Raw genomic sequence first — 72,089 nt, forward strand, 5'->3', positions numbered from 1 at the left:
CGTAGTTCAGAAAACACTAAAAATTAAAAGCTAACTAAGACATCTCATCCAGGGCTTCCTTAGTGGCTCAGAAGGTAAAGAATCTGCCTGCAATGCAGGATACCTGGATTTGACTCCTGCGTTGGGAAGATCCCCTTGAGGAGGGCATGGCAACCCACCCCAGTATTCCTGCCTGGAGAATTCCCATGGACAGAGGAGCCTGGTGGGCTAGAGCCCATGGGGTCACAAAGAGTCGGACATGCCTGAGTGACTAAGCACAAGACATCTCATCCTAGGATCACTCATTTATACTGGGGCCTTGCTGGAGATTGCATTTAAAAATTAGGCGTGCTTTTTAAATAGTTTGAAAAATCACTGTAGAAGGGGATACAATAAATGGAGCAAAAGAGACTAACACTTCCAAACAAGCCAAAGCCACTGAAAAGCCTGGGGGCTGGGGAAGAGAACCGAGCAGTGAATGGCCAAAGGGAGGCAGGTTCAGGAATCATCCTTTGTTGGCTGCTCTGGCCTTCATTCCAGTGTTTGTTCTGAGGGCTGGGGGGAGGACAAAGTCTGAGCCCCGCAAAGAAGGCCCCAGGGAATCAGTTTGCCTGCTGCTCCTTCCTGGACAAAACTCACTGCTCTTCATGGCTCTTCAGGAACGCAAGGAGCCTGATGTCTACCAGGAGAATTTTGAGCCCACATCCTACCTGGAGTATTACAGGATGAACCAGGATCCCATCGGTGATGAAGTCCTCCATTTCCTGCTAAAACACTACAACGCCACCTTTAAATCAGGTGCTGGTCTCCTTCAGCCCTGGGGGAGGTTTGTGGGAGGAAGGGTGGCCACGCAAATTTTAAATCAGATGCTGGTTTTCTTTCATTGTAGGGCAGTCTTCGAGTGGGAATGGGAAAGGATGGCCAGACCATTAATAGCAACTTGGGATCTTCAGAGGGTATGGCTCTGCCCTATAGGAAGATTTTATTAAAAAAAAATTTTTTTTTTCTTGCAGCATGTGGGTTTCCTCTAATTGCAAGGAGCTGGGGCTACTCTTCGTTGAGGTGCACAGGCTTCTCACTGTGGTGGCTACTCTTGTTGCAGAGCATGGGGTCTGGGCACTTGGGCTCAGCAGCTGCAGTTCGAGGGTTCAGATGCCCCACGGCATGTGGAATATTCCCAGGTCATAGACTGAACCCATGTCCCCTGCATTGGCAGGTGGATTACCAAAGAAGTTAGGAAGAGTTTAGATACACTTGCTGTATGGTACATGGTGGTATCCTCTCAAAGTTTCTGAGGTCAGATTTTTCTCTTCCCATAAAGCCTGAGAGCTGTGGTCTTTGACCATCCTGAGTAGGCCTGTCTTCTCCCTATCCCTTGCAAGGGAAACCTGAAGGGCATCCGAAAGTGTAGGGAAGCTTTGGTCTCGTTTGGGGTGGGCTTTGCCCTTCTGCCTGATCTCCACTGTGGCTCATGCAAACATCATGGGTGGTTGGCTCTCAGATTTGCACCTCCCTCCGTCACTACCACCCCAGGGAAGTATAGTGCTAGGCTGGCTGGACCACTAAAATCAAATGCTGGGTATCTTTTCATCATTCATATGGGAAGAAAACATAACCCAGTAGCCAGAATTTCTCCAATTAAAATTTTCTGGCATCAAATTTTCTTAAGCCTTTGATGCCTACTTCAATTTATTTGCTACTGTACCCTACAGATATAACAACATACAGACAAACACGTGTAGAAGCAGATTAGCTGGCTCATCTCAGCAGTCAGTCAGGACCAGCTGGTTTTCTGTCCTCTTGGCCTTGTTGTTTATCTTGGAAGCCCCCTGTGTGTGTGCTCAGTTGTTCAGTTGTGTCTGACTCTGTGTGGCCCCATGGACTGTAGCCCGCCAGCCTCCTCTGTCCATGGGATTCTCCAGGCAAGAATACTGGAGTGGGTTGCCATGCTCTTCTCCAGGGGATCTTTTGGACCCAGGGATCAAATCGACATCTCTTATGTCTGTCTGTATTGGCAGGAGGGTTTTTTGTTTTTGTTTTTTACCATTACTGCCACCTGGGAAGCCCCTGGAAGCCCCTTGCCAAGGTCCAAACACTCTTGATATTTTGTGTCAACCAGTCTCTTGTGGATGGAGAGAAACAAAACAGGAAGGGGAGGCCAAGTATTCTTCACAGGCCCTGTTTTCTGCTTTTAGTCCCCAAACGGCCAAGCACGTTTCTGGGATACAGTTGATACTCAATAAATGTTTGCTGGTTGATCTTTGGAACATTACATGTGGTCTCAGTGGGGCCACAGGGCACATGAACAAAGAGTGCTTGGGACAGGGAAACCAGTGTACTCAAGAATTGAATCAGCTTTCTCCTTTGGACACTTTTTAAAAATTCAGTTAATTTATGTATTTCATTGCTACATGTGGGCTTTCTCTAGCTGCAGAGAGCAGGGGCTGCTCTCTAATTGTCCTGTGTGGGCTTCTCTTGTTGTGGAGCACAGGCTCTAGGGCACACAGGCTCAATGGCTGTGGCTTGAGGGCTTAGTTGCCCCATAATATGTAAAATCTTCCGGGATCAGGGATCAAACTGTGTCCCCTGCACTGGCAGATGGATTCTTAATGACTGGACCACCAGGCAAGTCCTGGACACTTTACAGTGGTAAATTGGTAGGTGAAATGTCAACGCTGGTTCTTTAACACTCTACCCCTAAACAAGCTCCCTTGTTCCTAACACTCCCTTCCTGCAAAAACTCTCCATGCTCAGTGTGCTGGAGCTGTTAGTGCAGCAAGGTTCCCGGTCCTGGAGGTTACATGCCCTGATGGTCAACTCCCTGTGCCGTCTCCCAGTGGAGCAAAAAGAGCAGAACCTTTTGGGAAGTGTGGGCCTTGGAGCCCTGCTGCTGCTGCTAAGTTGCTTCAGTCATGTCCGACTCTGTGCGACCCCAGAGACAGCAGCCCACTAGACTCCTCTGTCTCTGGGATTCTCCAGGCAAGAACACTGAAGTGGGTTGCCATTTCCTTCTCCAATGCATGAAAGTGAAAAGTCAAAGTGAAGTCGCTCAGTCGTGTCTGACTCTTAGCGACCCCATGGACTGCAGCCTACCAGGCTCCTCTGTCCATGGGATTTTCCAGGCAAGAGTACTGGAGTTGGGTGTCATTGCCTTCTCCCAGGTACTAATGATTCAGAAGAAATATTCCTAATCCAAAACAGGTGGGCTGGAAGGGAAACTCCTGATTGACATCGGCTCCGGGCCCACCATCTACTAGTTCCTCTCTGCCTGTGAGTCTTTCCAAGAGATCGTCGCCACCGACTACACAGACAAGAACCTCCAGGAGCTGGAGAAGTGGCTGAAGAAGATGCCAGGGGCGTTTGACTGGTCTCCAGTGGTGAAATACGTGTGTGAGCTTGAGGGGAACAGGTAAGCGGGCTGTTGCTTGTTTTCAGATCTGCATAGATTTCACTTAGCTCCTAATCAAGAGTTTTCCATGGAGTTTGCGTACAAATGGCAAGGCAGATGGAGACTAAGAAGGAAGGAAGTTAGTGGAACCCCAAGCAGAAAGGAGGAAGAGTGAGATATGAATCCTATAAAGACCAAAAGGGGCAATAGGAAGAGCCGGCTAGAGACAAACCTGGAGCCAGGAAGAAACATCACCGAGGTCCACAAGGAAGCCAAGGTCTGAGTCCAAGCAGGAGAACCCTCCCGGCTGCCTTCTTTCTGATTGGCTGGTGCCCTGTTGTTCCAGTTACAACCTGCAGGGAACTCTAAACTTGTGGAATCTTTTTGTGGATTGCAGGAGATAAGGGTTGGAATTAAGACAATCTTACATGGCTAGTGGAACAGAATTTACTTACCTTGTATATTTTCATTTAATTTCAAGGCACCAGGAAGATCCACCATAACCCTTCCACTCGGCAAATATCACCCTCCCTAGTTAAGATGGTTGAAGTTGTGCATTAGTTTCTTATTCCTTCTGCTTAAAACTATGATTTCCTTCTTACTTTTTAAACATTGAGGTATAGTTAATTTACAGTGTTGTGCTAGTTTCAAGTATATAACCAAGGACTGAAGCTGAAGATGAAACTCCAATATTTGGGCCACCCGATGCAAAGAGCCGACTCATTGGAAAAGACCCTGATGCTGAGAAAGATTGAGGGCAGAAGGAGAGGGGGAAACAGAGGATAAGATGATTGGATGGCATCACTAACTCAACAGACGTGAGTTTGAGCAAACTCTGGGAGACAGTGAAAGACAGGGTGGCCTGGTGTGCTGCAGTTCGTGAGGTCAGACAAAGAGTCAGACATGACTTAGTGACTGAACAAAACTATGATTCCATACACATATACTTATATGTATATATATATATATATATTCTTTTCAGATTCTTTTCTATTATGGGTCATTTAGGTTATTAAAGATACTGAGCATAGTTCCCTGCACTCTAAGTAGGTCTTTGTTGTTTACCTGTTTTATATACAGCAGAGGGTATATGTTAAGACAATGTGTTTTAAAAAATACAGAGCTGGAAAGAGCAGGCCTTTAAGTGCTAGTACTTACTCATACTGCAGAATGCCTGTGGCCCACATCCTGGGAACAGGCATAGGTAAGAAGGGAATGTGTGAGTCGAGGAGGAGGTTGAATGGAGTGGCCAGGGGCCCCCCACAATGTCCCCCAAACTCACACTGTAGTCTTGCTTCTCTGAGTCCAGGCAGAGATTCTGTTTCTGAGGGCACTTGCCGGGTCATGTGAGATACGGGCTAGCAGAGAGAGAACGGGCTAACCACCAGGGGTGCAGGGCCGGAAGGGGGCCCTTGAGCCGTGACCCCAGGGTGGGCAGGTGCTGGGCTTCACTTTGTCCCCAGCTGGTCTCCCTATGGGACTCAGTTTTCTAGTCTGTAGAACTGGCAGCCTGTGCTCTGGGAGCCCATACGCCAGGCAGAGGATGGCTGAGAGTGACGTGAGTGGTCCATGTGATGAGCGTGACCCAGCCGGCCTCTCTCTTTCTTCCCTCCCATCCAGAAACAAGTGGGCAGAGAAGGAGGAGCGCGTAAGGAGAGCCGTCACCCGGGTGCTCAAGTGTGACGTCCTGAAAGAACAGCCCCTGGAGCCCGCGGTCCTGCCCCCCGCCGACGGCCTCATCTCCTCCCTGTGTCTTGAGGCTGCCTGCCCCACCCCGCAGGCCTGCCGGGATGCCCTGCGCCACCTCAGGACCTTGCTCCGGCCCGGGGGCCATCTGGTGCTGAGCGGGAGCTTCGAGTCCACCTTCTTCATGGTGGGGGACAAGAGGTTCCCCACTCTGCCCCTGAATGAGAAATTCCTGCGGGAGGCCCTGCAGGAGGCCGGCTTCATCATTGAGAAGCTGGAGAAGGTCGCTCGGGCCGCTGAGACCCACGTGGATAATCGCACTGACTACACAGGGCTGTTCTTCCTGGTGGCCCAGAGAGGGGACTAGAGGCAGCGGCTTGGAGGAGCGGGTGGTCAGGGGGCTGGCTTGGGACCACCCCTCTGCCACCTCGTTTGTGTTTCTCTCCATTTCGCCAGCTTCACATCTAACGCTTGCTGGCAAATGATCGCCAGGTCAATCGGGATGCTTCTCCCAGAGATGTTTATAATGTATTCCACTAATGGCCCCAAGCTGGGAAAAAGAATTGGACCAGAGAAATAAAGCTGCACCTCCTTCCTTCTGGGCTCCTTCAGGGTTGCATGGAATGAAGTGGGAAGGACCCTTCCCCGCTCTCTGATTTTAGGCAATTCAGACTGCACGCCTTCTGAGCTCAGTCTCCACCTCCCTCCCCATGCCTGCTAATCCTGCAGCCCTGCCCCTTGAAATGGAAAGCACATGCATGGATTTTGATCCTTGGCTCTCTGATTCAACTTGCTCTTGTGACTTTAGGTGGGCACCTAATATCTCAGAACCTTAGTTTCCCCATCGCTGAAATGGAAATCATCACACCTCTCCCCAGGGTTTCTGTAACACCCAAAAGGTATAACATGAATACCCTTGGTAAATAACCATGTGAACAAGTGAAGTCGCTCAGTTGTGTCTGACTCTCTGTGACCCCATGGACTGTAGGCTACCAGGCTCCTCTGTCCATGGGATTTTCCAGGCAATAGTACTGGAGTGGATTGCCATTTCCTTCCCCAGGGGATCTTCCCGACCCAGGGATCAAACCCGGGTCTCCCGCATTGTAGACAGACGCTTTACCGTCTGAGCCACCAGGGAAGTCCAAGCTTGTGTGTTTTTTAAGCTTGGCTGACCTTGTAGAGACCTTGTCACAGGATGTGATAAGATGGCATAAGGAGTTCTGAAGAGAGCTAGAGAAGTTGTTTTCCTTTGCTGTCCAGTGAACCCCACCTAACCCCGTCTGGGGCAGGGATGGGACACAAGGGAAAGACTTTTTGAGGGAAGTAGGGAGCAAATCGGTGAAAGGGTGACCAAGAGTAAGCCAAGTGAAGGAGTCGCGGTGAAGGGCAGGAGCTTCTGGTACAGGTACTGAGACCCAGAGGGGAGACAACATACTGTGCTGGGTGAACTTCAAGAAAAACTGAAGACAGGAACTTCCCTGGTGGTCCACTGGCTAAGACTCTGCACTCCCAATGCAGAGGGTCCGGGTTCAATCCCTGGTTAGGGAACTAGATCCCACATGCTCCACCTGAAGATCCTGCATGTTGCAATGAAGATTGAAGATCTTACATCCTGCAACTAAGACCTTGGGCAGCCTAATTAATTAATTAATTAATTAAGAAAAGAAAAATTGAAGACACTTGGGTTCCAAGATTGAGGCTCTGTCCCTTGAGGGACTGCTAATACATGTGGTATGGGAGAACAGGCCAGTGTTCAGAGTGGGAGGACGAGTGTCAAATCAGTGGCGATGGGTGGCGCTGGAGGTGGGCAAGCAAGCAATTTAGTCATTCAGCAAATATTTGTCAAGTGCCTGCGTCCAGCTGGACACTGTAATGTCAGAACCTTTGCCTAGGGCTGGTCCTCATGCTAAACGTGGTTGCAACATTGAAGCCCTTGATCACATTCTACCCCATGTGTGTGTATCTGGGGTATATTTTTTGTGTATGTGGGCATGTGCACACATGTGTGTGTGTGTGTGTGTGTGTGTGTGTGCTGATCATGGTAGTAGAGGTGGGTCACATCTATCCATGGAACCACCACAAGAGTGATCAGTGAGGTTGACTCCCAGAGGCTGGGTTTAGATCAAGACTATCTCCTAGAACTTGCCTGCAAGTCGACAGACCCAGAGGCTGAGTGCTAACACCCCATCCAGGGCGAGCTCCAAGTATCCACTGGGGTGTCTGGCCAGAAAGCTGAGCTGGGCTGGGAAAGCATTAGGCAAAGAGCAGGTGGGTGGGCATATGGGGAGAGTGTCTGGGGTGGGTGTTCTTGGCAGGACTGAGGTGCCCAGTCTCTGCCTCCCTGCATGAAGTGTGGGCATGTAGCTGGGCAATATTTTTCTGGGGCCCTGGTGTTAGTTAACACGAGCTTTCACATCAGGAGCTGTTGGCTTCCTGACACAAGCAGCAGGTTACCATATATGCTTCATGGGCCGCCTGTGAGTGGGCATGTGAGTGGCTTCATGATTTCCATGGGGGCGCATGTGGTGAAGAATCTGTCTACAAAACAGGAGACCCGGTTCCATCCCTGGGTCAGGAAGATCCCCTGAAGAACGGAATGGCATCCCGCTCCTGAATTCTTGCATGGAGAATTCCACGGACAGAGGATCCAGGTGGGTTACAGTCCGTGGGGTGGCTAAGAGTCAAACACGACTCAGTGACTAACGCTTTTTAATGTGTGTGAGACAGAGCTAGTGACAAGGGAGGGTTTACAATTCGCTGAGACAACAGGCTTCACACTTCTGCTAAGCACCCTTTGAGCTGACACAGGGCCCTAGGACTAGGCAGAATTAACTGGGAAGAGGAATAGTGATGAGAAGCAGAGATGAAGGAAGGATCGGTTCCTGCTCTAGAACGAAGGAAGTTTTCAGGTGGGAGAGCAGCCAAGATGCATTATAAAGGAGGGAGATGGTTGGAAAGGCATTTCCCCTGGAGGAAACAATCCTGTTACAAAACCTGGCCTTGGGAAGATGCTGGGTGAATGATGTGATGTTTGTGCTGCCTGCAGGGTGGGCTCTCTATTGGAAAGCAGAGGGAGGCGAGGCCCGGGGGGCAGTTCCGGGCCTTGGGCTCTGCGAGTCTCTCCAGGGGTAATCAGAGTTTGTCAATAAATATTTATTTAGCATCTGCCATCTGCCAGGCACTGAAAGTGTGAGAACAAATTTGATATAATTCTTGCCCTTGCCAGGCTCACAGACAGTTCTGATCCCATTACAGGAGGTGACAGCACCCAGAAGGAAATGCCCAGTTTAGGGGAGATCAAGAAAACATCACGAAGAGGTAATGTTTATTTTTTAAAAATATTTTTACGGTGCTCCAGTGACGAAGACTCTGTGCTCCCACCGCAGGAGGCTCAGGTTCGATCCCTGGTCAGGGAACTAGATCCCACATGCTGCAGCTAAGACCCAACACAGCCAAATAAATAAATAAATATTTTTTAAAATGTATTGGAGTATAGTTGCCTTACAAGGTTGTGTTAGTTTCTGCTGCATGGCAAAGTGAGTCGGCTACACATATACAGGCGTGCATGCTAAGTTGCTTCAGATGTGTCCGACTCTTTGCGGCCCTATAGGCTGTAGCTTGCCAGGCTTCTCTGTCTGTGGGATTCTCCAGGCGAGAATACTGGAGTGGGTTGCCATTTCCTCTTCCAGGGGATCTTCCCAATCAAACCCGCGGTTCTTACATCTCCTGCAGTGGCAAGTGAGTCCTTTTCCACTAGCTCCACCTGGGAAGCCCAGGAAATGAACGTGAAAGTGGAAGTCTCTCAGCCGTGTCCGACTCTTTGCAACCCCATGGACTATATCCAGTCCGTGGAATTCTCTAAGGCCAGAATTCTGGAGTGGGTAGCCTTTCCCTTCTCCAGGGGGTCTTCCCAACTCAGGGATAGAACCCAGGTCTCCCGCATTGAAGGCAGATTCTTTACCAGCTGAGCCACAAGGGAAGTCCAAGAATTCTGGAGTGGGTAGCTATTCCTTCTCCAGGGGATCTTCCCTACCCAGGAATTGAACCAGGGTCTCCTGCATTGCAGGCAGATTCTTTACCAGCTGACCCACCACGGAAGCCATACGTTTACATATAGCCCCAGATTTTTGGATTTCCTTCCCATTTAGGTCACCACAGAGCACTGAGTAGGGTTCCCCGAGCTACGCAGTAGGTTCTCATTAGTTATCTGTTTTACATATAGTATTAATAGTGTGTGTGTCAATCCCAGGTTCCCAGTTCATCTCACCCTCCCCACCCTCCTCCTTGGTGTCCATGTTTGTCCCAAAGAGGCAATGTTTAAACTGAGCCTTGGACTAACCATAAATACCAGGTTGCCAGGCAGACAGTAAGGCGGAGCGGTGGGCTGGGGTGTTGAAGGCATTTCAGGAGGAGGAGGAGGCAGCTCGGCCCTGGTGGGAACCATGGGCGGACATCAGGCATCTCTGGGGAACCTTGATCAGGAAATGCATGCTGCGCGGCTGCTCCCTGCTGGGCCTGTTCTATATCTAGGGATGCAGTGACTGAGTCCAACCAGGCCCTGCCCTCAGTCTCCTTGCCCTTGAGAGGGGTGGGGAAGTGAAAGTGAAATCTCTCAGTCATGTCCGAGGCAAGAATACTGGAGTGGGTTGCCATTTCCTTCTCCAGGGGAGCTTTCCGACCCAGGTATCGAACCTGGGTCTCCCGCATTGTGGGCAGACGCTTTACCCTCTGAGCCACCAGGGTGGCAGGCAACAAAAGAGTGGGCCAAAACAACGGTGTGAGAAGCCCCGAGAAGGAAATAAACAGGGCGATGCTGTGGAGAGTAACTGGGGCAGAGGGTGTTCTGGAGGACAGGGCAGGTGGTCCTGCTGAATGGGAGTCGGGGAGTGCCCTTGGGGAGAAGGAGGCAGGGGACCAGTCCTAGCCCAGCTTTGGATGAAGTTTCCCATGTCCTTCACTCTGTGGACACAAGGGGGCAGCCAAGACTTGAGCTTGGCAGGCAGCAGGGCCAATGGGGCTGGAGGACTCTTATTTCACTCTTGCTTGTCCACCGCCGACTCATTGTCTGAGCCTGCTCTCCTGTCCAAACTGACTGCTGAATGGGGGGATCGGGAAGAGGAGGACACTCCCAAGACAGCACCCTGACTTTCACCACCTTCACTTAACCGTATATAATTATGACGGCCCTCCCCCTCCACCCCTACCCCACTGCCCCACCTCACCCAGAGCCGAGGCTAAGGTCCAGGAGAGCTGATCAGATCTGCTGCGTCAGAGCCCAACTAGAGATGGCGCCTAAGTAGTCAGGATGACACACCAAGGGAGAGGAACCCCAGCTGGCCTGTGGAAGGGAATTCTTCTGGGGCATCTCTGCAGTAATGCAGACCTCCCCGAAGCCCACAAAACTGGGACAGGAGAGCCAGGTTCAGTGGCCAGGACATAGTAAGCCCATCAGATCCATCCAACAGCTGTTACCGCATGTATTAGGTCTTGCTCTAGTGCTCGGAGTACAAAGGGGAATTGGACACAGAATTGGATTCATATTCTTTCCAAAAGTTCACGATCACGTAAGCAAATGGCCATCGTAACGTAGTGTGGTAAGTTCAGTGACCGTTGTGCAAGACTCAGAAGTGCATTCACCCTCTGGGGGTGGGATGGAGCCTTCCAGAGAAGGCTTCCTGGAAGCAACGCCCAGGTTCAGGATAAGAAGGTTTAACCAAGCAGAGGTAGAGAGGGCTTTTCAGGCAAGGGAAAAGGGTGAGCAGAAGGCCGAAGTCGAGACAACATGGGAGGTTTCCCTGGTGCTCGGCGGTAGAGTGTCGGTCTCCCAGTGCGGCAGACACGACACGGGATCCATCCCTGGTTCTGAGCCGAGCCACGTCTCAGAGCAACGAAACCGTGAGCCACAACTATAGAGTCAGTGCCACAGCAAGAAAGTAGCCCCACTCGCTGCAACTAGAGAAAGCCCGCAGTCAGCAACAAAGACCCAGTGCAGACAAAAATAAATAAATAAATAAAATACTAAAGAAAAAAAGAAAGAAATGACATGGGAGCGAGGTTAAAAGAAGTTCTGGTGTGTCTGAGAACGTTCCAACCTCACACCCTTTAATGCTGCGACCATCTTAACAGGCTCAGGCTCCAGACCTGGCTCTTGCCTACCTCTCCCGCCAGTCGAAAAGGCTTCCTGAATGAACTCTTTTGTACATTTCCATGTGTTTTGGGGAACCAAGCTTTTCCAGGCTAGAGCCTGCAGGATTAGGGAAAACTGGATGCTGGAAAGAGATGAGAAGGCTGGGAAATTAGCCTCTGGGTGAGCCTTTCCCTGGGGGCTCTTCCATGTCCCTATTCTTAATAGGTGATGCTCCTGCAAATTGGGGACTGAGGGGGAAACTGACAAAGAAAGTAGTGACAGGGTGCTTTCAAGAGGAACCTGGGCTTCCCAAGGGGCTCGGTGGTAAAGATTCTGCCTGCCAGTGCAGGAGCCGCAGGTTTGATCCTGGTCTGGGAAGACCCCACATGCTGCGGAGCCGCTAAGCTCACGCGCCACAGCCACTGAGCCTGTGCTTTAGAGCTTGGGAGCGGCAACTACTAAGCTCACAGGCTGAAACCACAGAAGCCCTCACACCCTGGAGCCCATGCTTCCTGCAACAAGAGGAGCCATGCACACCCCACCCCCTGCTCCCTGCAACTGGAGAAAGACCTGCACAGCCATGAAGATCCGGTACACCCAAAACTAAACAACATTCTTCTAAAAGAGAGAGGAATCCAGGTATGGGCTAAATAAATAACAAACGCAAAAATGAAACCTGTAAGGCTAAAATCTGGTTAACTAGGTTATGTAAAAATTAGATTCCTGAGTGGTGAAAGACCCCAATAGCCAAGGTGATCAGGCAGACAGATTGGAATATTTGCGATGGTAAAACCAACCAGAAACTGATACCTTCTAGAAGATACAGATGAACAAGAATGACAAGAAGAAATCCAAGGGGAAAAAGGACAGGGACGTGATAAGAGAATTTACAGATGAGGAAAGCCCCAGAGTAATAAACATCTTACGGCAGAGATTGTCTAATTCCTCACCAATTTCCATGTCTTCTCTTCTTTGGCACACAGCGCATTGCATTTCCCAGGCTGTTTCCCATGGCTGAGTTCTGGCCCGAGGAATGTGACCGCATCTGTGCCTGGCGCAGCACACCGTGAGTGCCATTCTCTGAGGGCTCTCTCTTCCGGTCCCTGTTGGCTGTATGCGGAGAATCCAACAGAGGACCCTGAGGCCCTAGAAGATGACAGAGCTGTGCAATAGAAGCCTGACCACCTGGAGTAGTGCTCTGCCCCTGACCCTGGCTACGCTGCACTGTGACGTGAACAAAAAATAAGCATTTTTGTTAATAAACCATTTTTGTTGATGGTTTTGTTAAGCCATTGAGATCCGGAGTTTGTTATGTTGCCTAGCTTACTCATTCATACTCATGTTTAGATGTACTCAAGCTCACCGGAGAAAGGCAAAAAATATAGGTATTTATATATACCTCTTCACTTATTCTCATGAGACTGGCAAAAACTGGTACAGTAGATCAATCATTCCAAGAAGCGCGGTAGGGTTTGGAGGCGCGCGTGTGAGTCTGGTAACACAGCAAAAGCCACGCACTGCTGGTGGAGACTGGTGCAGCCTTGCTGGGGGCAACCTGGTGATTCTTAGTAAAATTAAATATGTGGTTACCTTAGGACTCAGCATTTCTACTCCTGGGAATATACCCCGTGGAAAGGCTCACATGGGTCCATAGAGAGACCTAGATATCTACAGAACGTTGTGCTGGGATTTAGCGGCGACTTGAGTGTCCATTACTGGGGGCGTAGATAACAAATGCGGGGAAGCAAGTCAGGAAGATCCATGGTCAGAAGCAACGGGCCACATGTGCACGCAACAGTGAGAATGGGCCTTCAAAGCAGAGTGGAAATGGCGTAAATAAAAATATATGCGGAGACTTCCCCAGTGATCCAGTGCTTATGAATCCACCTTCCACGCAGCGGACTCAGTTTGATCCCCGGTTGAGGAATTAAGATTCCATGTGCTGCCAGGCCCTGCAGCCTGGGCCCTGCAGCTACTGAGCCCGAGAGCCGACACAGAAGATCCTGCAGGCCACAGTGAGGACCCTGTGGGACGAAGATCCCACGCTCCACAACAGACCTAACACAGCCATAAATCAATATTTCAAAAACCCTGGATACAGTCCCTGGTGGCTCAGTGGTAAAGAACCCGCCTGCCAATGCTGGATACATGGGTTTGATCTCTGGGTTGGGAAGATCCCCTGGAGAAGGTCATGGCAACCCACTCCAGGATTCTTGCCCAGAGAATCCCGTGGACAGGAGCCTGGTGGGCTACAGTCCATGGGGTTGTGCAGAGTTGAACATAACTTAGAGACTAAACAACAACAATGATGGAGCAACAGTACATATTTTACAAAAATACACATAAAAGTATATAATAAACACTTGGGAATAATTGGAAAACGGGAGGGAGAAAAGAAAATAGAATTGAATGGGTGAATTCACTTGCACCACACAGATTCTTCCTTTCAAAAGCTTTCTGACAAGAGATTGAAGACTGACAATCACAGCTTTTTTTCCCTGAGACTTGGCTTCCTTTACGGAGTCTGATTTTCATGAAGTCACTGTAGATTTCTTCAATTTTTCAAAAAAGCCTGCATTCAGCCTTTGCTGTGCTTTTCCTAATTTCCAAGCATTCTCTTTTAATCATCTGACCTCATGCGTTTTCCAAAACTAAACAAAGAGAAACAGAATTACTAAATCCAATCATAGTCCAAAAAGCTTTTACTCAGAACATGAAATGATTTGTTTTTTTACATATATAATAAGCAGAGGGAGAAAAGAGTGAAATACATCTTGCTTGTATTTGTATAGCATTATTAGTGACAGGACGGGTGTCCTAAATATACTGTAACATTACAGTAATTAGTAGGAAACAAGAAAAAAAAATCAGTGGAAAAGAGAAGATAGCTCTAGTTAGATCTTAGAAAGTATTATAAATTCTTCCCCGCCGGCTCAAAGGTAAAGAAACTGTCTGCAACACAGAAGATGTGGGTTCAGTGCCTGGGTTGGGAAGATCCCCTGCAAGAGGGCATGACAACCCACTCCAGTATTCTTGCCCCGAGAATCCTATGGACAGAGGAGCCTGGCAGGCTTCAGTCCATAGGGTCACAAAGAATTGGACATGGCTGAAGCGACTGAGCATGCACGCACATAAGTATTGCAAGTAGGTACATACTCAAGGAGGAAAGGACGCAAAGAAAAATAATCCAAAGAGCACAGAAGGCACTAAAGGTGTCAGCCTTTGCCAGGTGGGTGTTATGGGAGCAGCACGCTGATCTCTGGCCTCACTGCTCTTTGATCAGCATGACCTCTGCTGGGTACACGCTGATCTCCATCCAGCTAGCAGGCCCCCCTGCCACAGCCAAGAAGCTCGGAATGCCCTGAAGGTGTTTGAGCTCCTCTGAAGTTCAAACACCTCGCGTCCTATGGGGTTGGGCAGGGGCTGGACAGCTTTTGGCTGGATGATGACATTGACCGAGGCTGAGGCTCAAGCACTTTGTTCTTTCCTGAGCAGCCCTCCCCAACCCCACCAATTTCTCTCCCCTTAGCCTTCTTCCTGTGGCCAAGGAGCTCACCACTCATGTCTTCCTCTCCTTCTTGTCTTTGACACCCTTCTAAAAACTTTCTGCAACCTGGGCAGTGGGTTCAGCGGCCAGGTTAAAGTGTGGAGATTCATGAGTATAGATAACCAGAAAGATAACTAGATAAGCAGAGCTTCTGGCCAAGCCAGTGTCAGTGTGGCTGTGGGTTTTCAACTCGAGGCTCTGTGGGAGGACGCACTGTTAGAGGCAGAGGGAGCAAAAGGTAGCTCTCTGCACTCACACTGCCCTTCTCATGGTCTGAGGGGACAGCTGTCCTTTCTTCCCCACAGGTAGGCAGGACTCTCAACCAAAGAGGGAAGCTGAGAGGTTGTGGACTTTAAGAAAAACCTCCCCACTCCCCTGCAATTAAGGCTCAGATTAATCATCCCTGGACTCACCATACACATTCATTAAACTCTCAAGCAGGCCCTGTGGGACAGCATCAAATCTGATGAGTTATCATTTTGCTTGTAATTTTGTTTATTTCTTGTTAATTGCCAAGAACTTGAAAGGCTCCCAGATTGGTGGTTCCTCTGATTGGAGGAGTTGCTTCATTTGGCTCTGCTGGGACTCTGATCTGGGGGCTCACACCTGGCCTCAGGTTTGGTTTGAGCAAAGAATCCGGAAAGAGGCTCAGGAGACCCACTTCTCTGCCGTTATTAACGAGCCGCCCCCACCCCACCAACCCCTGACACACACCGCTGTAGCAGGCAGAGGCGATGGGAGCAGGCTCCTAATTGCTGCGGCATGCCTGGGCGACCGTTGCTTTCTTGGATATCAGCAGAAGCCACGGAGTATAATAGTATAAGAGATCACTGCTGACTGGGATCTGATCATCTCTGGAGCATATCGGGCCGCTGATCTAAAGTAAGCCTTGATGTCTGAAGCACAAAAGGACTTCTTCCAGAATTGGAAAGAGAAGCTTGGGAGGAAACTTGAATGGCAACTTCTGTAACGTTCCCCGCCATCCTTGCCCTACTTTTGTTGAGATAGTCCTTTATCCTTTAGTGCCCTTGAGTGATTTAACCCCACTGGATAAAACTGTCGCTGAGGACCTACTTTACCGAGGAAACTGGGGAAAACCTCCATGATCAAGTACCCTGGGTGTCTCCATCTGTGCTTGTTTTAAAAGCGGCTCTGCATCTAGGCGGGCAGGATTTTTTTTTTAAATTGTGAGATACTGTATACATAGAAAAGTGTTCACAAAACATTTACAAACAGTGTAAAGATTCATAGAAAATAAACACCATGGGATCACCCGTGAGTTAGGAAGTAGAAGACTGGAGAATCGTCCTTCACCTCAGCATAGTCCCTTCCTTTCCCTCCAGAAGGAACCACTATGCTGAATTCTGAAGCAATCATTTCACTGTTTTTCATGCTTTTAGGCATCATTAAATGATACAGTTTACTCTAGCCTGTTTTGAACTTTGTATAAATCTGATAAAAACGTCAGTCTTTTTTTATGACTTGCATCTTTCACTCTGTAGCATTGGAAGAAACATCATTGTTGATACCTGTAGCTGTAGCTATATATATTTTGTTGTTTAGATGCTAAGTCCTGTCTGACTCTTTTGTGATCCCACAGACTGCAGCCTAGCAGGCTCCTCTGTCCATGGGATTTTCCAGGCAAGAATACTAGAGTGAGTTGCCATCTTCCCAATCCAGGGATCGACCCTGTGTCTCCCGCATTGGCAGGTGGATTCTTTACCACTGAGCCACCAGGGAAGCCCATGTATATTCTTTACATATAGTTTTTTAATCCACCTGAGTTAATTTCTCCGTATTATATTGTCAAGTGAGGTTCTAATTCCATTTTCTCCCCTATGGATGCTCATTTATGTCAGCGTTATTGACTGAAAAGTCTGTCTTTTTGCTATTGACCTGGGATGTCACCTCTGGCATTCATCCAATATTCATGGGAGCGTAGGTCCTTTTGTGGGTTCTCTACTCTGCGTCGTTGGTCTATTTGTCAATCCCACGCCGTCTTAATTACTACAGCTTTATAATAAGTATTACATCTGGTTGAGCAAGCCCTCCTACTTTATTCTTCTTCTTCAAGAGTAGCCACTCTTGGCCCTTGGTGCTGTCATATAAATTTTAGAGCTGGCTTATCAAGTTCCGGCGAAAACCTATTGGGATCTTAATTGCGATTTTACGGAGTCTATAAATCAATTTGGAGAGAAATGACATCTTTACAATGTTGAGTCCTCCAATCCATGAACTGGTATATTTCTCCATTTATTTAGGTCTTCTTTTATGTCTCTCGATAAAATTTTATAATTTTCTCCATTAATATCTTGTACATGTTTTGTTGGATTTATTCCTCAGTACTTCACATTTTTTAATGCCATTGTGAATGAAGTCTGTTTTAAATTTCATTTTATAACTGCTGCTGGTTAGAAATTAATTTTTTTACATTGACTTGGTATCAAGAAACTTTGCTAAACTTTAATCCTAGTAATTTATTCAGATTATTTTTCACTTTCTATATATATCATCATCTGCTTATCTTATTTCTAATCCTTATACACATTTTTCTTACCTACTGTGCTAAGATCCCCTAGTCAAATCTTGAATAAAATTGATAATTGTTAGCAATCTTGTCTCTGTTCTCAAGTCAAAGGGAAAGATTTTTAAATTGTCATGATTAAGTATGATGTTTGTTGACGTTTTTGTAGATAATCCTTATCACATTAAGGAAGTTGCATTTTATTCCCAGTTTGCCAAGAGCTGTTTTCATTGTGAATGGATGTTGAATTTAAGCTTTTTTCCCTCACTATTGACTGGATCAGAAGTTATATTTCCCTTTGATATGTAAATAAAACTATCTACATAAATTTATTTTTTGAATGTTAAATTGACTTTGGGGGATAAGCCCACCTGGTTTACAGTATAACTCCTAAAAGAATGCGCGTTTCAGGCTTAGGTTTGAAACCTGGCTGTACCATTATCTGGAGTGACCCTGGCAAATTACTTAACTTGTCTCTATCTCATCATATGTGAAATGGGGATATAACAGTACCTGACTCACAGAACTATTGTAAAGTTTAGTAATATGTTCCAAATGCTTAAACCAGTGTCTGGAACATAGTATGCACCCTCTAAGTATTTGTTGTTTGATTGGCCAGACAATAATTGTGTAGGATTATCGTACTTGTATTCATGAGTGATTTCAGCTTGTCATTTTTCTCGTAAATAACCTTGGTATCATGGTTTTGCTAAAGTTATCAAATTACTCGAGGAGTGTTTTGTTCTTTTTCTGTTCTCCGAGTTTGTGTGAGATTACAATGTTCCTTGAATATATGGTAGAACTCGTTTGTGAAGCCATCTGCCCTGTAGGTCTTGTGTGGGAAAAAAATTTTAAGTTCACCATTGGTTATAAGTCCATTCAAGTTTTGTATGGGTTGTATACTTACTTAAGTGTATACTTAGGCAAATATAGATTTTAAAATAAGGTTATTCATAATATCTAGTTATTATCTTTGAAAGGTATGTAGCATGGCATGACATTCTCTTTTTCATTGCTTATCTATAACCACAAATGACATTATTTTTTTATATGTTTGTTAGAATTACCCACAAATTATCATTCTTCATTCTTTCTTGAATCTCAGACCTTCCCTCTGGGTTCACATTCCTTCCATCTGAAAGACATTATTTAGGATATCCATTTGATAGGAACTACTAGAGGCAAACTTCCTTTTTTGTCTGAAAATGTTTTTATTTTGTTTGAGTTCCTGAAAGACTTTTTCTTGTTAAAGATTCTAACCTGACAGCGACTCTTTTCCGCCCCATCGACAATACTGTTCTCCTGTCTTCAGCCTTCCTTTTGCGCCCTCCAATGTCAGTTCTCAGGGCGACTATCCCTCTTTGGAGATAATCTGCGGTTTTTCTCTGGATGTTTTCAGCATCTTCTCATAGTCTTTGGTGTTTGGTGGTTTTAGCAATAAAATGTCTAGTGATAGGTGGCTTTTACATATCTTGCTTGGGAGTCACTGGACTTCTAAATATGGTTCTTCATAGAATCATTACGTGGATTAAATGAGTTAATATTTGTAAAGTACATGGAACAGTAGCTGCACAATATAAGTATTTCATAAATATTACCTATTATTGCTTGTGTGTATTGATATCTGTACCTGTTATTCATTGCTTCACAGCTCTAGCCCGCCCTTCTGCCTTATGTGATGTAAGAGCTGGATTCTACAAACATAATTGCCCTTTGCCATGTAAGAGAGGGTCAAGGGCCATTATGAGGAAGCAGCTTTTTATCTCTGTTGTTGTCGTTGTTCAGTTGCTCAGCTGTGTCTGGCTGTTTGTGACCTAATGGACTGTAGCCCACCAGGCTCCTCTGTCCTCCACTATCTCCCAGAGTTTGCTCAAATTTATGTCCATTGCTCCCTAACCATCTCATTCTCTGCCACCCTCTTTTCCTTTTGCCTTCAGTCTGTAATCCTATGTGTGTGTAGGTTGCTCATTAAGTCTGACTCTTTGCAACTCCATAGACTATAGCCCACCAGGCTCCTCTACCCATGGAATTCACCAGGGAAGAATACTGGAGTGAGTTGCCATTCTCTTCTCCAGGGGATCTTCCTGATCCAGGAATCGAACATTGGTCTCCTGCATTGCAGGCAGATTCCTTACCATCTGAGCCACCAGGAACACCTATCTATAATGATATCTTATTCTGACTATCAATCTTGATGGCTTCTGAAAAGGGTGGGGGAAATGGATTATGAGGTGAAGGGAAAAGTAGTACAACCATATCAAGGCCACATATAAGCATTATTTTTAAAGTTCCCCGGTAAAATGATCCATCGGTGGGAATAGTGTGCATTTCCCAAGGTAAGGATTCCATGTAAGGGAAGCTAAGATTTCTCAATACCTTGAACAGAGAACCTTGAATAGAACAGATACTGTCAAAGTAAACCAAATATATCACCCCTATAATATGCCACTTTGGCATATTCATTAGTGCGAATTAGAGGTTAAAGCATCTGCCTGCAATGTGGGAGACCCAGGTTCGATCCCTGGGTCGGGAAGATCCCCTGAAGAAGGAAATGGCAACCCACTCCAGTATTCTTGCCTGGAGAATCCCATGGACGGAGGAGCCTGATGGGCTACAGTCCACGGGGTCACAAAGAGTCAGACATGACTGAGTGACTTCACTTTCACTTTTCACTTTCAAGAAACAGCAGGTACAGGGATACTCTGACTCTTCTTTTTCTTCCTGAAAATAGGAGATAAAAATCTCATATGAAAGATGCCCTCCCTGGAAAGAAGACATTCCAATCACTGGAGACAGGGAATTTGGGGCTGAGAAATTTGTGCAAACAAACCTGGTTGAACCAATCCCGATCTTCCTAGTCACTTCTTTACCATTTAGTATCCTCGCCCCAAATCCCTTTGTTTTGACAATTCATCACAATTTTATTATTTCTTCATCTAAAAGGTCTAAAAGCTTCCTCCTCTGGTCACATCTTCAGGACTTCCTTCTGTTGTGAAGACACCCTTGTATACATTAAAAAAATTAATTAAATGTATATATTTTTTCCTGTTACTCTGTCTTATGTCCATTTAATTCTTAGGTCCAGACAGAGACCCTAAGGGGATAGAGGAGAAATTTTTCTCTCCCTACTATGCCCATTTTACACACTGAAACTGAGGCATAAGAGTCTCAGAAGCTGGGTTTCCCTGGTGGCTCAGTGGTAAAGAATCCACCTGCCAATGCAGAGGGCAGAGGTTCGACCCCTGATCCAGGAAAATCCTGCATCCACAGATCAACTAAGCTCCTGCGCCACAACTACTGAGCCTGTGCTCTAGAGCCTGGGAGCTGCAGGAGCATGAGGCAAAGATCTCCCAGAGGAGAGCATGGCAACCCAGTCCAGCATTCTTGCCTGGAGAATCCCATGGACAGAGGAGCCTGGTGGGCTACAGTCCATAGCATCCCAAAGAGTCGGACATGACTGACGTGACTTAGCACACACAGGAGTTTTACATTTTGTTCCCAACTAACCTTTTTGGTGTCATGCAGTCTCTAAAGTTCCACTGGGTTTAAGCTAGCCTTTTATTCCATTTACCAGGGATACTAAGTCTGAAATCAGAGAGATATCAGGTAGTATGAAAGTCAGATAGCATGCGTATTCCAACGTTGTTCTTTTTCAAGGTTATTTTGGCAAATGTGGGATCTTAGTTTCTCAATCAGGGCTCAAACCCTCAACCACCTCATTGGAAGGTGGAGTCTTAACCACTGGACCACGAGGGACATCCTCACTTAGTGTTAATATTCTCTTCTCTTTCCAGCTTCTTAAGGTGGAAGCTTGGATCATTTAACTTCACTCTTCAACATTGTTTTAGCTTCATCCCATGATATTTGATATGTCATATTTTTATTATCCAATTTAGCATATTTTATAATTTTCTTTGTGATTTCTTCTTTGACTATAAATTACTTGCAATTTTTGGGGGGTTAATTTCCAAGATTGTTGGGCTTTTTCCTAGATTTTGTTATGACTTGTAATTAAATTTCATTGTAATCAGAGATTTATTTTGTGGCCCAGCATATGGTCTATTTGGTGAACACTCTATGTGCTTTCTTCCTTGAATAGGCTGCATATTGTCCAGTTGTTGGTATAGTTTCCATGAGTGAGTGAGTGAGTGAGTGAGTGAAGTCACTCAGTCGTGTCCGACTCTTGGCGACCCCATGGACTGTAGCCTACCAGGCTCCTCCCTCCATGGGATTCTCCAGGCAAGAGTATTGGAGTGAGTTGCCATTTCCTTCTCCAGGGGATTTTCCCGACCCAGGGATTGAACCCGGGTCTCCAGCATTCCAGGCAGATGCTTTAACCTCATAGATGTTAATTCAATCATGTAGATCGATAAAACTGTTCAAACATTCTGCATGAGGTTTTGTTTACTTGTTCTATAATTACTGGGAGAGAGAGGTGTGAAAATCTCAAACTATGATTGTGGATCCATCTCCTGCTCCTCATAGTTCTGTCAACATTTGCTTCATGCATTTTGATGCTTTGTTACTAGTGGCATACATTTTTAGGATTGTTATGTCTTTTTGATGAATTGACCATTGTATCATCAAGAAATATCTCCCTTTACCTCCAGTAATACACTTTGTCTTGACGTCTACTTTGATATTAATATGGCCAGACCAGCCTTCTTATTCTTGAAGTTGGCATAAGGTGGTAGGGACCCTCTAAGGTGGTCCCCACTAATCCTCACTCCAAGTTACTCATGCTGTTGCTTAGTTCTCTCAGTCTAGTCAAGGCTACGGTTTCTCCAGTAGTCATGTATGGATGTGAGAGTTGGACTGTGAAGAAGGCTGAGCACCGAAGAATTGATGCTTTTGAACTGTGGTGTTGGAGAAGACTCTTGAGAGTCCCTTGGACTGCAAGGAGATCCAACCAGCCCATTCTGAAGGAGATCAGCCCTGGGATTTCTTTGGAAGGAATGATGCTGAAGCTGAAACTCCAGTACTTTGGCCACCTCATGCGAAGAGTTGACTCATTGGAAAAGACTCTGATGCTGGGAGGGATTGGGGACAGGAGGAGAAGGGGACGACAGAGGATGAGATGGCTGGATGGCATCACTGACTCGATGGACGTGAGTCTGAGAGAACTCTGGGAGTTGGTGATGGACAGGGAGGCCTGGCGTGCTGCGATTCATGGGGTCACAAAGAGTCAGACACGACTGAGCGACTGAACTGAACTCCCCTTGAGTGTCCACTAGATTTAGTGACTGGAGTCTAATAAATATAGTGCAGCAGAGTGACGGGACATCAGTTCTGAGATTAGTTTACAAAGAGACTATTGGGCACTCTCTCTTATACTCACTCGCTTGTTCTGAGGAGTCAGCTTGGAACCAAAGTTACCCCCAGGTGGGCCTTCAGACGAGAGTGGCCAGCACTGCAGTCTCGAGGGACTTTCCCCCAGAGACACTCAGCTAATCTGTACCCAGATATTTGACCTGTAGAAACTGTGAGATAAATGTTTCTCATTTTAGATGGCTAAATTTGGGGGTAAATTATTATGTAGCAATAGATAAATAATATACAAGATAAATCTTTTTCTACCCTTTGGTTTTCAACCTATGTTTTTATACTTAAAGTAACTTTTTTTTTTCAAATAGCATGTAATAGGTCTTGCTTTTCAATCCAACCTAACAATTTCTGCCTTTTAACTGAATTGTTTAGTCAGTTTACACTTAATGTAGTTACTGATTCTGTACGGTTGAGTCTAAATATACCATCTTGGTATATATTTTCTATTTGTCCCATCTGTTTGGTGTTCATTTGTGCCTTTCTTTCTGCTTCTTGTTGGTGAATGAAATAATGTTTGTTTTTCCATCTAGTATTAAATACATATTTTCATAGTTCTTTTTATCTTCTTCATGGACCTTTATCTCCTCTATTGACTCCTTTTGTGTGTGTGTTTTGTGTGTATGTTTACACATGTGTGATTTTTCTAGAAATTATATAATATATTCATAATATCTCATGAGCAATGTAAGATGTTACAACAGTTTAATTCCTTGAACCCACTCTCCTGCCCCTTATACAATTGTGGTTGAATATTTATTCTATATATACTATAACACTATAACTTATTGTTACTGGGGCTTCCCAGGTAGTACAGTGGTAAAGATTCCACCTACCAATGCAAGAGACTTGGGTTCGATCCCTGGGTCAGGAAGATCCCTTGGGAAAGGAAATGGCAACCCACTCCAGTAATCTCGCCTGGAAAATTCCATGAACAGAGGAGCTTGGCGTGCTGCAGTCCATGGAGTGGCAGAGAGTCGGATGTGACTGAGCATGCGTGTATGCACACATATTGTTACTAATTTTGCTACAAGAAATCAGCAGTGCTTTTGTTTGTTTTTACTGTTTTATTTTTAATTATGGTTAAAAAATACATATCATAAAATTTATCACCTTAACTTTTTAAGTGTACAGGTTAGTAGTTTTAAGTATATTCACATCAGTCAGCAGTAATTTCAACAAATATAAAGTCTCCTATGTTTATCCAGATCTGTCCTGTCTAGCATCCATCTCTTATTTCTGAAGATCTAGGTTTCTATCTACCATCATCTCCCTTCACCTGGAGAACGTCCTTTAGTGTTTTTTATAGTGGATGTCTGTTGGAGAGAAATTTTCTCAGCTTATCAACATCAGGTAAGAATATATTATGAGGAATTTAATAGTTTTTGATGCCCTCAAGTGCTTCTGGCATCTTCCTGGTATTTATTGTTAAACTCTTGAGATTTTAAATCCAAATGTTGTCATTGAAAGTATTATTTTTATATGTTCTTTCAAGATCATATGCTCTCAGCTTGGAATCATATTCGCAATTATGTGGATGTATTTTATGCTCATTATATACGATTTTTTTAGCTGTTGACTTTAAAAATTCTGATTCATCTCTTAGTCAACTGAACAGGTCTTTGGACCTTTTTCAAGAACAGAAAAGTGACATGTTTTCTTTTTTTTCATGTATATAACAGCTTTATTGAGACATCCTGGAGAATCCCAGGATAGGGGAGCCTGGTGGGCTGCCATCTATGGGGTCGCACAGAGTCGGACACGACTGAAGCAGCTTAGCAGCAGCAGCAGCAGCATGTATATATCACACAGGTCACTCATTTAAAAGTGTATAGTTTGGTGGGTTTTAGTATATTTAAAGAGCTGTGCAGCCATTACCACAATCTTAGAACATTTTCAACACCCCTGAAAGAAATCCTAAACCCCCTTCTCAGCTCTAGACAATCCCTAATCTACTTTCCATCTCTTTGAATTTGCCTATTCTGGAAATTGAATCATTCACTATGTGGCCTTTTGTGTCTGGCTTCTTTCAATGCTGTAGTATTTTCAAGGTTCACTGATTGTTGTAGTAAAAAGTGATACATTTTCTAAGCCCAGGAATATTTGGAAGGTATTTTTGTTGTCCATAATCATGAGCAACATTGTAAAATTATTTAACAATACTTAAATATTGCTCCATGTTTTTCTCTTGGCATTAAACAAGAAATCAAGAGAAACTGTTGTCATATGCCATTTAAACCTGTAAACCCTTTTCTTAGAATTAAGTACTAAAAGCATTACTTATACTGGCTAAAGCCTTCAAACTAAAGTTATGTTCTTCAAAATAAAAGTAATTTCAAGCTTTTTAAATTGACACTGTGACTTCACAGACTGAAATGGACATTAACTAGAAGAAAACTGTAGCTATGAGGACTTAAACAATATTCAAAGTTATTAAATAAATATGGAATTTCCCAGGACTTATAGAATTTCAGGGAAAGTTTATAAAAAAGTTTTTAGTCATTGTCAGACAGTGCACCTTTCCAAAGTCCAAATCATGTGTCAGGAAGGCTTTTAGAACTTTGTTCTCAATTTCCCTAGCTATCACAAGCCTTTCCATCTTATTCAGAAATGAATCCTTAACTTCTAGCAGGCTACTAAAAGCATTACTTATCTCAAACCAGAATCATCAGCTTATAACAATTGCTCTGGGACACTGTCCCTTCCCAATCACTCTGTTAGACTAAGGAACTGTATTTTTGGCAGTAAAATTCTGCATTTGCACCCTTATCCTTTTGCTAGAGCCTAGACTTCAACCATTTTGAGAATGATAGTGATCCCATTCAACTTACGTCTTTCTTGCATCTCCAAGTCCCTCTATCAACCCACAGCCTATTTCCCCTGAGATTATTTCTCCTTTATCTGAAGCTATTTCTTGTGCTGACTGATGCTGAAGACAATTTGAGCTGTCTCCTGTTTCTCTGCCTTTACAGTGTGACTCAGACAGTAAGATGCCACTCATTTTTACAATTATCCTAAAAGTTGTAAGACACTGGTATCAAATTCTTGCCTCACACTATTCATTTATCAAGTCAGAAAGTCAAATACTAACTACTCAAGCATGAACCAAGGAAAATGAGCTTTTACCTTAAGAAAACCTAGAAACAACCGTTAATTAACCTCTGGTTCCTGGAGCTTGGAACATATGGCTTTGTGGTCCCCAGACTAGCAGCTTTCATATTATTTGGGAACTTACCAGGAATGCAGATTCCCAGGTTTACCTACAGAATCAGAATGTGTATCTCAACAAGATATGCAGGGGGATTGAATGCATTTTACAGCTTGAGAAGCACCAATGTCCAGAACAGAACTTCTCAGCAGGTATGTCAGGACATGCTGGTGGGTGGGGATGATTTCCAAGTGTGCTCTGGAAACCAGCCCTCAGCCCTCCTCAGCCTTCGGGGCAGCCTGGAGCAGTCTGGAGGCTGGAGCCCCTGCTAGTTGCCTCCGCAGGGAGCAGCTCCTTCACTTACCTTCTTGTACTGGACAGGAGAAAGCTTGAGCAACTGTAGAGGCGGTGGTTCTCTGAAATAAATGCTCTCCATACAAAGAATTTCATATCTATTGAAAAAGATGCTTGTCTATTGCCCCAAATAGACACAGCTGTGCCAGATTTGTTCTGTGAACTAGTCAATAGCCTCTGTGTGTGTGTGTGAGTCACTCAGTTGTGTGAACTCTTTGCAAACCTATGGACTGTAGCCCACCAGCCTCCTCTGTCCATGGGGTTCTCCAGGCAAGAATACTGGAGTGGGTTGCAATTTCCTTCTCTAGGGGATCTTCCCAAACCCAGCGATCAAACCTGGGTCTCCCACATTGCAGGCAGATTCTTTACCATCTGAGCCATCAGGGAAACCCAAACTGCCTCTATCCCAAAGCATCTCTGTATTTTAATACCTCATAAAAGACTGACATTCTTCTCAAAATCAAGATCTTGATGGTGATGACAATTGTCTCAGGGAATCTAGGACAAGCTTCTGCCTTTTATAAAGTACATCTTTGTCTTGAATGAGGACTCTCACTGCATTCTCTCTTGGGGGAAATTAACAGGACAGGTTGAAAAACCTTCAACTGGCCGTTTCCTTTAAAGGTAAACTATTTCTACTCATGTATGCCAAAATATCTCAAACTCAGTGTGCCCGAATAGAGCTGTGATTGTCCCCAAATCTGTTTTATCTCTGGTATTAGCTCAATGAATGGCCCCATCATATGATTAATTGGAGAAGCCGGAAGCCTGGAGGCCAATCTTGTCCTTTTCCCCTCAATCATGTTTCATGACCAACACCAAGCGCTATCCACTTCACTGCCTGAGTTCCTTTCAGACCAGTACATTTTTTCCCAATATTTTGCAAAACACAGGCTGTTTTCTTGGTCTGTGCTACCATCCTCGTCTTCCTAATTGACCTCCCACCTCTCCTTCTGTCCCAAATTGATTGCCTCAAAATGTAAATCTGATCACATCCCTCCCCTCCTTAGCATCCCTTAACGTCTCCCCATGGCTTTTAGGATAAAAAGCAAAATTGTTAGCATGGTCCGTGAAGCCTTGTCTAGCCTGGCGCATGCCTTGCGATTCCCAGACGAGCAGCTCCCGTATCACCTGGGAGCTCACTGTCTGGCCTCCCTTTCTGCTCTGCTCTGCTTTGTCTGCTGAGGTTCAGCTGCACCTGGTGTTCTCATCTCTGTGTCTCCTCCCGCCCCAGGGCCTGCTATTTCCTCACTGGAATATCCTCCTCCATCCCTACTCTCTTTTGCCCCTTTCCTTCCTATTTATTTATCCTCTGTTTCTCTGCTCACCTGACTCCTTCCGGGAAGAGCTCTCCCTGATGCTCCAGACAAGTCAAGCTCCCAGCCTTCTTCTCTTACTGCCTTGTGTCCCCGCTCCCTAGCACTTATCACAGACACTGTTTCAGTTTTGTGGAAGATCATTGGATGACTTGTTCCTCCCAGACTATAATCTCCCCGAGGAAAGGATTTGTTTCTCATTCATTCCACCCTGGGTCCCCTCTGCCTAGAGCTCTTCCTGACACACAATAGAAGGTCCAAACATATTGATAAATGAAGTGACCGTGTGTATTTTGCTTTCTGGAGGCTTCATGCAGCTATGGCCTATACTGAAGGGTTCCCGGTGGTTAGTCCTTGCTCTTACAAGTCACACATTGACATCTAAGCGGATTTAGCTTTTTATTTCCTTTATATGCCTTGATGACTTCCCCTTAGGGGGACCTGCTGGAATCTGGGGATGGGGCTTGGAGAGGTAAATGGAATCTGTCCAGGGCATTCTGATTCACCTCTTGCCTTGCAGAGTCGGGGCAGGAGGAAACTGCTCTAAATCTCAGGATAACTACCTGGGGTCTGGAAAGACATTCTTGCGAAGTGTTCTTCCCAGGAGTCCCCGATTTATCCTTTCTTCCCTGCTTCCTCTCCAATTCCTTCAGGCTTTTATACTTACAGAGGAAATTGGTGCTTTTTTTTTCTTTGCATATTGATGCCTTTGAAAGACTAGATCTTTAGAACTAGAGAAATGGTCACATGGCTGTTAGCTTTCTGTAGAACTGCCTCACGTTTTCCCGGTGTATGTTTATTCCCCACCCCTTGAGCTAACTGAGGCTGAGTGGTAATTGCCTGCGTCTTCAGGAGAGTCCATTTAACTGCAGGTGGATCGCGGGCCCTGGGAAGCCCTGAGGTGTAATCTTTACGTGACTGCCTTGGCAACTGAGTTCAGCAGTGTTTGCAGTACATCCGAGGACAAGCAGGTATCCGTGACAGTGGGTGTTCCTAACAAATTTCCCTCTCAAATTGGCACCTTCTCTGTGAGCTTTCCAGACTTCACAGTGTGTCTCACAGTTTGGGAACAATTTCCATCATCATCTGACTGGCAAGTACTAGTTCTGTGGCAACTTGCGTTTTTAAAATAGCTTCATACACAACAGGGCCCAGAGGTCCAACCTGCCTCTGACGTAATCGCTTAAATACAAATTACCAAATCGTTTCTAATAGACAGCATCATCTTCAGACCCATTCAAAAGAACTCTGTGTTGTCATTTCTTTTTGTATACACTTAAGTTATCCGTAGGTGCAGGTAGGTTATCTGAATTTTTTCTATTCTAGATTAATCTACCTCTTCAAAGCCATGTTTCACACAGACTTCCATACTTTGGGAATTTTTTTTTTCTTCTTAAAATGCTCTGTCAAATCATCCACATTTTACCAGGTGGGGTGGCAGCTTTGTAACTGGTTTCCTTGGTTTTAGAATGATAAACCTTCCTGGTTTGCCCAGGACTGAGACAGGTTCCCAGGAAGTGGGATTTTCAGTTAAAAAACAAAAACAAACAAAAAACAAACAAAAAAAATAGATAAGTTTAGACCGATTGGGGCAAATTGGTCATGCTACTATCATTTTGACCCATTGGTAGACCCAGTCACAGGTGATGATCATTCCTTGCGTTATCTCAGCTTGTTGGTTGGTAGGAATTCCCTGAAAGTAATATCTTGCTAAGCTTCTCTCTTTCTAAAAGTATTTATGCATTTACTTATTTGGTTGTCCTGGGTCTTAGTGGTGGCATGCCGGATCTTTTGTTGTGGCTCACGAGCTCTTCCTCAAGGCTCATGGGCTTCTCTCTAGTTGAGGCACACGGGCTCAGTAGTTACAGCACGTGGGCTTAGTCGCTCCATTCCATGTGGGATCTTAGTTCCCAGACCACGGGTCGAGGCAGCATCCCTTGCATTGAAAGGCAGATTCTTAACCATTGGACAACCAGGAAAGCCCTCTCCACTCTCTCTTTTAATAGAACAGCTTTACTGAGGTAAAATTCACAGAAGATATAATTCACCTTTGCAAAGAGTGCAATTCAATAGTTCTTAGTATGTTTGCAGAACTGCATGATCCTCAGCAAAATTTTGGAACATTTCACAGCTCCCCAAAGAAGCCCTATACACATCAGCAATCACTCCCCTTTTCCCCTAGTCCTCTCAGTGCCTAGCGAACCCTGGCCTGCTTTCAGTCTCTACAGATTCGCCTTTTCTAGATGTTTCATATAAAAAGACTCTTACAGCAGGTGGCCTTTTGTTTCTGACCTCGTCACTGAGCATTATGTTTTCAAGGCTCTTGCATGTTATAGCCTGTGTCAGTTCATTCCTTTTTATTCCTGGATAGTATTCCATCATAAGTGTATATATATATGGCTTCTCTGGTGGCGCTAGTGGTAAAGAATCCACCTACCAATGCAGGTGCGGTGGCTGCGATGGCACGCAGGTGCGGCCGAGAGGAGCTACCGCATGTCCGAGGTCAGGGGTGGCAGCTGCACTTTGCTGGAACAGCCGTGAAGAGATACCCCACATCCGAGGTAAGAGACCCAAGTAAGATGGCAGGCACTGAGACAGGACATCAGATGGCAGACAGACAGAAACCACAGTCACAGACAACCAGCCAATCTAATCACACGGACCACAGCCTTGTCTAACTCAATGAAACTAAGCCATGCCGTGTGGGGCCAAGACAGACGGGTCATGGAGGAGAGTCTGACAGAATGTGGTCCACTAGAGAAGGGAATGGCAAAGCACTTCAGTATTCTTGCCTTGAGAACCCCAGGAACAGTGAAAAGGCAAAAAGATAGGACATTGAAAGATAAACTCCTCAGGTTAGTAGATGCCCAATATGCTACTGGAGATCAGTGGCAAAATAACTCCAGGAAGAATGAAGGGATGGAGCCAAAGCAAAAACAATACCCAGTTGTGGATGGGACTGGTGATAGAAGCAAGGTCCGATGCTGTAAAGAGCAATATTGCATAGGAACCTGAAATGTTAGGTCCATGAATCAAGGCAAATTGGAAGTGGTCAAATAGGAGATGACAAGAGTGAACATTAACATTCTAGAAATCAGCGAACTAAGATGGACTGGAATGGATGAATTTAACTCAGATGACCATTATATCTACTACTGTGGGCAGGAATCCCTTAGAAGAAATGGAGTAGCCATCATGGTCAACAAAAGTGTCCAAAATGCAGTACTTGGATACAATCTCAAAAACAACAGAATGATCTCTGTTCATTTCTAAGGCAAACCATTCAATATCACAGTAATCCAAGTCTATGCCCTGACCAGTAAAGCTGAAGAAGCTGAAGTTGAACAGTTCTATGAAGACCTACAAGACCTTCTAGAACTAACACCCCAAAAAGATGTCCTTTTCATTTTAGGGGACTGGAATGCAAAAGTAGGAAGTCAAGAAACACCTGGAGTAATAGGCAAATTTGTCCTTGGAGTACAGAATGAAGCAGGGCAAAGGCTAATAGAGTTCTGCCAAGAGAACGCACTGGTCATAGCAAACACCCTCTTCCAACAACACAAGAGAAGACTCTACACATGGACATCACCAGATGGTAGACACCGAAATCAGACTGATTATATTCTTTACATCCAAAGATGAAGAAGCTCAATACAATCAGCAAAAACAAGACCATGAGCTGACTGTGGCTCAGATCATGAACTCCTTATTGCCAAATTCAGACTGAAATAGAAGAAAGTGGAGAAAACCACTAGAACATTCAGGTATGACCTAAATCAAATCCCTTATGACTATACAGTGGAAGTGAGAAACAGATTTAAGGGACTCAATCTGATAGATAGAGTGCCTGATGAACTATGGACGGACGTTTGTGACATTGTATAGTAGACAGGAATCAAGACCATCCCCAAGAAAAAGAAATGCAAAAAAGCAAAATGGCTGTCTGAGGAGGCCTTACAAATAGCTGTGAAAAGAAGAGAAGTGAAAATCAAAGGAGAAAAGCAAAGATATACCCATTTGAATGCAGAGTTCCAAAGAATAGCAAGGAGAGATAAGAAAGCCTTCCTCAATGATCAAAGCAAAGAAATAGAGGAAAATAGTAGAATGGGAAAGACTAGAGATCTCTTCAAGAAAATTAGAGATACCAAGGGAACATTTCATGGAAAGATGGGCTCAATAAAGGATAGAAATGGTATGGACCTAACAGAAGCAGAAGAAATTAAGAAGAGGTGGCAAGAATACACAGAACTGTACAAAAAAGATCTTCATGACCCAGATAATCATGATGGTGTGATCACTCACCTAGAGTCAGACATCCTGGAATGTGAAGTCAAGTGGGCCTTAGGAAGCATCACTATGAACAAAGCTAGTGGAGGTGATGGCATTCCAGTTGAGCTATTTCAAATCCTAAAAGATGATGCTGTTTAAGTGCTGCACTCAATATGCCAGCAAATTTGGAAAACTCAGCAGTGGCCACAGGACTGGAAAAGGTCAGTTTTCATTCCAATCCCAAAGAAAGGCAATGCCAAAGAATGCTCAGACTACCGCACAATTGCACTCATCTCACATGCTAGTAAAGTAATGCTCAAAATTCTCCAAGCCAGGCTTCAGCAATATGTGAACCATGAACTTGCTGATGTTCAAGCTGGTTTTAGAAAAGGCAGAGGAACGAGAGATCAAATTACCAACATCCACTGGATCATCGAAAAAGCAAGAGAGTTACAGAAAAACGTCTAGTTCTGCTTTATTGACTATGTCAAAGCCTTTGACTGTGTGGATCACAATAAACTGTGGAAAATTCTGAAAGAGATGGGAGTACCAGACCACCTGACCTGCCTCTTGAGAAACCTGTATGCAGGTCAGGAAGCAACAGTTAGAACTGGACATGGAACAACAGACTGGTTCCAAATAGGAAAAGGAGTACATCAAGGCTGTATATTGTCACCCTGCTTATTTAACTTATATGCAGAGTACATCATGAGAAACGCTGGGCTGGAAGAAACACAAGCTGGAATCAAGATTGCTGGGAGAAATGTCAGCAACCTCAGATATGCAGATGACACCACCCTTATGGCAGAAAGTGAAGAGGAACTAAAGAGCCTCTTGATGAAAGTGAAAGAGGAGAGTGAAAAAGTTGGCTTAAAGCTCAACATTCAGAAAATGAAGATCATGGCATCCGGTCCCATCACTTCATGGGAAATAGATGGGGAAACAGTGGAAACAGTGTCAGACTTCATTTTGGGGGGCTCCAAAATCACTGCAGATGGTGATTGCAGCCATGAAATTAAAAGACGCTTACTCCTTGGAAGGAAAGTTATGACCAACCTAGATAATATATTGAAAAGCAGAGACATTACTTTGCCAACTAAGGTCCGTCTAGTCAAGGCTATGGTTTTTCCAGTGGTCGTGTACGGATTTGAGAGTTGGACTCTAAAGAAAGCTGAGTGCCAAAGAATTGATGCTTTTGAACTGTGGTGTTGGAGAAGACTCTTGAGAGTTCCTTGGACTGCAAGGAGATCCAACCAGTCCATTCTAAAGGAGATCAGTCCTGGGTGTTCATTGGAAGGACTGATGTTGAAGCTGAAGCTCCAGTACTCTGGCCACCTGATGCAAAGAGCTGACCCATTTGAAAAGACTCTGATGCTGGGAGGGATTGGGGGCAGGAGGAGAAGGGGACAATAGAGGATAAGATGGTTGGGTGGCATCAGCGACTCAATGGACATGGGTTTGGGTGGACTCTGGGAGTTGGTGATGGACAGGGAAGCCTGATGTGCTGCAGTTCATGGGGTCACAAAGAGTTGGACATGAGTGAGTGACTGAACTGAACTGAACTGAACCAATGCAGGAGACATAAGAAGTGCAGGTTTGATCCCTGGGTCAGGAAGATCCCCTGCAGGACAAAATGGCAAGCATTGTTGGACATCTCATGGACTGAGAAGCCCGGCAGGCTACTGTCTGTGGGGTTGCAAAGAGTCGAACATAGCTGAGCACACTGAATAACACTGCATTGTGTAGACAGACCACATTTTATTTGTCTATTCATAAGTTGGTGGACATTTGGGTTGTTTCCATCTTTTGACTATTATGAATAACGCTGCTGAATAATACTCATGGACAAGATTTTGTGTGGACTCATGTTTCATTTTTCTTGGGAATAATTCTATGAGTAGAATTCCTGCGTCATGTTAAGTCTTTATGTTAAGACAATTATTTCAAAATTAATCTGTTTTCCAAAGTAAAAAACAGTCGCATATAAAAGGAACCATTTTACCATCTCACCAGCTGTGTACGTAGGCTTCAGTTTCTCCATAACCTTGCCAACACTTAGTTATTATTGATCTTTCTTATTATAGCTGTCCTAGTGGGTGTTAAGTGATAGCTAATGGTTTGATATTTGTTTCTCTGATGTCAACAATATTGAGCATCTTTTCATATGCTTGTTATTAATCTTCTTAAATGGAAAATTTAAGAAAATTTAATCTTCTTAAATGGAAAATTATAACGCAGTTAAAGGATGCTTGTAAATAACTGATTATACATGCTGGGATTAGGATCTTAACTAAATACTTAAATACGATGTCCATAACTAATTGCTATTGTCTAAAATCATTCTCACTGGAGGTAAATTTCCAAGTTTTATTTAAACAATCAACTTTTCCTCATGCAAAATGATCCCATTGTAAATCTCTCTCTCACTTACTCTTATCTTGGGCCATCCTCTATTCTCTCCATCAAGTCTTGTTGCCCTAGTGGCTGGCTTCTTCTGGAGCCAGTGACTGTGTGATCTTTGCATGTAAGCCTGGATTTGCTCCCAGTGCTTTCTTTGTTCGATACCCAGTCATCACTCCTACTGTTTGGGCTCGGTGGCCTTCTGGGCACGTGACATCCTCAGTGTTTCTTTTCTTTCTCTTGCCTCTAATTTTCTGCTACTTCTTTCTCCTTTGTTGGTTTCCTTTCTTGAGCTTCCCTTTTGCACTCTGTGTTATTTAATATTGTTCATTGGTTAGCTTGTTCCTTCATTCCTCCACTAATAAATTCTAAAGGGATCTGAGGCACCAGTTCTACCTCCTGCCCTTGACTCTCTCCTTTCACTAATGAATTTTCTCTCTGCTGCGAAGTCACTTCAGTCGTGTCCGACTCTGTGTGACCCCATAGACGGTAGCCCACCAGGCTCCCCCATCCCTGGGATTCTCCAGGCAAGAACACTGGAGTGGGTTGCCATTTCCTTCTCCAAAGCAGGAAAGTGAAAAGTGAAAGTGAAGTCGCTCAGTCATGTCCAACCCTCAGTGACTCCATGGACTGCAGCCTTCCAGGCTCCTCCGTCCATGGGATTTTCCAGGCAAGAGTATGGGAGTGGAGTGCCGACTTGGCAGAAGAGGAAGGATTCCTCACAAGGCTGAGAAAACTATCTTCGTCAGGAAACATACTCCCTATCTGCAGTATTTTTTGGAGACTGAAAATGGAAACCAGGCATTCTCATCTCTCTAAAAGGGCCCCGGCCACAGTTGTGTGGTATGATCAATAGTTTCTACAAATGGTTATAGATGACTCCCACATGGATCAGCAGTTACTACAAAGATACTGTTTCAGCATTTAAATCCAATATTTCCTGGAATGCAAAAGTAGGAAGCCAGGAGATACCTGGAGTAACAAGCAAGGTTGGCCTTGCAGTACAAAATGAAGCAGGGCAAAAGCTAACAGAGGTTTCCCAAGAGAATACACTGGTCATAGCAAACACCCTCTTCCAACAATACAAGAGAAGACACTACACATGGACATCACCAGATTGTCAGTCCCGAAATCAGATTGATTATATTCTTTGCAGCCAAAGATGGAAATGCTCTATACAGTCAGCAAAAACAAGACAGGCAGCTGACTGTGGCTCAGACCATGAATTCATTATTGCAAAATTCAGACTTAAATTGAAGAAAGTAGGGAAAAACATTAGGCCATTCAGGTATGACCTAGATCAAATCCTTTACGATTATACAGTGGAAATGACAAATAGATTCAAGGGATTAGATCTGATTGACAGAGTGCCTGAAGAACTATGGGTGGAAGTTCATAACATTGTACAGGAAGCCATGATCAAGACCATTCCCAAGAAAAAAAAAGTGCAAAAAGGCAAAATGGCTCTCTGAGAAGGCCCTACAAATAGCTGAGAAAAGAAGAAAAGTAAAAGACATGGGCAAAAAGGAAAGATATACCTATCTGAATGCAAAGTTCCAAAGAAGAGCAAGGAGAGATAAGAAAGCCTTCCTAAGTAAACAATGCAAAGAAATAGAGGAAAAGAATAGAATGGGAAAGACTAGAGCTCTCTTCAAGAAAATTAGAGATACCAAGGGAACATTTCATGCAAAGATGGGCTCAATAAAGGATAGAAATGGTATGGCCCAACAGAAGCAAAAGAAATTAAGAAGAGGTGGCAAGAAAACACAGAGGAAATATACAAAAAAGATCTTCATGACCCAGATAACCACGATGGTGTGATCACTCACCCAGAGCCAGACATCTGGGAGTGCAAAGTCAAGTGGGCCTTAGGAAGCATCACTACGAACAAAGCTAGTGGAGGTGATAGAATTCCAGTTGAGCTATTTCAAATCCTAAAAGATGATGCTGTGAAAGTGCTGCACTCAATATGCCAGCAAATTTGGAAAACTCATCAGTGGCCACAGGACTGGAAAAGGTCAGCTTTCATTCCAGTTCCAAAGAAAGGCAATGCCGAAGAATGTTCAAACTACCGCTCGATTGCACTCATCTGACACACTAGCAAAGTCATGGTCAAAATTCTCCAAGTTACGCTTCAACAGTATGTGAACTAAGAACTTCCCAGGTGTTCAAGCTGGATTTAGAAAAGGTAGGGGAACCAGGGATCAAATTGCCAACATCCATTGGATCATAGGAAGAGCAAGAGAATTCCAGGAAAACACCTGCTTAATTGACTACGCTAAAGCCTTTGACTGTGTGGATCACAACAAATTGTGGAAAATTCTTAAAGAGACGGGAATACCAGACAACCTTGCCTGCCTCCTGTGAAACCTGTATGCAGGTCAAAAAGCAACAGTTAAAACCAGACATGGACAATGGGCTGGTTACAAATTGGGAAAGGAGTACATCAAGGCTGTATTTTTGTCAGCCTGCTTGTTTAACTTACATGCAGAGTACATCATGCGAAATGCCAGGCTGGATGAAGCACAAGCTGAAATCATGATTACAAGGAGAAATGTCAATAACCTCAGATATCCAGATGACACCACCCTTATGGCAGAAGGTGAAGAAGAACTAAAGAACCTCTTGATGAAGGTGAAAGAGGAGTGAAAAAGTTGGCTTAAAACTCAACATTCAAAAAACTAAGATCATGGCATCCAGTCCCATCACTCGATGGCAAATAGATGGGGAATCAATGGAAACAGTGACAGACTTTACTTTCTTGGGCTCCAAAATCACTGCAGATGTTGACTGCAGCCGTAAAATTAAAAGACGCTTGTCCTTGGAAGAAAAGCTATGAGAAACCTGGGCAATATATTAAAAACCAGAGACATTGCTTGTCAACAAAGGTCCATATAGTTAAAGCTATGGTTTTTCCTGTAGTCATGTATGGATGTGAGAGTTGGATCATAAAGAAGGCTGAGTGCCAAAGAATTGATGCTTTTGAACTGTGGTGTCGGAGAAGTCTCTTTGAGAGTCCCTTGGACTGCAAGGAGATCAAACCAGTCAATCCTAAAGGAATCAGTCTTGAAAATTCACTGGAAGAACTGATGCTGAAGCTGAAGCTCCTATACTTTGGCCACCTGATGCAAAGAGCTGACCCATTAGAAAATACCCTGATGCTGGGAAAGATTGAGGCGAAGAGAAGGGGATGACAGAGGACGAGACAGTTGGTTGTCATCACCGGCTCAATGGATGTGAGTTTGAGCAAGCTCTGAGGGATGGTGAAGGACAGGGAAGCCTGATGTGCAACAGTCCATGGGGTTCAGAGAGTCCAACATGACTGAGTGACTGGAAAACAACCACAGTCTGATATTTGCAGGTCAAACAGCCACTACCTTACAGTTTGGCAGAGGGGACAAATGCAATGACGATGATGATGATGATGATAATAAAATGATCCAGGCATTATTCTAAGCAGTGGAAGAAGAATTTCCACTTCATGGGGACAGTTCATTTATTGTAGAAGCAAGCAGCCAAGTATTTTCATTATTATTTCTATATTCTTATTCACTTCCTAAAAAGATTTAACCCTCCACAAGGTAATATGGTCACATTCAGACACCAAAATGTCTTCTTTCTCTGTTTTTACAACAGGGGTGCTCCTAAGGATATAACATTTGGGATAGCATCACCATTTTCGTACCTGACCTGAAAGATCTGGGTTCCCCATGGGTGGGGTAGTCACCCATGTATGTTGGTTTGTATGTTTCAGAGTCAAGGGGCCAGAGAAGGAGGAGAAGTTGAGGCGGGCAGTCGAGCAGGTCCTGAAGTGTGACGTGACTCAGAGCTGGCTGCTGAGGGCCATCCCCCTGCCCCTAGCCGACTGCCTGCTCAGCCCGCTGTGCTGAGATGCCACCTACCTGCACCTCCCTGCCTGCTGCACAGCTTTTAAGAACCGCAGCAGCCGGCTGAAGCTGGGGGCCTTCCTGGTGCTCGCGGATGCCCTGAAGAGCAGCTACTCTGTGATCGGAGATCAGAGGTCTCCAGCCTCTGTCTGGGCCCGGAGGCGATGGAGGCTGCTGTCAGGGAGGCCGGCTACACCACCCAACAGTTTGAGATGATCTCCCAGAGTTACTGTCCCGCCATGGCTGACAACGAAGGGCTTTTCTTCTTGGTAGGGTAGAAGCTGAGCACATCCGTATGATACCTTGGGATCGCCATTACAGCAATTCCTCTGATGCGCCCAGTTGACTTCAGTCCTTGCCACAGTCAGTGTGCTGCAGAGAGGCTAATGGCTAAGGCCCCATGGTTCACCTCAGACAGGACTGGAGAGGTCAGTCTCCCTGGCAACCGTTGGTTGACCACCCGCTCTGTGCTCCCCACGTGTGTTAGTGTTATGATGACCCAGTCTGACCAATGGCATGCCCAGTCTTCATCGCCTGTGGTTACAAAAGAAGACCTCATTTTCCTTGATCTTCCCAGTTATGATGGCTTAAGTCCACACCTGCTTACAGAGAAATATCTGCGGTTATTCACTCTTCATTCCCTGATGCCTTCATCTTTCCTGGGAATAGACTTCTGTCCTTCAGTTCTTGCCTTCTCTGGAGACCGTGTCCTCCTCTAGGGTCCACTGGAGCCACCACCACCCAGGGTCTGAGAACAGCTGCCACTTTCACCTCTTGGTCCCAAGAATGGGGTAGGCCCTTCATTAATTCCCTTAACACACCTAAGCCAACACTGTAACTTTTACTGGAAGAGAAGCTTAGGAATTGGAGAGAGAAATAACAGGCCCTATCATAGAGCCACTACTAGAAACTAGTGAGTGTCTTAGAGCCACAGGCTTAGAGGGTCCTGAGAGGTAGCCTGTTGGCATAGCTTTTTGCCAAGCATCTACTTGGAGTCAGCATATCTCCCTATGGCATGCTCATCCTCTCTAGGTCCTACGGCCATCACCCCAAGGCTTTAAAACAGAGGCTGACATACTATAGCCCAGGAGCCAATTCCAGCCTGCTGCCCATTTTGTAAAATTTACTGTAACACAGCCACGGCCATCATTTACGTACTGTCTATGGTTGTTTGCCTGCTGGGATATACCTGCTGCAGATACACCCTGCAAAGCCTAAAATATCTATTATTTGGATCTTTGTAGAAAAAGTTTGCCTTCTTCTACCCAAGGGAGAGAGAGAAGGAGTTTCTTCGTCCCCCAGTCTGGAGTCCTTTTCTCTCATCTTCATTTCTCATCCCAAGATTTCCCTCTTCCTGGGATTACTGACAGAGGACATTTCTGCTTCCCTCAAAGGAGAGTTCTCCCCCTCCATGCCCCCATGTGCACTGACAATCACATCAGGGCACAAGAGTCCAACACCAGTACATTTTCATTTGTGTGTGTTAGTCACTGAGTCATGCTCAATTCTTTGTGACCCCATCAGGCTCCTCTGTCCGTGGGATTCTCCAGGCAAGAAAACTGGAGTGGGTTGCCATTCCCTTCTCCAGGGGATCTTCCTGACCCAGGAACTGAACCCCGCTCTCCTGCATTGTAGGCAGATTCTTTACCATCTGAGTCACCAGGGAAGCCCAAGCAATCATTTTTATTTACTTGGTTGTAAATAATGGGTCCACTTCCAGGACATTTCCAATTGTTCAGTTGCGTAGGATATTCACGTTAAAACATTCTAACCTGATAATGACTTCCAGACATTCCCTCCTGAAGGCCAGTCCAGGCTGCATCGAGAAAGCCAAGTCCGGCTCTGTTACTACAAGCATGTAGGCAGGATTAGGCCTGCACATCCTTTCTGCACATAACTACTGCCAGAAGGCAACATGCTTAGCTCCTAGGAGTCAGCACCAGTCACCCTGGGGCCCCAAAGAAATGACCAAATCTGTGGATGCTGGGCTCTCCCAAACTTGTGCCATCTGCCTCCACCCAGAAGTCAAGGCTTCTCCTGAAATATCTGCATCTGGTTACCTTCTCCCCCAAGCAAAGCAGTGGCCCTTGCTTCAATTTGCATAACTGCAAACAAAAACATAAGCCTGCCTTTAAATTGATTGAAATTTAAATCAATTTAAATTTAAATTGATTGAAACTAGGATTTCCTAGTCAATCTCTTTTTAAACAGCACTTTCTATCTTTTATCATTAATTTGGCTGCACTGAGTCTTGCAGCGTCTGGGCTTGACTGTGGAATGTGGGACCTTCGTTCCCTGATTGAACCCAGGCCCCCTGTACTGGGAGCACAGAGTCTTATCTGCTGGACCACGAGGAAAGTCCCCAGCAATTTCAGTTTTCAAATGATAGGTTTTCTATTTTGATCTATGCGAGTCTGGGGGGAGAAACGCTGAGACCAGACTGGCCACAAAGGCTCTGTGAGGCCCAGTCCCTGAACAGATGGGTCTTCCATGACTCTACCCCTAAGATGACATTTATTGTAATGCATGTCTGTTTCCTCCACTGGACTGTGAGGCTCTTGGTTTGTGTGTGGATCCCCTTACTGTTTGGCCAGACATGATCCAGGCTCTAGGCACAGAGTAGTGAACAGCAGAGGGAAGAGCTCTGTTCTGGGAGTTTGTGTTCTGGAAGAGGAAGTTGTGGGACAGAAAGATAAGGAAACTAATCAACGAATGAGATACTGTCTGATAATGATAAGGGCGATGAAGGCACTGTGACAGGATAATGGACTGGAGACTGTCTCAGTGACAACATCTGGCTGGAAATGGCTTCAACAATAAGGGGTTATTAATCTCGCAAATAAGAAACTCAAAGATAGGTACCTGCAAGAGAAAGAGGTGGCTTTACAGCATGGTCGAGCAGCCCATCACATCTCTTTCTCCTCTGCCTGTGCCTGTGAGTGGAGTTTACATGGGAGGGAATCTGTTTCAGAAGCCCCAGCAGGCTTCCTACATCTTACTGACCAGACTAACATGCCCAACTCTAGACCAATTACACACAACACAGAGAAGACAGAGCACACTCCTAAAATTTGTTAAATGAGCAAATAAATTCTTAGGTGACAGCAGAAAAGAAAGAAGAAAACTCCCTGGGTTCAATGAATGATCTAGCATCTCTGATAATCTCAGCATCCATTTTTTTTTTTTTTTTCCCCTACTGAGATCATCCCATTTTCAAATTCTGGCTCTGCTACCTATTAGCTGTTTCTTCTTGGACAAGTTACATAATCTCTCCATGTCTGTTTCTTTATCTGTAAAATGAGATAAAAATAGAATTTCTTATCCAAAGAATGAAAGTGAGCTGGTACATATAAAAGACATGGAATAGATGCTTGGCACTTGATAAGCACACACTATTTATTTATTGTTAGCTATAATCATTATCATCTTTGATATTAGTTGCCAGCGTAGCTGAGAAAAGACGTCTTCGGCTCTAAGTAGGAGAGATGATTGCAGTTCTGGGATGCTGGCATCCAGGCTCTTTCCTGGCATTGCCTTCCAGAGACGTTGTGGTAAATCTCAGTTTCTACACTGCACGCCACTAATTCCTTTCTCATTCAAGAAATATTCAAAGGACTTCCTGGCTGTTCAGTGGTTAGGAATCTGCCTTCCAATGCAGGGGACGCAGGTTTGGTCCTTAATCTGGGAAGATTCCACATCACGGGCAACTAACTAAGCCCGTGAACCACAACTCCTGAGCTGGAGCTCTAGAGCCCACGATTTGCAACAAGAGAAGCCTGCGCAGCACAGTGAAGAACCCAGGTACCACAATGAAGACCCAGGGCAGCCGAAAAAAAAAAATCCAACCAACATTTGCTTAGCATCCTCCAAGTACCTTCCCTACTCCAGGCACTGAGAACGCAAATGCAAGCCAACATCAGTTGGCTCACATGTTCTCATCTTTGTAGTCATAGTGATACCCCTAGTGCTTCCAGGTACTTCCGAAGGCCGCCCTGCAGCAGCGGTCCCCGCCCAGAATCGGCCCGGATCAGCCTCTCCTGCTCAGATTGTGCTGCTGCCGATCCACATCTGTAGTCGGCAAACACTGGGGGAGGAACGACACGGCTGTCCTGAGAAAGATAACCCTGCCCGTGCCGGGGTTCTGCCCTGGATGGCTCAGAGCCATACCGGCTTCCTCCAGGAGAGGTAGGAAGCTCTTTCCATCCTCGCCAAGGGTCAGCAAACACCCCCTGCAAAGAGCCAGACAGTAAATATTTTTTACTTTGTAGGTCACAGGATCTTGACCACAACTACTCTGAGTCTGCAATTATAGGGAAAGCAGCCTGAGACAATAAGCAAATTAATGTATGTGGCTGTGTTCCAATAAAACTTTATTTACAGAGACTTCCCTGGCGGTCCAGTGGTTAAGAATTTCCCTTGCAATTCAGGGGAGGAGAGTTCCCCGCAGTGGTTAGTAAATTAAGATCCCATATGCTGTGGAGCAACAAAGATGCGATGCAGTCAAATTTAAAAAAAAAAAAAAAGACTTTATTTACAAAAACATGTGGACAGGTGGATTTGGCCGAAGATTATAGTGTACAGATTCCTGATCTAAACCCTGAAGCAGCCTTGCTTGTGCTCAAAGTTTTATAAGTTTTCTCTACTTAATTTCGTATGCTCCATTCTGTTTATAGGAGCTCAAACCCAGTCCAAGGGGCTCAAACGGAAATATGTGGAGCAGTTTCCTTCTTGCTCCATCCATGCTCTGTCTCTCCTCTCTGCTACATCCCCCAATCAGAACTCCTTCCTCCTCCCCCAGGGGGATGCATTCCATACAGAAGGACAGAAAATGGAGGTGGGGGTGGGGCCAGGGGAGGGCGGATGAAATCAAACTACACCTGTAGTTCTCAAACTGCAAGTCAATATTCATTGTGTTAGTCGCTCAGTCGTGTCTGACTCTTTGCAATCCCATGGACGGTAGTCTTTCAGGCTCCTCTGTCCATGGAACTCTCCAGGCAAGAATACTGGGTAGTGGATCGAATAACTGGATCGAGCCCAGGTCTCCCGCATTACAGACTGATTCTTTACCGTCTGAGCCACTAGGGAAGACCATTAATTCTAATTAGTTTAAGAGAATTCAGCAGATCTCTGATATCTTTCAATAAACATCTTTTTTTTTTTTCTTATTTAATCAGAGGATGAGATGGTTAGATGGCATCACCGACTCAATGAACATGAGTTTGGGTGGACTCCGGGAGCTGGTGATGGACAGGGAAGCCTGGCATGCTGCAGTTCATGGGGTTGCAAAGAATCAGACACGACTGAGCGACTGAACTGAACTGATTCCAGCTTTTAAAGTTTTCCTTTAGGAAGTTTTTTGTCTTCCACAAGTCACTATATCTCAGCCATCAATAAAAGTCTCAATACGTACTTTTGTGGGAATTTTATGTTTCTTATAGGTCCCTCTTACTGCAGTTCTCCATCTCAAAATGATGGATTTCAATATTCATTAGTGCATCATAAAATCAAATTAGTGCATCACAATAAACATTTGGAAAAATAATACAGAATAAACTAGAAAACAAAACTCCAGATAGCAGCACTTTGTATAGTCTTATTTTGTGAAGTTCTGTATTAGTTTTTTAGTCTACGGCCATACCAACCTAAACATGCCTGATCTTGTCTGTGTTAGTTTTTTAAAGAGCTACATGTATATCCATAGATACAGAAATTCATGTTCATATATATGGTGTATGTGTGCTAAGTCGCTTCATTTGTCTTTGACTCTGTGACCCCATGGACTGAAGGTCTCCAGGCTCCTCTGTCCATGGGAGTCTCCAGGCAAGAATACTGGAGTGGGTTGCCATGCCCTCCTCCAGGGAATCTTCCTCACCCAGAGATCAAACCTGAATCTCCTTTGGCTCCTGCATTGCTGGTGGATTATTTATTGCTGAGCCACTGCAGAAACCGTTTATATGTATATGTACACACACACACACACACACACACACACATTTCCTCCTGGATCACGATGTAAAATGTATTTATTTCTGTAGGTTGTCATCAAAAACTTTGAAAGCCACTGGGTTGTGTTCTAACCCATCTTTGATAGCCAGCCTTTTTCTTTCATACAGAGATGAAGGTCACGGCCCCTGTTCTTTTTAGATTGATTAACTGGTAAATTGACCTATTTATCTGGCTGCACCAGGTCTCAGCTGTGGCACGTCGGATCTTTGTTCTTTAGTGGCAGCATGCAGGAGTTTTAGTTGCGGCATGCAGAATCTATTTCCCTGATCAGGGATCACACCCAGGCCCCTCATTGGGAGCATGGATTCTTAGCCACTGGACCACCAAGGAGGTCTCCCATGGCCTCTGCTCTTAAAGAACTGGGTCACTAGGGGGAATTGACACGTAAACAGTTAAAATTCGGAGTGATAAAGGCTCTGAGATGAGTGAGCCTGTGGTGCTTTGAAAGCTGACATTGGCTCTGGGTCTTGCCGGCTGCGTAGGGGTGTGTTTGGCGGACAAGAGGGACATCCCATACAAATGTGCGAAGCAACCCCTCCTGCTATCACACTCCTCCAGGGTTTGTTCTCCTAGTGAAGCTGGGATCTAAGCAAACATTTGTCTGCTTGGGCTTATGTTTGCTTTCCCCTGAAATCAAACAGACCAACCGAGTCACTAGCAAACACTGACTAGGGGTCACTCTCGTCCCTAGTTATACAAATCTCTTTGACCGCTGACCCAGCACAGGTGTTTTTCCGTCTACTTTTGGGGGAGGTGTTCCACAGTCTTGCCATGAGCAAACTTGGAAGAAGCAGGATGATGCCAGCTGGTGTGTGATGTCCCCGGTGATGACCAGGGAAGAGGAAGCCACCCATAAGGTTGTTCACCCAGCTGGTGCCGGCAGCCCGGCCAGTCCAGCCTTCGTAATTCCCATCACCTGACTGTCACCAGTAATAAGAGGAGATGTCCATGATACGGCTGATGCTTAAAAGTTGTGACAGCCTCCTCTAATTTTAGCCTCAGCCAACTCAGAGAACGCGAGGGGCCCATTAAATATTGCAGAGGCTAGGAGGAGGTGGGGAAAGTAGGGGACAGAGGCCACGTATGGACTTTCATCCTGCGACTTGATTGAAACCATGAAACTACCAGTCCACCTTTGAGAGGCTCAGGGCTCCTTCCATAAAAGAGGAGGGATAACCATCCTGAAGGACTACTGATATCAAATAAGATTCCTGTGAAGGGGTAGTGTAACCTGTGTAGTGATTCGTAACTTTCAGATGACTTGGATATTATTCACACCATCTAGGACAGCTGCCGAGCCACATGGTGCTATGTGGCCTTTGGAAGCTCTTTAAAGAGCTCTTCAGGGACTTTCCTGGTGGCCCAGTGTTTAAGAATCCGCCTGCCAGTGCAGAACACAGGTTCAAGCCCTGGTCCGGGAAGATCCCATGTGCCTCGAAGCAACTAAACCTATGTGCCTCAACTACTGAGCCCATGCTTTACAAGAAGAGAAGCCGTCACGATGGGAAGCCAGAACTCCACGAGGAAGATGAGCCTCCAGTTGCCGCAACTGGAGAAAGTCCTTGCACAGCAGTGAAGACCCAGTGCAGCCAAAAGTAATTAATTTTTAACAAGAGCTTTTCGAAAGCTCTCAACCATGTCATGGAGAGGTTCCAGCTACGTCTAGGAAAACCCGTCTTGCAATCAATATCTAAGTCAGCAGCACAGGCACCTTGAATCCAGAGCCTTCTTCACAGCTATTCAGTCATTTCGCAGATGTTCTTTTACGCCCCTGTTCTGGGCCAGGCACTAGGCTTAGGTAGGCTGGGGATGCTATGCTGAAAGTGACACAGCCCTAACCTCGGGGGACTTATATCCCTAAGGAGACCAGAAAGGAATGCATTCGTAAGGAACCTTAGAATAAGCTCTTGATTTTCTGATTTTCAGGTCAGCCAGTCAGGACCTTTTGTCCTTTCTGATAGAGCCCACCGACATGAGTCAAACCAGCTTTTCTTAGAGCTATACCTATACGTTTATAGATCAGCTTTGCTCAAGTTTTTTAAGCTATGGATAAGGTTTTTAAGGAAGATTATCACAAAGAAAAACCCCACTATGCTGTGTTCCTCTTTTCTAGCGGAAGCAGTGATGTAACATTGCTGAGTGCTCCTTTCTCTCTTCCTTGAAGGCAAAACTTTTGCCCTGAATAGCTGGACTTGGAAATACTTTCCTTAGTCTGATTGCCAGCAGAGGGCGCACTTGGCTCTTGTTGGAGACCATTCCAGTAAAGGCCCGTTTATACAGCAACGAATTTAAATTGAGTCAAACCTTCCAAAACAAGAAGCTTCTCCCCAGTATTGCCTTGTGTACACTCCACTTATGAGGTTGCTAGTGAAACAGGAAGATGAATTCAGCCTATTTTTTTAACAAATATACGTATAATTATTTTTATAGATACATACATTAAAACTTTCCCCTTTTAAGTCTATACACAAAATGCAAATTTTAATAAACCATTCAGAGGCTCTTGGCCAGATTAGCATAAGAAATGTTAAATATTAGATTATAAGGTAAACTCACCATCACCTTCTATTTCCTGTTTATTCAAGGAAGGAAAAAGAAGTTTTTGTGCTTTTTCTAAACCCAGTTTTTTAATAATTAAAAAGTGAAGAAGTCTTCCTTCCTGGCCAAATCATGATACTTAAAACTTTAATTTTTATTTTGATAGCATCTGATGAATTGGGGAAGGGTTGGGGTTGAATATCAAATCTTCCCATATTATTATGAGTTAATATTGCTTTTGTTCCAACCTCAGTGTTGAGGGGAGAAGGCAATGGCACCCCACTCCAGTACTCTTGCCTGGAAAATCCCATGGATGGAGGAGCCTGGTAGGCTGCAGTCCATGGGGTCGCTAAGAGTCAGACACAATTGAGCGACTTCACTTTCACTTTTCACTTTCATGCATTGGAGAAGGAAATGGCAACCCACTCCAGTGTTCTTGCCTAGAGAATTCCAGGCATGGGGGAGCCTGGTGGGCTGCCATCTATGGGGTCGCACAGAGTCGGACACGACTGAAGCTACTTAGTAACTTAGCGGTGTTGGGGACTAGTTCTTTGCTGGTAGGTTACTGTCTCTCTTATCCCAGAGAAAAGCTCTTAAACGTTAAAACAGAAGAGGAGTTAAAGAATCGTAAACACTAGTTAGGTTGCTCTTCAGAAAGATCAGTAATAGCAGAAACAACTCACTTATCCTCAACCTGCCACCCGATTGACTGGTGTTCTCCTTAAGAGCAGCTCAAGCATTCCACGTGCAACAAGAGGCGGAAGATGCTTCCAAAAGGAGGAGGGTAAGCTGTTAGTTTATCCCTCCCTTTCTTCTCGAGGGTCAGTTTCTATCCCCTTTCCCCATCTTCCACTATTCATTAAATGCCATGGAAATCCCAATTATTTGATGGGACCCTTGCCCTTGCAGAATTTATGATCTTACTTGTGAGTTAAACTTTACAAAAGTAAAAGTCAAAACCTCTTATTTTATAGGTTAAGAAACTGAGACAGTGACAGGGGACGAGAAACTTCCCTTTTCCGTGCCTGTCTCTGTTGTGAGATGAGAGGTTGAATCAGGTGGCCATGAGGGCAGAGAGTTAATGATTTCTGAATTAAAGAACAATCGTTGCTAAAATAGAATTTAATATAGGTGCCACCTGAGTTAGTCCCTTTTAAGTGAAACTGGCTCAAACTTCTGTCCTTCACACAACCCATGCTTCCTCTAATATGTCAGGGAATTTGGAGGGGCAGGGTCCTATATTTCCCCTGGTGATCCCGGGATCTGAGCTCCTGTTGGCATTGAGTAGCAGTTTGTGAATCATCTCACTTCAAGAATATTCTGATCCTTTTCTGTACACATGACCCTTGGTCAGAATCTTTCTGATCCTCTCCTTCTCTGAAATCCCACTGGCCCTAAAATATATGAGTAGGGGAAGCTTTAAGACAATGGAAGTGGTTCATGCTCTGGGACTGCAGCAACTTAAGATATTTGGCATTCTTGCTTTTTTTGGGGGCGGGGGGAGGCATGCGGGATCCTAGTTCTTTGTCCAGGATTGAACCTGTGCCCCCTGCATTGGAAGTGAGGCGTCTTAACCACTGGACAACCAGGGAAGGCCCTCAGCGTGCTTGCTTATAACCTTATGGGGGTTTCTCGGTGTCGCACTTTCTCCAGCTGTCCCCTCACCGTGCCGTTCTCCTGTCTCCCCTCCCTTGTCCAGTCTCCAGCCCTCTCCTCATTGGCTTATTGCCTCACTTCCCAAACACCTGACCCGTCTGTTCATTTGCTTGCTTCTTCAAGTCCAGATCCTACCCTGGAGCTTCACTTCCCTCTAGTTTTCAAGGTGTTCTCCTTAAAATGGAATTTGCTGCCTTGTACTTAGAGTTAGAAAATTCACTCTTTGGGCTCTGAGCTTCCCAGCACCCAAAGCAAAGAGGGGAAATATCCATTACAAGGTTCACTGTGCTTATAAAGTCATAATAGACCAGCAGTTGTTTAGCACAAGTGCAACTTTTTCAGGCTCTGAAGACTCTCCTGCAGTTCATGACAACAGGGGGGATGGTGTACGTATTGCTCCCCACAGCCTGCCTCTGCTACGGTACACCTAGGTCAACTAGTGACTTTCAAGTTTAAATCCTCTAGAAGAGCATTATTAATTCCATACAATGATGGCATTTATTGAGTGCCAGGAATAATGGTTTGAAATGCTGGCTAGAGAAGAACATGAGACAGAGATGTTCCCTGGCCTCCTGAGCTTACAGTTGAGGTAGGCATAGCCAAGCAGGAGGTCAGCTTTGAAGCATAATGTGGTAAGTAAGTAAGTAATTAAAGTCGCTCAGTCATGTCCGACTCTTTGCGACCCTGTGGACCGTAGCCCACCAGGCTCCTCTGTCCATCGGATTCTCCAGGCAAGAATACTGGAGTGGGTTGCCATTTCCTTCTCCAGGGGATCTTCCCGTGGTGTAGGTGGGAAAACACAGCAGAGCCTGGACTAATATTGAAGGGTTGGCAAAGGCTTCCTGGAGAAAGTGATACCTACCACAAGGCTTAAAGGAGAAGTAAGATTTATCTGACCAAAAAGGAGAGAAACAAGTTCTGGACAGAGAGAAGAGCCTCTGATGAAAGAGCCTCCAGGATGAAATGCCTGGAGGCGAAAGAGACGAGACACAGGATTAGAGACTGGCTGATGCTGTCTTGGGGCACCCAGATCCTCTTCTGCAGGACAGCACCCACAATCCTGCTATTGCAGGTCAGCTACTAAGGGCTCAGCTGCCCTCTTCGCAGGGGAATCACTCTTAGCTGATAGGAGGCACCTCACCTGGGAAGTTACCAGCCACTGCCTTCTCCTGCAGCCCAGGGTGGCCACAGCCAGCGAATGGCTGATACAAGGATTCCAAAGGTGGCTCCTCTTGTCTCCTGAGGGTGAGGGTGGGGTGGGGAGAGGGGGGTTCTGCTTGAACTAAGACAGCAACAAAGGGAAATGTTTGAGACTGAACTCTTTAGACATACTTGGTTTAAATTTCAGCCCCATCTATCAGCAAGTTGGGTTTCCCTGGTGGCTCGGTCAGTAAAGAATCCACTTGCCAATGCAGGAGACGCAGGAGACATGGGTCCCGTCCCTGGGTTGTGAAGATCCCCCGGAGAAGGGATTGGCAACCCACTCCAGTATTCTTGCCTGGGAAATTCCACGGACAGAGGAGCCTGGCGAGCTACAGTCCATGGGGTCACAAAGAGTCAGACATGACTTAGTGGAATAACCATCCTCACCAGCATTAGCAAGTCAGGGCTCTGCTGACTAAAGTTAATGTTGTGTTCAATTTTTAAAAATTCTCCTGTGATATACCCATATAGATTTCTGGTGACCAGGATCACAGTTCATGATCCTGACCTCCTTCAACCTCTTGAACTTGTAATGAAGGACATCGGAAACTCAGAAAATCCTGACATTTGGGTAAAATCCCTCTGGACCTCAGTCTCTTTGAAAAGTGGGAGTAATAATCCATGCTCTCTCTGCTTGAAAGAGATATGGCTAGAATTAAACATACCTCAAGAATATCTCATATTCTTTGACCTTCTGGGATAGATGAGGACAGGAATGCCTTACCACCACCATATCCCAAGATCCAGCAAGCCATCTTCCTCCCACCGAGTGAGAAGAGTTTGCTTTCTGGTTATTAGTCCATCTCTTATGAGTCTGATCAGCGTCAGTCAGTGGGGCATCTAACCATGCACACAGTGGCAAGTGAAGTTTCTGAACCTACAAAAGCAGACACTAAGTCAAGACAGCAAGACTTTAGAGACTAACCTGGAATAGTACCCTGTTTTCCTCTCTCCCTCCAGCCCCTCGAGAGCAGGGCCAGTGACCTGCCATAGCAGAGCAGGTTGGGAGCTGGATCACGCAGGGCAAGTGGAAAGAGCTCCGACAAAACCCACTTTGAAGCAAAGAAGCAGAATATCTCCCCACCAGTAAAATATGCTTTTTAGTTTCTTGCTCCCAGGCAATCAGTATAAGCCACGAATTAAAGATAATTAGTGTCCTTCCAGAAAATGCAACTGTAATTATAGGCATTTAAATGCACTTAGTGCATTGGAGAAGAATCAATTGTTTCACAGTTCACAGAGGGTCCTGCTGGCTGGAGGGTAAACTCAGCACCTCCAGTAAAACTTGATAATCATTAGAAGTGTACCAGGCTTCAGGAAAGCTGGATCTCAGAGGCGCATGCTGTCCCCATAGTGGAGAAGGGAACATTCAGCCTTCAATGTAGTGGAAAACCCCAATGATTCATCGTGAGCTGGGTGCCAAAGTCCCCTGGGGTAAACATACTCATTCCCTTCCTTTGGGCTCACAGACACCTTCTAAGTGCCAGGCACTAGGTAGGAGGGATACAGACAGTAAGGCAGGCATACACTGTTCCCGCCTCCTCAGAGCTCACGGTCTCTTTAGCCAGGATGGATGATAAGTCAAGCAAAACAGGACAGGGTGGAAAGTGACATATAGGGAAAGCATATATGGGTATGGGTTTCCCGGAGAAAGTGACTTTTAACCTGAGACCTAGAGGTTGACGAGAGTAAACAAAGCATATGTTACAGGCAGAGGCTTGGAAGGAGGTGGAACCATAATCTAGCGAAACACAGCAACACCTGCAGACAAGAAAGCGCGCAGCTCATCAAGGGATGGCTGGTATGTGGATTGGAAAAGGGAAGTGGCCAGAGATGGACAAAGGACGGGAATTACAAATTAAGCCCAAATACTTAATTCCAAACACAATGACAGCCCCTGGATGGCGTTACATCAGCAAATAACAAAAGCTGGCTTTGAGAAGCGTAGAGACTTCTACTGTCCTCCAGTATTTCCAGGGAAGGAAACGTCAAACCCTTGGGTTGTTTAGTCTACCGTGCAACCGAAAGGAAGCGTTTAGCCTCACCCTAGACATCTGTTCTCAGCCACCTTGGGTCGCTCCACACTCCTGACTGACAGACCTGGGGTTAGTTCCAGCCCCGTGCTGTGGCCTCACCCTCCTCTGCCCGCCCCACCCCCACCACCCAGCCCTCGCCCCTGCAGGCTGACACTCAGGAGGTGCTCAGTGAGTATCTGTTAAATGAAAGGAGGGTGAATTGCTTCTGGGCTTCTATAATAGCTTAGAGCTTTGTCTTTGTTGAGCCCTCTCTCACATCACACCAGCCCTCTGACCCAAAGGAGCTCTCACTGTTCAAGTCAGCTCAGAAATCTGTCCTCTAAGAAGGCTTTTCCTCTGGCAGAGCTGATAGATCCTCCTCTGGGTTCTCTGGGCTCTTTCTACCTTGAGTCAATTCTTGTTATTCACAGTAGTTAGATTTTATAAAGTCTTTGCAAACCCTGAATTAGGGAACACCCAACCGTTGCTCTCAGGGAAAATATAGGGTGTTTTCTGTGAGCCTCTGATCACAACATACTTTGTTTTACATGTTTCTATTTAAAAATACCTTATATAATACATATTGTTAAAAGATCCTGATGCTGGGAAAGATTGAGGGCAAGAGGAGAAGAGGGCGACAGAGGATGAGTGGTTGGATGGCATCACTGACTCAATGTATATGTGTTTGAGCAAACTCTGGGAGAGAGTGAAGGGCAGGGAAGCCTGGTGTGCTGCAGTTCATGGGGTTGCAAAGAGTCAGACATGACTTAGTAACTGAAAAACAACAATGATACATATTGTTGATTCAATAACATTGAACTCACAGCCAACAGAGCTACAACTTATGCTTGAATGAAGCTTGTGTAACGTATGTATTTTCCACTTATGGCATATCATAGCCTTCTTGTCTTAGTAGACAATACTTCAACATCACGACTAGGGACCATTTTAAATAGTGAAGTGACCAACGCAAAGCACAAAAATCAAGAAACATAGGCACCAAACTGACCCTGAAAAACACACTACATGCAGTAGGATTGCTGAAGCCAGAAGGTAGAATTTGCCTAGTTCTTCCCCAACTAAGATGTGTGTGTTGGCAACTCAATTTTTCACTGTCTAGGAGTGATTGCTGAAGCCCTGCAAGTCCTGATTTTTAGTTCAGTTCATTTCAGGCACTCAGTCGTGTCTGATTCTTTTGCGATCTCATGGACTGCAGCACGCCAGGCCACCCTGTCCATCACCAACACCCAGAGTTCGCTCACACTCAGGTCCATCGAGTCAGTGATGCCATCCAGCCATCTCATCCTCTGTCGTCTCCTTCTCCTCCCGCCCAGTCTTTCCCAGCATCAGGGTTTTTTCTGAGTCAGTTCTTCGCATCAGGTGGCCAAAGCATTGGAGTTTCAGCTTCCACATCAGTCCTTCCAATGAATATTCAGGACTGATCTCCTTTAGGATGGACTGGTTAGATCTCTTTGCAGTCCAAGGGACTCTCAAGAATCTTCTTCAGCACCATAGTTCAAAAGCATCAATTCTTCGGCGCTCAGCTTTCTTTATAGTTCAACTCTCACACCCATACATGACTACTGGAAAAACTATAGCTTTGACTAGACAGACCTTTGTTGGCAAAGTAATGTCTCTGCTTTTTCATATGCTGTCTAGGTTGATTATACCTTTTCTTCCACGGAGCAAGCATCTTTTAATTTCACAGCTGCAGTCAATATCTGCAGTGATTTTGGAGCCCCCCAAAATAAAGTCTGTCGCTGTTTCCCCATCTATTTGCTGTGAAGTGATGGGATCAGAAGCCGTGATCTTAGTTTTCTGAATGTTGAGCTTTAAGTCAATTTTTTCACTCTCCTCTTTCACTTTCATCAAGAGGCTCTCTAGTTCTTCTTCACTTTCTGCCATAAGGATGGTGTCATCTGCATATCTGAGGTTATTGATATTTCTCCCGGCAATCTTGATTCCAGCTTGTGCTTCATCCTAGGGTCACAAATAAATTTTAGTGAATGGGCAAATCCACAAATATGGAATCTGTGAATTCTGAGAGTCAATTGTATCTTTATTATTATGAATTGAAGTTAGTAATTGATATTCACTTCTTTTTTTTTTCAAAGGTGTCTAGTGACCACACTGTGAGCTTTTTAAAGAGTTAGCATACAGGAGGAAATAATGACAGAAATTAACATGGAGAACTTACTATGAAGCATGCATTTTCTCATTCAGTCCTAGCAAGAATTCTCTGAATTATGTACTGTTACTATTCTCACTTTGCAGATGGGGAAAGTAGGCTTTAGTGGTGATAGTAACACTTGCCTACGGTAACACAATCAGTTCAGTCGCTCAGTCGTATCCAACTCTTTATGACCCCATGGACTGCAGCGCGCCAGACTTCCCTGTCCATCACCAACTCCCAGAACTTACTCAAACTCATGTCCATTGAGTCAGTGATCCCATCCAACTATTTCCTCCTCTGTCATCCCCTTCTCCTCCTGCCTTCAATCTTTCCCAGCATCAGGGTCTTTTCCAATGAATAAATGAGTATGGTAATGCGTATGGTACCACAGTAAATAGCAAAGGCTGGATTTGTACACAGGCGATCTGACTCGAGAACCCACATGCTTAATAGCTGGGCTATCCTACCTGTGAATTATCTGGAAAGGAAATGCAAGACCTTCAGCATAATCTGCTGCTCAGCCCCTGAGAGTGGCATCTATCCAGCTGGAGAGGAAACAGGAGTGGCTTCTAGGAGGAGGCAGAGCTGATGGCAGGAGCACTCATGCGTGGTCCTCCAGATCACTGAATTCACTCATTGGTTTTGATGCAGAATCGGGCCTCTGTTCCCTAACACTGAATCGAATCTCATAGACAGAGTTTTGGGTGAAGTAAATAGCTCTATTGCTTTGCCAGGCAAAAGGGGCTGCAGAGGCAAATGCCCCCCAAACTGTGTGTCCCAACCTGGAGAGGGTAGTGCGGAGTTGAATAGCAATGGTTCGAAGAGAAGGGAGTGATCAGTTGGGAAATCCTTCTGATTAGTTAGTGGAAGGCAGCATCATCAACCTTCTGATTCCAACTGGTCTACAGTCTACCTGCTTGTGGGCAGCATACTGTTAATTTCTCCCACCTGGTGGGGGTTCAGTACCTGTAAAATAGCTTAACCAAATTGTTACATCTGTCCCTTGAAGGGGAGCCAGGACTCTGCCCTAAAGCTGCACTATTGTTTCTTGACTGTTCCTCCCCTGCCTGCAGCTCCCCTCCCTTCTCTAAGAGCAGCTATTTAGATCAGCCCGTTGGAACTCAAGGAAGGTCACAGAGGCTGAACGAAGCTCACAGTAAGTACTCTCCCTACAAACCTTCAAGTTGCGAACTTTCAAAGATGCAAACCTGCGTTCACATGTCCAATCACGTCTCTGACAAATACTGTCGCGTTCACGTATTGTCCATGGGTGGTTATGCTCTTGTGTTCTTTACTGTACACAGTATCTTTATTTCAAGCCCAGGATATCCAGAAACAAGTGTAAAGGCAGCGGGGATGTAGCAGGCACTGATGTAAACCCCTGTATGCGGCTGGTGCACTATACTACTGTACTTTTCAAGATACTGTACTGTAAGATTAAAAATGTTCATTTTTGTATTTGTTTTTTTGTGTATTCTTTGTGTGAGGAGTATTATAAACCTCTTACAGTACAATACCATATAGCTGATTATGTTAGTTGGGTACCTAGGCTAACTCTGTAGGACTTACAAATTGGACTTAGGAATGTGCTCTGAGAACAGAACTCATTTGTATGTAGGTGACTGACTATATTCCCTGTAATAAAGAAATGGGGGACACAGAAAGTCTTTTGTGCCCAGGAGCCCCACAGGGTGATTCTCAGTTTCAGTCTGAGGAGGCAAATGGCCAAGGCGGTCGTCTGGAAGGAAAGGTTTCTGCTTATGGGTGAATTGTCCAGCTTGGACCTATTGGCCTGAAGGCAGGGGCACAGGCGTTTCAGGGCCCTGCTAGGGACTTGGCAGCACTAGCATGACAAGGGAGGTACCCAGGAGCAAAGTGTGGGGCCCCGAGGGCACATGACCTTGGATATGAGGGTCTTTAAGGTAGCAGCCTGGCCCCTGGCTATGTCAGAAGTGGGAAGATGGTACTTCTACCACCCACCACCCCGGGTCTAGAAGGCTATGTGTAGGGCAGAAACCTTAGGAATCACCTCTCGTGTTCTCTAGGGTCAGAAGTGGCTACTCAGACCAGGCCAGAGGCCTAGCTATTGAGTCGCTGGCCATTATCAGGCTGACAGTGTTCCCAGGCTGCTGGGCCTTGAGGAAATGGCTCAGGGAATAACCGAGTATGAAAAGAAATACCACATCACGTGCAGAGGCATCCATAACGCCTTCCTTCTGGAAGGGGAACTCACACTCAAAGCCCTGTTTGCGGCCTGGAGGTTCTGATTCGGAGTGTAATTGCGCTCTGCTCTCAATGCACGCCGCTGCCACTCGCGGGCCTCCTGTGAGTCCTCTCCGTGGTCGCGGGAGCCAGCTTAGACGCGCCGTGATGGGAAGAAGGCTCCGAAATGGCTCCAGTGAGAGCAATTTCCATACTTCAGAGCAATTCCAGGAACCTTTCCAGGGACAGAAAGGCCAAGATCTCTAAAGAAAGCATAAAGCGGTGGCCGCTTCCTGTGCACAAATTCTCCTTCCGCCTGAGGGAGCAGCTGGTCTCTACCTCCACCCCCACTCCCTGTCCCAGCCCGCAAGACGACTGAGGAGCCGGCTGCACCCAGGCTCTCCCTCCGCGGCTCCCCGTCTCCTGCCACTGCTCTGATGACTTCATCTTGGCGAAGGACAACCTGCTCCCCACCCCCAGCCCTTCTCAAGGGACATCACTTCTCTCCCTCCCTCCTTCTGGTGAGGGCATCTGAGGATAGGTTCAGGATCACCCCATCGGGTGGTGACATTTCCATCTTTAACGAATTCTCCCTTGATCATAGCTTATACTATCCAGGTCTAATCTAGTTTCTCCAGGGCCTTGGCCTGTGGACTTGTGATCGTTTGCACAACGAGAGTGGATCTGGTCCAAATGAAGAAGTGGATGAAATCCGTCTGCTTTAACCCACACCATGCCCGTCTCTTATTTCTCCAGATACTGCCACTCTGATCTATTGCTCCCCAAGACATCATTTATTCCCCTGCAGCTTCCTTTTACTATTATCGGTAATATCGAGGCTTTCACTATAAGGAAAGAATACATATGAATGCTTAACCAAAATAAAGTGTGTGAGTGCGACCAGCCTCCAAGATTGTCTTAACATGGAAAACAAAAACAACAAAAAGCAAAACACCCAATCTGACTCCAAAAGCATTGAAAAATAACCCATGTGTGTTCAGAGGTGTCCTGAAGCAGCTGTGTTATACAGTACCACATGGAGAAAGACTTCCAAAGAATTCTCCTTTTGAATCTTCTCCTGCCGTCCCATTCCTCACAACAGCATATTTTCTCCTCTCTCTTCCTTTATCTTCCCAAACTTTTCTGCCCCAAGCGGCTGGCTTGCAGGCCTCATGGCCCAGCTACCCTCACTGTGGGGATAGCTTTTCCTGCTGTAACAGGGAGGAGCCAAGTGACTCCCTGGCGGATCTGTTTCTTTGCCTTGAACCTTTGCTTTTCATTGATAATCATACATATTGACTTGCCCCAGGGAACCCTGCCCCGCTGGCTGAATGTTAAACTAAAGTGGCTTTGTTCAGTTCACAGGGAGAAAATCTGACCCAGTGCTCCTGTGATTGGCTGCAGAAAAGAAGAAACAGAAGCATCCCATTTTGCAAGATAAATAGTATTTTTACTTCGCTTCCTCACCTCCTCTCCCTCTCTGTTCTATAAAAGAAATTAGCATCTGGACCTCAAAAGATGGCTTTTTGGAGACACGAGTCTGCTATCTTCTCAATCTGCCAGCCAACCCAGTGAAGTCAGTATTCCTTGCCTCAACACCCCGTCTGTTAATTTATTGGCCTGTTGTGTGGTGAGCAGAGTGAGCCTGGACTCGGTAACACCAATGCCTCTTCAACTTGCTTTGAAACAGAAGTAGCCACTCCAGACTAGCCTCCTGGATAGTCTTCCCTCTTTAGCCCCGTAATCTGCTCCATTTTCTGGGCTTCTTCAGTTTTGCCCAAGTCACAATAAAAGCTTTGGGGTAGGACAACAGAAAGAAAATTCTGAGGTGGTACAGAAGTTGATATGTCCCAAACAGGTGGAATGGGTCACAGTCATGGTGTTATCTGACTAAGCTGGTTCTTCCCTAATATGTGTGTTGGTGCGGGGAGGGGTGGGGTATGCAAAGTGTTTTGTTCCACTTAAAACCCATGGCTCCTTTGAGCTGTGCTCAGATAGGTGAGTGGAGCAGGGACTTCAATGTAGAAAAACCCTCTACCATTGCTAAAATCAGCCGCTGATCACGCGGCTTCTAAGGTTTCAAGCTATTTTGCAAATGGATTAGTTCAGAATCTGGCTCCTGACTTCTGTCTAGTATTACCTCTAGCTCCTTGCCCACGTGTTTCCTTCGCTCTGACCTTGCTTGATTCTTAGTAACCGTTTTAATGTATCTTGCTGTCTTAGGATGATGACGTTGTTCTGTCACTAAGCTGTGTCTGACTCTTTGTGACCCATAGGCTGCAGCACGCCAGGCTCCCCTGTCCTTCGCTATCTCCCAGAGTTTGTTCAGATTCATGTCCACTGCGTTGGCGATGCTATCTATCCATCTCATCCTCTGCTGCCGCCTTCTCCTTTTGCTTTCAATCTTTCCCAGAAATATGGTTGTGTTTTTTTTTTTTTTGTAATGAGTCGGCTCTTTGCATCAGGTGGCCAAAGCACAGCTTCAGCTTCAGTCCTTCAAACACCCTCAGTGCTTATCTGGGTCGTGAAGCTCTTTATTGTACAGTTTTTCTGTGTATTCTTGCCACCTCTTCTTAATATCTCCTGCTTCTGTTAGGTCCATACGATGTCTGTCCTTTATCGAGCCCATCTTTGCATGAAATGTTCCCTTGGTATTTCTAACGTTCTTGAGGAGATCTCTAGTCTTTCCCATTCTATTGTTTTTCTCTATTTCTTTGCATTGTTCACTTAGGAAGCCTTTCTTATCTCTTCTTGCTATTCTTTGGAACTCTGCATTCAAATGGGTATATCTTTCCTTTTCTCCTTTGTCTTTTGCTTTTCTTCTTTTCTCAGTTATTTGTAAGGCCTTCTCAGACAATGATTTTGCCTTTTTTGCATTTCTTTGTCTTGGGGATGGTCTTGATCACTACCTGATATCACGAACCTCCATCCATAGTTCTTCAGGCAGTCTGTCTTTCCTGTCACTCCAAACAGAAAGGTTCTAAAGATTTAGTTGTACTATCTCGGTCTCATTTCATCAGTAGGTACCTTTGGCTGGGCCCCAGGCTTCAGGCAGGAGATGGATTCTGATTCCCTTCCACTCAGAGGATGCTCTTGGCACCTTTCTCACTGAATTGAACACCTGGCCTCCACACTTTCTTGCTGGCCCAGTTTTTGCTTGTACTGCATAGCTTCAGCTCCTGCCTACCTTTTTATAAAGACTTCCTCTATCTTCTCAAACAGAATGAAATGTTCCCTCTTATGGGGAGGGAACACATTTTATTTCCTCCACATTATGTATAATCTGTTACCCAGAACACATTATATTATGATCATTTATGTGCAGCCCCCTCTTCTTAACAAGACTGTAAGCACTTTGAAGGTAAAGATTATACCCTATTTGTCTTGCTGTTCAATGCCTGGCACAATGGCTGTAGATTAGTGAACTTGAATTTAAGGGGTTTCAGGACCTCTTAAGAAACCCAGTTTTTCACTGTAACTCAGAAATGGGTCTTCACTGATATAACATGATGTTTGTGGAAGATAATTTACAGACATAACCAAAAGGCATGTATTTGGACTCTGAAAATGATGTTCTAATCTGCCTGTTTGTGTGCTAACTTGGGCAAGGCCTTTTATTTGCTCTCATTTTGCTCCTTTGAAGATATAATTGCTTCTGGGTTCCATATTTCTATTGCTCATTACACTGTTCCATACCATTTCATTCTGAAAATAAAACAAAATAGGATATTTAAAATTAATGATGTGGGGCACAGCATTTTTTTTTTTTCTCTACCTCTAGGCAGAATTAGCAAATGGCTTGAACACCAGCCATTCTTTTTATTGGAAGCATCTGGGTTTCATTAGAGTAAGAAAAATCACTGATTACGAGGGGAGAGGCCCCAGACCTACGTTTCAAAGGATCACTGGGATGTTTATCACTCCTGTCACCTCCTTCCCATGTCCAGCAGGTTTGGGGTGGCTACTCCTGTTTCAAAGCAAGTTGAAGAGGCATTGGTTTTTAAATTTGAAAATTTCTAGTGTAAGTCATTCCACATTAGTTCCATCTTCAAAGATTAAAAAAATGAGCAGTTTCTTGGATGACACAAGCTTGTATGCCAGAGTTCTGTATCTTTTGTGACTGTCCTTGTTTGTGAAGAAACCAAAGTATCAGTGGGGTCTACTGATCATGTTTTTTTTTTTTAATGTTATTCATCTTTATTTCTTTTATTTATTTGTTTTAATGGTAGGATAATTACTTTACAGTAGCGTGGTGGTTTTTGCCACGCATCGACATGAATCAGCCATGGGTGCACATGCGTCTCCCCATCCTGAATCCCCTCCCCACCCCATCCCTCGGGGTTGTCCCAGAGCACCGACTTTTGAGTGCCCTGCTTCATGCATCGAACTTGCACTGGTCATCTATTTTACATATGGTAATATACATTTCAGTGATATTCCCTTAAATCATCCTACCCTCCCCTTCTCCCACATAGTCCAAAAGCCTGTTCTTTACATCTGTGTGTGTGGTTTTTTTTTTTTTTTTTGCTGTCTTGCATATAGGATTGTTGTTACCATCTTTCTAAATTCCATATATATGCATTAATACATTGTTTTGGTGTTTCTCTTTCTGACTTACTTAACTCTGTATAATAAGCTCCAGTTTCATCCACCTCATCAGAACTGACTCAAATGAATTCTTTTTTTATAGCTGAGTAATGTTCCATTGAGTATATGTACCACAACTTCTTATGAAAATAGTTGAAGGTTTGTCCTTTCCCCCCAAGCACCATAACTAGCTTAAAATGGAATTTGCAAAGACACACAATGGAGCTACCATATGAGGGGATGGAACATTCAGTGAGAGGTGTTACAAGGGTACTAATACTATAATAACAGTATTTGACTTTGTTTATGAGTTTACGTACCAAGTCCTTTACTTATTCTATTATAGTTGGATATGTGATTTGGAGAAATGTTATTAAAGGTCTTTCTGTTTTCTTAAGCTTGCTTCTCTCTTACCTCCCAGCTGACTAATACCGGAAAATCTGACTTCCTCCTCTGGTGATCACCTTGCCCTTGGAAAACTTTAGCAGGATTAGGGGAAAGCGGTGGAGTAGGTCTCCTTAACTTACATGCTCGTGTGTTGTGGTTTATGTTAATTATAAACCTGAAATTGCTGAAAATGCAGCTCAGATTGGCTTAATCATTAAAGGGCATATATTGATTCACATGCTGAAAAGCCTGTAAACACCAGGCTTCAGTTAAGGCTTTACCCACAGCAATTCTTGTTAACATGGAGGACCCTGCCTTCCTCTCCGTGTATTTCCCTGAGTGGCCACGAGATGGCTCTAAGTAGCTTTGAGGGTTAAGGACTTTGTTGTTCAAATCCAAAAGAAAAAGATTCGTCAGGTAGTTTCAAAAGAAGAGTGAAGCCATTTTCTCCAGAATCTTTCAGAAAATGTGTCTTTGTTTTGACTGACTCTAATTAGGTCATCCCTGGACCGGTCATGGTGATGGAGGAGCAGTGAGACCTTCAGTCTGTTGAGGCCCATCCCTGGAATCATGTGGTCAGCTTCCCTGCAAGGACATGAGCTCTCAAAGCGGGGGATAGACACCCAGAGAAAATCAGGGCACTGAGTCAGAGGGACTGCATGGCACGTGTTCCCAAACAGCACATTTCTTCAGGAAAGAAACATCTTCACTCCCTTCTCTGAGCTTGGAGGCAAAAGAATTGGGGGCTCAGTCGGGATAGGAATGAGGCCCTGAGGAAAGGAAGCACAAGGTAAGCCAGGCTCTAGTCTAGCCCGGGGTTTGGAGAGACCAAACCACTGACCTGTGTCCTCCCAGCCCTCCTGGTTAGAAGCCCCTCCCTGGGAACAGTGTACCTTGGCCGGAATTCCTGTCTGCACGTGCTTAGGGCGTCACGTAGAGTCGAGTGGGTAGGCAGCTAGTTCCCAGCTGGTTCAGTGATAAAGAATCTGTCTGCCAGTGCAGGTGACTCTAGAGACGCGGATTTGATCCCTGGGTCAGGAAGATCTCTTAGTGCAGGAAATGGCAACCCGCTCCAGAATTCTTGCCTGGAAAATTCCATGGACAGAGGAGCCTGGCGGGCTACAGTCCATGGACTCACAAGCAGTCAGACATGACTGATCACTCAGGCAAGTAGTATGGTCAAGCACGGAGGTATGGCATGGGGATTCAGGATGTCAGCTACCTTCACATTTATCATCACCAACCATGAAAGAAGCAGCCACAGGTCAATACGAACATTCTCCAGTTTTATGATAATGCCTCAATCGGTGGACTTTCCTGTTCCTTCTTCATTTGTTAAATAAGGATAATGGGATCCCGGTAACCTCCTCGCGTATTTTCTGATGAGGATTTCAAGACAGAATGTTTTTGTTCTTTGTCCCATATTTTAGTCCTACCGCATAAAATTGGGAACTTCCACCCCATGCCTACCTCTGTTGGCTTCTCTTTCTTCCTCCATACTGGCCCCTTCCAAAGGAAGGAGGAGTCACACATTTGATTAGTCAGCTATTTATTATTTGTATAGTTTAACCAAGTTGGAGATAATATCCAAAGAATTATTTGTTCTTCCATTTAATATTATCTGTAGACAGATCATGCAAGAGTCAATGGAATAAGCCTACAGACAGGGTATGCATGAATGCTAAATCAATTCCGTGGTGTCTGACTCTTTCCGACCCCATGGACTGGATCATTCCAAGCTCCTCTGTCCATGGGATTCTCCGGGCAGGGATGCTAGAATGGATTGTGATGCCCTCCTCCAGGGAGGATCTTCTCCATCCAGGGATCAAACCTGCCCCTTTTATGTCTCCTTCATTGGCAGCTGGGTTCTTTACCACTAGCGCCACCTGGGAAGCCATACTTCCTATATTTTGCAGAGAGAAAACTGAGGTTTGTTGCATGTCCCTGATAGAAAGCTGTGGCCAAGGCCACTCATACCCAAATCTCAGTGGGCTCTTCACCCTGGCAATAGGACCCACAGAAGGGTTTCCCCAGATATGCAGAAAGCACCTGGGGTGTCTGTTAAAACTGTAATTTCCAGGACTGTACCACATCTCTGAATCAGCCTCTCCAGTGATAAGACATAGCATTTGCAACTTTAACAAATATCTGGATCATGCTTAAGCATATTAAAATTTCAGAACCTCTGTTTTAGAAGGCTTAAGTCATAGAAGACAGGAAAAATGTTCAGCACTGTGAACTGGGGCTTCTGAGCTGGCTGGATCTGCACAGACTTTACCCTGAATAGAAGCTGGATGAGCAGCCAGATTCTTGTCTCCTCAGAAAATATCATCAGGCCAAACCAGTAGAAATGGATGCATTTGGTCCATGTGGCTATCTGTACATACAGCACATGGTTCCTGGGTTTTGAGCTATAGGGAAAGGAGAAATGGCCTAAGAGAAGTTCAAGATAGCTGTTAACACCATCTGAGAAGCAAGTTACCCAGCTCAGTTGCACTAAAAATCACTCTACCTCCTGACATATATGAAGACCTTGTTGCTGCGTAGTCGCTAAGTCATGTGACCACATGGATTGTAGCCCACCAGGCTCCTCTATGAGGTTTCCAGGCAAGAATACTGGAGTGGGTTGCCATTTCCTTCTTCAGGGGATCTTCCTGACTCAGGGATCAAACCCAGGTCTCCTGCATTGGCAGGCGGATTCTTTACCACCGAGCCACCAGCAAAGCCCGATACCTACTGGGGTATAAAAGTTGCATTCCTGCCATATTCCTGCCATGTTTGGCTGCATTCTGGCCATGATCTTTATTGGAGCTTCCTTGTGTGTTCTGCGTGTGTGTGTTGGTTGGGGGAGGGTGGGGGTGTTGAAAGGAAGGGCGGGGAAAAAAGGCAGTAAGCTGAGTACACCTATAAATTAGCCTGATGTTTTATAAACTGCTGGTTGTGATAGACTGGTGGGTTTTACAGCAATTCAGTGACCAGAATTTTTAAGTGGGGTGGAAAAGGATGAAATGCAGAATAGGACAGGCTAGAATAGATCACCGTTTTAACCACAGTAAGGGAGGTGTGCTGCAGTTTATAGGGCTGACGACTCGGACACGACTTAGCGACTGAACAATGAGGGAGGGTGGGGTGGACAGTGAATCAGGGTGCAAAATTTCTTAATTCTGATAGTGGCCAAAATGTTGAAAACTGCTGGGTTTGACAAAACCTGCATTGATAAAAGACCGACAATTTAGAAGATTTTTATCCTTAGCCAAAGGTCATGATATCAGGCATCTTGATTCCAAATCCAGTGCTTTTTTTCTCTTACATTAAAAAAAATCATTTTTGGTTGCGCTGGGTCTTTGTTGCTGCACTTGGGGTTTCCCCAGTTGCTGTGCTCAGGCTTCTTCTTGTGGTGGCTTCTCTTGTGGACCACAGGCTCTAGGTGTCGCATATCTCGGGCTCTAGAGCGCAGGCTCAATAGTTGAGGCGCATGGGCTTAGTTGCCTCACAGTATGTGGAATCTTCCCAGACTGGGGTTCTAACCTGTGTCCCCTGCACTGGCAGGCAGATTCTTAACCACTGGACCACCACGGAAATTCTCTGTTATGTTTCAATGCAGCATACACTTCCCTCGGTCTGCAAACTCTGTGCATTTTCACTTCTAACAATTGAATAATGGGTTAATATAACTTTATTCTTCTATTCCCTTACTACTGAATATTTTCATAGTTTCATTTGTTAACAATTATAAATAATTCTGCCGTGAATATTTTTATAATTATAGGCTTGTTCTGATGAATTACCTAAATGGGATCCATTTTCTGCTATCATCATTTTCATGGCTCTTACTGAAAAAAAAAACAAAAAAAAACAATTTACACTTCTGCCAACAACCATTTCCCACTAGTCTCCCAGGTACTAAATGTTATCATTTATCCTTATACTGTTATCTAATATGTGTTAAACGGTCCCTTATAATTGTTTTCATTTGGATTTCCTTAATTACTTTTGAGGTTTAGTGTTTCGACGTTGGTTTATGTTGACAATCCTGATGTACATACTGCCTATGTGTGTCCCAGACTTCGTCTCCACTGGGAACCTTGTTTGAATGACTCAGTACATTTTAAACTTTAAATATGCAGCCATGTTTATGGGAAACTTTTATAGCAAACATTTTTCCTATTCCGTTACATCTCTTTTTGCTTTAAATTTGAAGCATTCCCTTACATCACAGTTTTACATTTTTATATACGTAATTCTATTCATCATTATCTTTTCCTTTGAACTTCTTCGTGATTTAGATGATAATGTAAATCTATAAATCATAATTTTTTTCCTTTGAATTTCTTCCATGATTTAGATCATAAGGAAAAATAATCTCCTTTCGTAAAAAGAAATCTTATACTTAAAAAAGCATTCTATTCAATTTCTTCTGATATGATTTTTAATTCTGATGTTACGTACACAGAATGAAAAATTCCTCACTTTTGTGGCATGTGAGGGTGTACATCATGAGCAGAACTGTTACAGCCTTTTTGCCATTCTTCTAAATCAGTCATTCTCAATGAGTGATCCCAAGATCAACTGCGTCCTATCACCTAGGAACTTGTTAGAAATGTGAATTTTCAGGCCCCGTCCCACACCTATGGAATAGAAACTGGGAGTAATCTATGGGCTAATTAGCCCTCCAGGTGATGCTTATTCACTGTTCTAATTCAATCCTAATACATGTTTACTTGGGTGCAAGCGCAGTGCGGCGACAGTAACACTCACTTCTAACTTTTAATTAATTGCTAGTAGAAATCAGCTGCCTTTGCTCGAAGCCCACAGAGCATCATTTCTTCAAGTTATCAAAATGTCTAACTACAATGTCCCTTCTACCTTCTCTTCTTTTTAGTATAGCCAATTATATGCCCAAGCCTTCAATTTGCAATTTTGCTTGTAACCATCCTTCACGCAACACCCCTATTACTACTTGATACGTTTTAAAGTTTGCATGAAGCTGTTCTCTCAGTTACCCTCTTGGGTTATTAGCTTTAAGATATTATGTGTATTTTTATCTTTGCTCATGGAGAATTTCTCAGCTGTGCTTTCTGATTATTTCCTGCTCGCATGGGTCTATGCCTAGTGGTTTCCCTGCTGATTTTCTTCCTTCTCCCAAGGTCAGTTTTCAAGCACCATTTAATAATATATATAAGATTGGCAAAAATAACATCCTTAAAATATTGTTCTAAGATATCAAAGGAAATTTAAGAATTTTTCAGGAAGGAAGAAAATAGGAAATATCAATGTTGCTAACCAAGAATGCCATTAAGTATACAGGAGGATTTTCAAAGGGCAGGATGTTGATGGTGTCACAGGAATTAATCCAGGTATGGCTCTGGTTCTAGATATTCACAAAATGCATATAATCAATTTACCAGGCTCTGCAGGAGCTGGTCAGTAAGCATAAGTGTCCACCTGCCAGCGCTCTCGGAGATGTTCTCTAGAATCATCCATTTTCTGATCTATTTGATTGCCAGTTATCCCCATCTGTGAAGGCTCACCCTGACTAGTCAACCATTCCTGCAATGTTTGGCCTAAGCAGATGTCACTCTTCATACCTCAGCTGGTCTCTACAGTCCGAGATGGATGCAGTGGAATAGAACTATATTCCTCCCAGAGGCAGCACCAGCTCCATCACCTGGTGCTAGAGAGGGCTTTACCCAGAGAGTGATCCTGGGGATCACCAACTGCCTTCAGAACACCTCACAGTACATCTCAAGCACTGGCTAGTTGAGCCTGGCTATATTCAAACCTTGCCAGGCAGAGGGTGTTTGAGAATGTTTAACCAGACTGGAATCTATAAGTGCGATAAGCACATCCATATTCCATGCCTCGGGCAACCAATGAAGTTAAGTTGTAAACATCCTTCAGTGCTTTTCATAGCAATGATCCAAGCTTATCATCACCTTTTTCCAACTTGCTGCTATTTTGATTCCCTCAAGGACAATGGTTCAGACTCCACCCCAGACTTTTCCATTCTAGACCTCCACTGTTAGGATATTACACTCAGAGGGTCTCTTGGGATGAAGCCTTGGGTGTCTTCCCAGGAGAGTTCTGGGAGGTTGCAGATATTTATTACAATATCCACTCCAGAGCCACACCTACATGGAAGCAGTGAAGGATCAGGGTGTTCTGGAGTCCCTGTACCTGATAAACAGGGCGCAGCAGAGAAAGCCACTTTGGTGGGCAGGTGCCACCGCAACTAGACGATTAGCAAAAGTGAGGAACTGCCCACTGCACTCTCCGGTTCTGCTCCTCACATCATTACGGAGGCCTCCTGGATAATCTTAACTCCCAAACCATTTTAAGGGAGTTTAGAACAATTTCCTATCCTTCTCTTACGGCTACACATCTTATTATTTGTAGCCAGGACCTATGACCTATTTGGGGGGAAAGTGAAGAAATGGGTTGTTTCATGTTTGAGAGACAGCAACATCCTATCAATTGGCTGCTTAGAACTTCAGAACTGCAGTTGGTCTGAGGGCCCCACACCTGAGAACTGAGTTAGTATGTGACCCAGAAGCTCACTCAGGGATGAGGCCAGGTAACTGGAGCCACCGACTGGGGGCTGCTGCCTTTGGCAGCTGTCCTGGAAATCTCACCTGTGCATATATGCATATTTCAGTTCAGTCACTCAGTCGTGTCTGACTCTTTGTGACCCCGTGGACTGCAGCACGTCAGGCTTTCCTGTCCATCACCAACTCCTGAAGCTTGCTCAAACTCATGTGCATGGACTCGACAATGCCATCTAACCAGTTCATCCTCTGTCATCCCCTTCTCCTCCTGCCTTCAAGCTTGCCCAGCATCAGGGTCTCTTCTAATGAGTCAGTTCTTCACATCAGGTGGCCAAAGTACTGGAGCTTCAGCATCAGTCCTTCCAATGAATATTCAGGACTGATTTCCTTTAGGATTGACTGGTTTGATCTCCTTGCAGTCCAAGGGACTCTCAAGAGTTTTCTCCAACACCACCACTCATGCTTTTGAGTTCAAAAGCATCCATTCTTTGACGCTCAGCTTTCTTTATGGTTCAGCCCTCACATCCATGCATGACTATTGGAAAAACCATAGCTTTCACTAGACAGACCTTTGTCAGCAAAGTAATGTCTCTGCTTTTTAATATGCTGTCTAGGTTGGTCATAGCTTTTCTTCCAAAGAGCAAGCATCTTTTAACTTCAGTGCCTTTTAATATTTTAATGAAATTTAAAAATATATATTTATATATGTATAAATTTATTTGGCTGCACTGGGTCTCAGTTGAAGCATGCAGGATCTTTTAGTTGCAGCATGTGGGATCTAGTTCCCTGACCAGGGATCAAACCCAGGCACCCTGTCTTGGGAGTATAGAGTCTTAGCCACTGGACAACCAGAGAAGTCCCATCTGCATGGTATAGTTCTGAGAACAAGAGGATTCTGAGAGCCCAGCAAGTCCAGGACCCTGAGCATGATAGTCCCTTTCTTAACTGGCACCTCAGGCAGGATTTTTCTAGCCCTCTCCTGAAAATTAGAGATTTAGGCATTCATACCATCTTTCTTATATATCACAGAATACTGACATTAACTTACAGTGGTGACTATACTTTTCTGGAGCTTCCCAGGTGGCACAGTGGTAAAGAATCTGCCTGCAATGCGACAGACATGGGTTTGATCCTTGGGTCAAGAAGATCTCATGGAGATGGAAATGGTATCCCACTCCAGTATTTTTGCCTGGAAAATTCCATGGACAGAGGAGCCTGGTGGGCTACAGTCCATGGGGTCGCAAAGAGTCAGATAATCACTGAGCACACATGCCTGAAAGTGACTAATTTCCCCACTCGTAGTACTGAGTACCTGGACACCCATATCTGTAGTCAAAAGACTACTCCATGGGCAAATAATGAGAGTCTATGGCTTGGATGATCTTAAGGGATTTCATTCAGATCATGAAGGCCTACTGAGGCCATTCCCACTCTGCAGAAAGAAGAGTGACAGGAATATTTGTGCCCACCAGATATGGTCACTCTCCTTTGGAATGTACTAGATGGACAGTGACACCTTACTGTTCAGCTGCTTTTCTTATAAAAGCTAACTTCATTATTCCGATAATGATGAAATATTAATTGACTGGATTAATGCTGCTTATATTGGAAACAATTTTGTCCTGTTTATACTCATGCATCCATTTGTGTAGCAAGTATTTGTTAAGCTGGTATATGTATCAGACACTATTGTAGGCACTGCTGATATGATTATGGGAAACTAAAGAGTCCTGTACTCGAGGAGCTTTGCTGTGTGTTTCATTTTCCTCAGGAAACATACCGTTGGCTTTCGTTGGATCTGAGATTTTTGTCAGGACCTCTCAAAATGATGTCAGAGATCACTTTTTGAGGATGACTATCCCCAGTTTGAGGTGGCCTTGACATGGACCACATTTGTGGAAAAGAAAGTTTCCTTTTGTAATATTTGATATGAGCATTTTCTATTTAAACATTCCCCCTACCCCCTTTGGCAGCAAGAGATTATCAACAACAAAAAAAAATAAGGCAGAATTCACAAGTAGGGTTTTGTTTGGTGACATGTGGGAAGCATAATACTTAATTTCAAGGCAATATTATGAGTTTTCAGTGTAATTTGACAGTGTTTGGAAAGTCTTCCTTGAAAGTGCTTATTCTTGAAATAACCATGCATCTCACATGGTAGATGTATTTCGTGAGAAGAAAAGAAAGATTTCATGATTTCATGCAAGATTGAGCAAGAGTTTTCCTTCAGTACTGAGCACTATTCCCTTTTGTAAACATGTGCATTCTTTTTGTGAAAATATCCTACCTACATCACTGTGATGGTCACTGTTGGTGCCTTACTCAAAAGCATCCCCTTCATTCTTGTTTGCTAGCAGAATTATTTACTTTGGGTGGTTCCCGCTGAACTCAGAAGATGTACCTTAATTAGTCCATGATCTCATCTTCCTTAAGGGAGATTGGTTTAGGCATGAATATTTGATGTAATTTGGCCAATGAGAGATAAAGAGAAATCTGCATAGGGGCTTCTGGGAAGGGTTCCTCAAAGGAGGTGGATGAGGTGAAACGCGTTTTCCGCCCCCTGCCTCTGAATATTATGAGATGAGGATGGGATGCTTGAAGTTTATATGTTGCAGACGTGAGAGGACAGACTAAGGACAAAAAATAAAACCACATAGAGGACAGCAGAGCCTTAAAATGAAAAGAACTTGGGTCTTTGTGGCATCCTTTAACCATTGAACTAACCATCCTGGAATTTCTCTGAATTTACTGAAGACAATAAATCCCCTATAATTTGAGTTAGTCATCTCCAAAATGGAAGGAAGAAAATAACAGAACATCTATTTCTATTTTAGCACACAGATGAAAACAAAAAAACTTATTTGAAATAGATAGTTTGAAATCAGTTACTTTATTCAATCCAACATGTGGCAGACGCTGTGTCTCCAGATTGACCCTGGAGACAGGACTGGGAGTTATACCGAGTAGAGTGGTGATTTCCTCCATGTTTTCTTTCTTTGCTTGTTTCCAGAATATTGTGACGCACTATAACTTACACATGCCCTGTTAAGTGCGTTCAAGGCTTGTATTATTCTAAATAATAGAACTTATACAAAACCTTGGGAAAGCATTCTCAAAATGGTTGCGAGTGTTTAAATTATTATATATTCTATCCATAAAAATCATTCAGTGTGGGGCTTCCCTGATGGTTCAGTGGTTAAGAATCTGCCTTTCAATGCAAGAGAAACTGGTTCAGTACCGGATCCAGGAAGATCTCACATGCTGCAGAACAACTAAGCTCGTGTTGTACAACTACTGAGCCCAAGCTCTGGAGCCTGCAAGGTGCAACTACTGAGCCCAAGCACTCTCAAGCCTGAGCTCTGCTGTAACAGAAGTCCCACTCTGAGAAGCCTGTGAGCCACACTAGAGTCGCCCCTGCTTGCCGCAACCAGACTGAAGCCCGAGCAGCAGTGAAGACCCAGTGCAGCCAGTAAATAATTAAGTAAATAATAAAAGTTTTGTTAAACCTTTGGAAAGCTATGTCAGGGTGTTACCACCAATAAGAACATAGTTACCCATCCTAAAATTCTTTAATGGAGCATTTCAACAGGTTTTGAATCCATTTGTTAAAAATGGAAACTAAAATTCCAGTTGGTTTAGAAGAACAATAGTTTTCATTAGGAACGTCAGTAATATATTGCCCAGTTTCATAGTTTGGGTCTGGGACTGGAATAGTTTTTCGTGCTTTAGAAACCACAGCCAGTTATGAACATCTATGAACATTTGTGAGGGATCGTTGTCTACACTGAGAGCCACCAGAACCTAATGTAAAAGCAACTTAAAATGAGACATCCACATTGAGTTTTTCACAAATTTCCAAATAATATTTTCAAGTTTCAAAAATAATAAAACACTATTCCTGCCAAAAATACTAGTAATAAAATATAATTATTTTAAAAATACGTATTACATTTTTTATTTACATTGTTAGCAACTCTACCTTTGTGTATGGTTATAAAATGTGTAGAATATGTTGGTATGGGCAATGTATATACTTTATATATAAATAGATGTATATCATTGTATAAGTTGAGTGCATTCTCCAACATTTTTCACTGTTAGGGATGAATAATCAAAAGATATACAAGATGACCGCTGGTTTAAGCTACTTTTAATTAGGTTCTCTGTTACTTGCGGCCAAAATAGCCTCAGACAGTGCTTTACTTTCCAAGTGAAGCCATTTCTAATAGCTTTTGCATACACTTTTTAAAAATTAGTAGACTTTGCTTCTAGAACAGTTTTTCAGTTACAAAAGATTGAACAGAAGCTACAGAGAGTTCCTATAGAGCTTCTTACATCCCCCATCCCACACAGTTTTCCTTATTACAATATCTTGCATTATCATGATGTATTTGTTACAAGCCAATGTTGACACATTGCTATTAAAGTGCAAAGTTTACATTAAGGTTTACTTTTTGTCTTGTAGGGTCTGTGGACTTTGACAAATGCACGGCCTCTATTCACCGTTACAGTATCATACAGAATGGTTTCCTGGCCTTAAGATTCTCCTGTGCTCTGCCTGTTCCTCCCTTCCTCCTAACCACTGGTGACCACTGATCTTTGTGTTGTCTCCATGGTTATGCCTTTACCAGAATATCATGTAGTTAGACTCACAAAGTATGTAGCCTTTTAAGATGTCTTCTTTCACTTAGTAATATGCACTTATGTCTCTCCATGTCTTTTTGTGGCTTGATAGCTCATTTCTGTTCATCACTGGATAATATTCTCTGGTCTCTATATAGTAATATCCAACTGGCTAATAATAATTTAGTAATAACACAGGGAACTCGG

At 44.5% G+C, this 72,089-nt stretch overlaps 1 protein-coding gene, 1 non-coding gene and 1 pseudogene across 2 annotated transcripts; all 3 read left to right on the forward strand.

The window, feature by feature from the left end:
* The first annotated feature begins 512 nt into the window (after nucleotides 1-512).
* On the forward strand, nucleotides 513-5,997 carry NNMT (nicotinamide N-methyltransferase). The gene is given in 3 exon segments (XM_042232945.1): nucleotides 513-935; nucleotides 3,181-3,388; nucleotides 4,988-5,997. Coding segments are annotated over 3 exon segments (690 nt in total). The 5' UTR covers nucleotides 513-886; the 3' UTR covers nucleotides 5,421-5,997.
* A 531-nt stretch (nucleotides 5,998-6,528) lies between these two features.
* On the forward strand, nucleotides 6,529-6,601 carry TRNAG-CCC (transfer RNA glycine (anticodon CCC)). Its single transcript has one exon. It is a non-coding gene; the product is annotated as a tRNA-Gly (tRNA).
* A 31,169-nt stretch (nucleotides 6,602-37,770) lies between these two features.
* LOC106991616 (nicotinamide N-methyltransferase-like) lies at nucleotides 37,771-38,246 on the forward strand (annotated as a pseudogene).
* Nucleotides 38,247-72,089: the final 33,843 nt, after the last annotated feature.

The sequence above is a fragment of the Ovis aries genome, chromosome 15, assembly GCF_016772045.2.
Source record: "Ovis aries strain OAR_USU_Benz2616 breed Rambouillet chromosome 15, ARS-UI_Ramb_v3.0, whole genome shotgun sequence".
Classification (NCBI taxonomy): Eukaryota; Metazoa; Chordata; class Mammalia; order Artiodactyla; family Bovidae; genus Ovis; species Ovis aries.